At 37.2% G+C, this 72,089-nt stretch overlaps 1 protein-coding gene and 1 non-coding gene across 3 annotated transcripts; both read left to right on the forward strand.

Moving 5' to 3' along the window:
- Positions 1 to 6,471: 6,471 nt before the first annotated feature.
- Positions 6,472 to 59,939, forward strand: TNKS2 (tankyrase 2). 2 transcript variants are annotated; one of them, XM_045853833.1, is made up of 27 exons: positions 6,474 to 6,938; positions 13,306 to 13,530; positions 15,890 to 15,985; positions 17,251 to 17,287; positions 17,452 to 17,527; positions 18,187 to 18,281; positions 20,204 to 20,270; positions 21,086 to 21,272; positions 22,345 to 22,466; positions 25,030 to 25,121; positions 25,204 to 25,282; positions 28,344 to 28,515; positions 30,533 to 30,612; positions 34,678 to 34,823; positions 35,386 to 35,551; positions 36,149 to 36,368; positions 38,678 to 38,787; positions 39,499 to 39,687; positions 41,734 to 41,986; positions 43,037 to 43,119; positions 46,007 to 46,127; positions 48,125 to 48,222; positions 49,245 to 49,319; positions 51,418 to 51,523; positions 53,849 to 54,035; positions 56,526 to 56,682; positions 57,513 to 59,939. In XM_045853833.1, exons 1-27 carry the CDS (start codon positions 6,740 to 6,742, stop codon positions 57,573 to 57,575), a joined length of 3,501 nt encoding a protein of 1,166 aa, XP_045709789.1. In that variant the 5' UTR covers positions 6,474 to 6,739; the 3' UTR covers positions 57,576 to 59,939. The 2 variants fall into 2 exon arrangements, with proteins under 2 accessions (XP_045709790.1, XP_045709789.1); XM_045853834.1 differs by lacking the exon at positions 39,499 to 39,687 and having other exon boundaries at positions 6,472 to 6,938.
- On the forward strand, positions 54,548 to 54,655 carry LOC123829181. Its single transcript, XR_006787567.1, has one exon. It is a non-coding gene; the product is annotated as a U6 spliceosomal RNA (small nuclear RNA).
- Positions 59,940 to 72,089: the final 12,150 nt, after the last annotated feature.

Below are 72,089 nucleotides of genomic sequence, written 5' to 3' on the forward strand. Positions count from 1 at the left end.
AGGATGTGCAGACCTATATGAAGAAAACTACAATATTTTATTGAAATTCATTGAAGAAGACCTAAATAAATGGAGATATGCCATGTTCAAGAATGGGAGGACTCAATATCCTTAATATAGGATATACACATATATATGGCAATTAATCTATGAATGCAGTGCAAGACTTATGAAAATCCCAATGAGGTTTTCAAGGAATTTGAAATTCATATGGGATAGCCAAATCTCAGAAAAAAAAACAAATAAGAATATGATGTGATACTAGCAGGTATCAAAATTATCATAGGCTGTGCTAAGATAGTATTGAAGGATGTACTTAGATGTATTGGAGGAAGAATATAAATACATAAATCAATCAACAGAATGACATGGAGTCCAGAAACAGACTCGTCACTATATGGAAACCAGAAGTGGCGCTGCAGCTCTCTTCTGAAAGGAGGGAATTCTTAACACATGGTGATGAGACAATTTGTTATCTATATGGGAAAAAAGCAAAACAAGAGAAATTGAACACCTTTCTCATACAATACTCAAAATCTATTCAGAAGAATTAAGAATTCAAGTATAGAAGGCAAAAGTGTTAACCTTTAAAAGAAAATAAAAATATCTTTACTACTTCAAGGTAAGGAGGCAGTTTCTTAAACACACATAAACACAAATTCTAGTTGAAAGTACTTATAAACTCAAGTATATTAAAACTGAGAAACCTTTTCATTGGGAAAGTAAAAAAGCAAACTACAATCTCAGAGAAGATATTTTCAACACATATAACTAACAAAGGATTAGTATGTAGAATATATAAAGAATGTCCACAACTCAAAGGCAAAGGCAAACAACCCAATACAAAAAATGGGAAGATATAAATAAGCATTTTACTGAAAAGGAAATACAAATAGACCATAAATAATGAAAAGACATTTAACTTTATTTGCATTTTAATACCATCTTGACTATTTTTAAATGTACAGTTCAGTACTATTAAGTATATTCACGTTGTTGTACAGCAGGTATCTTGAATTTTCCATGTTGCAAAAGTGAACCTCTATACCCATTTAACAAAAAACCTTATTTCCTCTTCTCCTCAGCCCCTGATAACCATCACTCAATTTTCTGTTTTTGTTTATCTACATTAGATGCCTCATGTTATGATCTGAATAATACCCTCCCAAAAAATTCACGTTGAAGTCCTAACCCCCAGTACCTCTGAATGTGACTATATTTGGAGACAAGGCCTTTTCAAAGAAAACTAAGGTTAAATAAGACCATATGAGTGGGCCCTAATCCAATCTGACTTGTGTCCTTTTATAAGAGAAAATTTGGACGCACAAATACCAGGGATGCATCCCAACAGAGGAAAGGCTAAGCGAGGATACAGTGAGAAGATGGCTATCTGCAAGTCAATGAGAGAGGCCTCAGGAGAAATAAAACTTGCCAACATCCTGATCTTGGACTTCTAGTCTCAAGAACTGAAAATTAATTTCTGTTGTGTAAGCCACACATTCTGTGGTATTTTATTATGGCAGCCCTAACAAACTTAATACACCTCATGTAAGTAAAATCATACAGCATTTGGGGCGGGGGGGTGCTGGTTTATTTCACTTAACACAATGTCCTCAAGTTTCATCCAGTAACATATGACGGGATTTCCTACTCTTTAAAGCTGAATGATATTCTGTTATACGTATGTACCACATTTTGTTATTACAATCACCTGTTTGTGGGCATTTGGGTTGCTTCCACCTCTTGGCTAGGGTGAGTAACGTTGTTATGAACAAGGGTATGCAAGTATCTCTGCAAAGGGCCTGCTTTCTACTCCTTTATCTATATGCTGAAAAGTGGGATTACTAGATCACATAATAGTTCTATTTTAAATTTTGCAGTGAATGCCATACTGATTTCCATAGCCATTATACACTTTACAGTCCCACCAGCAGTGCACAAGGGTTCCAATTTCTCCACATTCTCACCAGCACTTATTATGGTTTTTTGATAGTAGTCATTCTATATCATTGAGGTTTTGATTTGCATTACTCTAATTGATCATCTGGTACTTTTAAAAATTCAGAGTGTGGTGATTATGGGGAGGGTAGGGTGGAGGTGGAAGAGGGAATAAGGGGGATAAATGGAAATGTAAAAAAATACAATAAAAAGACAACAAAATTCAGACTAAGACCTCTTTGAGATACCACATATACCCACTATTTTTGAAAAATTAATCTCATAATACCAAGGGTTGATGAGGACAAAAAAAATTTTTAAAACCCTCCTACATGCTGCTGGTGGACATGTACATAACCAACAATCTCTTTGAAAAACAACTTGGCATTACCTAGTAAAGTGACATTCACATTCCTTATGACTCAGCTATTCCACTTCTAGGTAGTCCTTTCTCACAATGTTTTTCAAACCTTAGGTCACCACTCATTTGTGAGTTCTGTAACCCATTTATTGAGAGTTGCGATTAGCATTTTTTAAACACTAGAAAGGTATTGTTTTATTTTGTGAATTTTATATATGTGCATGTGTTTACCAGTTGAAGATACCAACTGCATTTCTTATACTATGTGTCAAAAAATCTGAAAGACTCTTGTTGACCCCACAATGAATGTACCTACTGAGAATAGTTCTTGTTGGCTGAGTTGAGATTTATAAACAGGCCTCTCACACAAACCACACTACAGTGAGCAGCCCACCTCCTGCACTGAACTGCCTGCCTGCACTGCATCCCTGCTCTCTTAGCCAACCCTCATGAAGCAGTTCCTAGAATTGCATTTCAACCAATAGGACTAAGACTTTCCCTGTCCAATTGGAACTGCATAGTTATAGCCCCATTAGCATCTTCACCTACCAATCAGAGCAGCTCCATTACAACCAATCAAGACAGTGTTTTTTAGACCAAACTCTGAGGATTTGGAGTTTGTCTGAGATGAACTAAGCAGGGAACATGGGCAGGGATTCCTTTATACATAAGTCAGTTCCCTTCTGACTCAAAGAGTGCACTTCTACTTCACGTAGAAAACTGAAGGCTGGAGCTGAAATACCGAAGACCAGCTTGAAGTAGGGTAGAACCCAAGCAGGTGGAGCAGGCAAAATTCTCATCCCAGGCCACCTCACAGCCATGTTATTCTACAGCCACACTCTTCATAAATGAGCACTAACACGATTGTGCTGTTCTCACAGCCATACTGTAACACAACTAAGCTGTTTGCATTAAATAAATTTTCCTTCCTCACCACACTTCAAATTGGGGATTCCTGTTGGAATTGAACTGGTGCCAACAACCACTGGTCGGCACTCACATTTTAAATTTCTGCACATGTAGACCCCGGGTGCGGGGTGGCAACCAGCAGACCCAGCAAGATGGTGATTGTGAAGCAAGGCACTGCATGCAATCCAGGGTCCCAGTGCCAGGAAATGGAGCCTCAGGGCACTGACTGAAAATGCCTGTGGGGGTTGAGGTGCAGGGAGAGACTCCTAGCCTCACGAGAGTTCATTCAAGAGACCCACAGGGTCCTAGAATGTCTACAAGCCCACCCACATGGGAATTAGCACTAAAAAGGCCTAGATTGCTTGGGGAAAGCGGCAGAAGGGACTGAAGTCCAAAGGAGAGTGGAGCAAATGCCATTGTTCCCTCTCTGACCCTGCCACCACATACAGCATCACAACCCAGCAACTGGGTTGCCCTGCCCTGGTGAACACCTAAGGCTCACCCCTCATACATAACAAGACAAAGAAAAAATGGTTCAAACAGAAGAACAAATCAAAGCTCCACAGAAAATACAACTAAGCGGCCAAGAGATAGACAACCTATCAGATGCACAGTTCAAAGCACTGGTGATCAGGATGCTCACAGAATTGGTTGAATTTGGTCTCAAATTAGATGAAAAATGAAGGCTACACTAAGCGAAATGAAGGAAAATGCACAGGGAACCAATAGTGATGGGAAGAAAACTAGGACTCAAATCAATGGAGTAGACCAGAAGGAAGAAAGAAACATACAACCAGAAAAGAATGAAGAAACAAGAATTCAAAAAAAATGAGGAGAGGCTTGGGAACCTCCAGGACATCTTTAAATGTTCCAACATCCAAATTATAGGGGTACCAGAAGGCCCAGAGGAAGAGGAACAAGTGGAAAAGTTATTTGAACAAATAATAAAGGAGAACTTTCCCAATCTGGCAAAGGAAATAGACTTGCAGGAAGTCCAGGAAGCTCAGAGAGTTCCCAAAGAACTTGGACCCAAGGAGGAACACACCAAGGCACATCATAATTACATTAGCCAAGGTAAAAATGAAGGAAAGAATCCTGGAAGAAGCAAGAGATAAGGAGACAGTTACCTACAAAGGAGTTGCCATCAGACTGTCAGCTGATTTCTCAAAAGAGACCTTGCAGGCAAGAAGGGGCTGGAAAGAAGTATTCCAAGTCATGAAAGGCAAGGACCTACACATCCAAGATTGCTCTATCCAGCAAAGTTTTCATTTAGAATGGAAGGGCAGATAAAGTGCTTCTCAGATAAGGTCAAGTTAAAGGAGTTCATCATCACCAAGCCCTTATTTTATGAAATGTTAAAGGGACTTATCTAAGAAAAAGAAGATAAAAAACATGTATAGTAAAATGACAGCAAACTCACCATTATTAACAACCACACCTAAAACAAAAACAAAAGCAAACTAAGCAAACAACTAGAACAGGGACAGAACCACAGAAATGGAGATCACATGGAGGGTTAGCAACAGGGGAGTGAGAGGAGGAGTAGGGAGGGAAAGGTACAGGGAATAAGTAGCATAGATGGTAGATAGAAAATAGGGGGAGGACAAGAGTAATATGGGAAATTTAGAAGCTAAAGAACTTATGACACATGGACATGAACTAAAGGGGGGTGGAATGTGGGTGGGAAAGGGTGTGCAGGGTGGAGGGGAATGAAGGGGGGTAATGGGGCAACTGTAATAGCATAATCAATAAAATATATTTTTAAAAATTCTGCACGTGAGTGCCAGGAGAATGTATAAAAATGTTCATAGCACTATTGTTCATAACAACAGAAAATTGGAAGCAAACCAAGTGGCCAATAGAATTGTAAATTTGTGGTATATCCACCCAAGGCAACTCTATAAAGTAATAGAAATGAATGCATGAGTATTACATCTTCTTAAGTGATAAAAGATCGCACAGACTGATATGTTTACAAAGCTCAATAACAAGTAAAACTAAGCAATATGTTGTTGAGGAATACACACATGGAAAGAAACTGTAAGAACAAATAATATTGGAATATATTTGGAAAATAGATGAAATGGGGACAAAAAAGATAGATGCAATAGTTGTATTCTAGTTGTATTCTAGTTCTTAGGTGCATCCATGGATATTCATTTTGTTAATGTGCCACATAATTTAAATTTATACTAAATATATTTCATACACATATATCTTCATAATGCATGTATTTCTAAAAAATTCTCCCCAAAGCGTACATCCTCTACCTTTTAACACAGTAATGAGTCAACATTTCCAAACAAAAACTGAATTTCCTGAAAAACAGGTTAAGAAGTTAAGGCAAGGGGGGTGGGGGTGGGAAATGCTTGTCAGCTTTGTCAAAGGTCGGCATGTACCATTTCATGTGAGCACACCTTTCTTTCCGTTTCTTGAAGCCAGATCATGGTGTAGGGAATGATCATAAACAGATACATCACTACCTTTAACATGAGAATTTTGTGTTTTTCTTGCTTTAAAGGACAAAAAAACAAAATTGCAATTCATTTACATTCGTCCCGTGTATCTACACCTCATCTAAATCAGTATGATATTGATTTACGTATGGGCTATTTAGTTAGCCCTCACCTAATAGTTTCACTATGGAAAGCGTAACCAGGGCCAGAACTCTCACTTATTTAGAACTAGCACAAACTGTCATCGCTTTTTTAATTTCCTTTAAATGCTCTTGGGGCAGCTCACCCAAACTTCTCATCAAGTGGAGAGCAATGCATTGATTTCCGAGAAGTAGCTTACAAGCAAGACACAGCAAAATAGCAGTTGTGGGGGAAGGGAAGAATCAGTAAAGAAAACAAAAAAAGAAATCCCCTAGGAGAAAGAGATTGTGGAAACTGAAACAAAATGGAAAATTTCCACACTAAAAATTCCAAAATAATATGCAAGATCGCGGTGGGAGGGGGGAAGGTTCAAAGGCTTTTATCGGCGTAAAAGCAGTAAGCAAATTTAAGAGAGGAAATTCACGCTTTTTTAAAAAGGGCAATAAACAGAGCTTTTCCACTTCAGCAAAACCCACCGCAAAGATGGCGATGATACGAAACCCCTTCTCCTCCCGCTGCCCCAGCCTCTCGCCTCACATTTTCCCACAAACCCCTCCGCGCGGACCCGCTCTCCGAACCTGCCTGGCCAGTCTCCGACCACTGCGCACGCGCAGCCTGTCGTCACTTGCGCTCCCAGGACTCCGCGGAGCTGGCAGGAGGGGCCTTCTCAGCTTCCGCCGCCGCGTCGCTTCGGGTCTCGAACGTCGGGTTCGCGCTGCCTCCGCCGCCGTGGGGCAGTCGGGGGTCCCGAGGCCCACCGAGGGGCGCACGGCGGCGTGGCCATGGGTCTACGCCGAAACCGGTGACAGCAGGGAGCCTAGCGGCCCGGGCCCTGAGCGCGTCTGCTCCGGGGGGCCTCGCCCTCCTGCTCGCGGGGCCGGGGCTCCTACTGCCGTTGCTGGCGCTGCTGCTGGCAGCCGCGGCGGCCAGGATAATGTCGGGCCGCCGCTGCGCCGGTGGCGGCGCGGCCTGCGCGGGCGCAGCAGCCGAGGCGGTGGAGCCGGCCGCCCGCGAGCTGTTCGAAGCGTGCCGCAACGGGGACGTGGAGCGAGTCAAGAGGCTGGTGACGCCCGAGAAAGTGAACAGCCGCGACACGGCGGGCAGGAAATCCACCCCGCTCCACTTCGCTGCAGGTAACACGGACGTCGCTGCTGTGACTCGCGCCAGACCCCACCTGCGCACCCGAGCTCTCAGGCTCAAAACAAAACACAGTGCTCTTCTGCTCCTGGCCTTACCTGCTGCCCCCGCGCCCCTGCCCGGGACCCCGGACATGGTTTTCTCGTTCTAGTCCAGTGGGGAATTGAAGGGATTGGGGTAGGAGCTGGGAGGAGCGTGCTGCGCTCTTTGGAGGGTTTTTTTTTTGTTTGTTTTTCTTTGGCTTTGTTTTGTATCAACAGTACCTGTATCAACTTCCGGTCTTGCTACCCTAAAAGGCCTCTGCACACAAGATAGAGCAAGGGACATAGTAGACCTTGTAATCTTAAAAGCTAGTTATCTCCAAAATCTGTCGTTCTTGCAAATTCCATTGTTATTCTTATCAATCCTTTGGGTTAAGGTGTTGAAGGCCCTTTGTAAAATGCAAACATGTAATTTAGGAAGAGGAGCTCAATTGGCTCATTGCCTTATTTGCCTTAAAGTGTTTATGTAGTCAGTCATTAGAAAGTTTCTGTTGAGACTAGGATCGGAAGTTGTCAAGTTCGGGAGAACTGAGTTCTGGTTTAGGCTAGATCCAGGATGGTGGTCTCTGACATACACAAGTTGGAGTGAAAAATAGGATAAGAGGAAAGATGGTGCAGGTGTTTTAGCTTGGATCTAGAGTTAAATTGGGACTAACCTCGCCTCATTCTGAGACGTAGAGTGTTTGAATGACTTTTAATATTTACTAGGTTTACTTTGTAATATAAGCATATTAAATTTTATTGGCGAATTTGAAAGAACTAGAAATGAGATACTCAGCTTAGCTCTATAAAGCATTTATACTTGTCACTTTGAGGAAAGATCATAACACTCTCCTCCTGATTGAAAATAGAAATAGGTTCTCATACTTCTTATAATCCTGGTTTTTTGTTTTGTGTATTATATGATTGTTTAAAATAACTTTGTATATTGATTTTAGAGAGAGAGAGAAACATCAATTTGTTGTTCCATTTTATACATTAAGTAGTTGATTCTAGTATATGACCTGACCAGGGCTCGAACTGCAAACTTGGCATATTGGCTGATCTCTAACCAACTGAGCTGCGCAACCAGGGCTAAAATAATTTTGAAAAAACAGAAGGATATGCTTTAAAGCACTCTGCTCTTTTGGAGTAGGAATGATGAGCAGAGGAGCATAAGATGTCCTTGTTCACAGACACTGCTTTACACTTTCTGCCACAGGAGATTTGTTTGCTTTAACCTGTACCTGTTTTGAAGTGTAAATATTATTAGGATGTATACTCTCTCAACTAGTTACAACTTTATTGGGTTCCCATTGGGGAGCCTTTTTAAAGAGAGAAAGTTTGAGGGAGTATGGGTGAGAGTACTAGAAACGGCCTGTGGACAGCAGAAAGGGAAGAATAAGAATACTAAAGTCAAATCTCACCTGTTTAGTCATTTTGCCTAAAATTTTGGTGTTTAGGGGCACCTTTCTCACTAATTTGGATTGCCCTGTTTGACCATGTAGTGAACATTAAAACAACTGATTTGGCAAAGTGTCATAACCAACTGATATGTAATCCAAAGGGTAGTATTACTTAGATTCTGTTCATTTGATCTGTGAGATAAAAATAACCAAGGAAGATCTTAGTTGCTGCCTTTTAAGAATTTGGTGTATTAATGAGTTCATATCTGAAAATAGTAATATTTAGAGGTTTAAGATTATGGGATTATCTGATTGATTTTGTTCCTCCACCACCATTCCACTCTCAGTTCTGTCCCAACATTTCAAAGTACATAGGTTTCGTTGTGATTTGTCCAGACTGAAATGGAAAACTTATTTTAGGAACAAACCCACCCCTCACAATTTACCCATTTTATCAGGTACAGGTTATAAAATTAAGAATTTAAAGTATAAAAGGAGAGTAATAAAGATTGTTAACAGTCTACATTACACAAGAGCTTTAAAGCCCTGCATTTAAAACTAGGCATATAACTTTATAAGTTATATAAAACTCTAATCACCCTGTTGTACACCTAAAACTAGTATGTTATGTGTCAACTGTTATTTAAAACAATTTTTAATTTAAAAATTTTTGTCACAGGAAAGTTATGTAGACTTTGCAAATGCCAAATCACAAAAAAGAAACTTTTTAAAAATTAGTTCTGTAAATTCAATCTAAATTATTAGATTAATGAGAGAGAACTTGTTTCTTCATTTATATGTAAATGCATTCAGCTGCATTTTCTCTAACTATATGGAGAATACATTTTATATATTTTGTAGGTAGAGGGTTATCAGTCATGTTAACGTGCATCTAAACATGCTATTGGAAACTCAACATAGGTGGTGAGACTGTGTAGCTGTTTGACCAAGCAGTTTCTTGGGTTTGCACATTATAGAGTAAGCTATGGAAGAGAACTCCCCCCCCCCGCCCCCTCCACTCGCCAATTAAAGTTTGGAGGTTTTCCTGGGGGTGGGAGGGAGCATCCTTTTATCTTTTTGATATCCTAGGAACAGGAATGAGGGATATGTGCAGACCAGAGAAAATGAATCCTGATAGAAGAACAGTTTAGTAGAAATTGTGTCTTTTCACCTAAAATATTTAGTTACAAGAATAATCAGTAGCCATCCCCAAAGGAGGTCTGTTAATGAAAAAATCAACATAAACTGGAATTTTTCTTCTATTAGGTGTTTTTATTATTGAACTAGATTACATTTTTTCTAAATAAGCATGCTTTAAGAAGTCATTTTTATGAGAAAAATTATTTCCTCTTGAATCTAGTTTCCTTTTGTCCCCTACCTGTCACTCCTCCCCACCCCCAACACACACATACAGGATATGAATGAATTTTTTGTGACATGTCACAAAACTTGTAGAGACAAGCTGGTGGTAGGGAGGCTGCAGCTTTAATTTTGCTAAAAGCAATAGCATCTGAAATTCTTGACAGTGTAATCCCCTAGAAAACAGCGGTTCTCAGTAAAAGGGATTGCTTCTCTAAACTTGTTTCTGAAAAATAAAGAAGAGGGACAGAAACTTTGGGAGAAATTCATCTTATTGTCCACCATAGTGAAAGAAAGAAATACATAGCATTCTCTAGAATCATAGAACTGGTGTGGGGGGTGGCAAGTGAAATAGAATTCAGTAGCTTGAAAATTTTAAATATTTTGGGGTAGGTGTGCACAGAGCTATCATTCAGTAGAGAAATGTATAAAATCATTTATCAGGTTTAAGAAATTTAGATAGATGGTAGAAAGAGATAGTTGGTTTACGTATATTGGAGAATGACAAGTTGAAAAGAGCTTGCATTGTAGAGTTCTAGCTAAACAAAGTAACACTTGTTTTGTATATGTAGTTTATTTGTAGTTTGCTACTCAGCCATGCACTTTGGACCAGTCAGGCTGAACCCTGATTACTGTATACAGTAGTGTGAATTGCATATAAGAAGGAATTTTCTTATTCCGGTAAGGGAAGTGGAATTAGAACCTCTGGAATTTATTATATAAGCAACAGATGAAAACTAGAGTTACTTACTCTAGAAATGAAAGAATACTAAGGTCAGACAATGTTACTGTCTTCACATATGTGGAAGATAGTCCCGTAGGAAAATGAGTGGGTATGACTTATGTATGGCTTCAGCAGTCCTAACAAGGGCCAGTAAATGGAAGGTTGTAAGAGTTCCCATTGCCTTTAACAAGCTGTTCAGCTGTGGAATTAGCTGGAAATGTCCAAGCAGTGACTGGATTGGCATCTTTCAGAGGTGTTGTAGAAAGGATTTCTGCATAGGCTAAGCACTTGGACCAGCAGGTCAGAATCTGACTGGTATAAGAAAGAGGATGGGCCCCGACTGGTGTGGCTTCTCTCAAAGTGAAAGGTTGCCGGTTTGATTCCCTGTCAAGACACATGCCTGGGTTGAAGGTTCAGACCCTGGTTGGGATATGTATGAGAGGCAACTGATTGATGTTTCTCTCTCCCTTTGATGCTTCTGTCCTTCTCTTTCTCCCTCCCTTCCCTTCTCAAAATAAATATTTTAACAAAAAAAAAAAGAAAGTGGAATGATTACCCCATTTGAAGGTTTAACAACTCAGCTACCAAAGATACATACAGTACCTTTTTTGCTTGTCATTCATATCCTTCTCCAAAATGGTACTTCTAAAGACATCCAATAACGTTTCAATAGTATTTCCTCCTTTTGTCTCTAGGCCAACGTCATAATTATGGGAGATGCACAAAATGTACCCGCATTCCTAACTTAGGACTGAACTAGAGATTATTATTTCCAAGGTTATTTTTTGCTGTGTGTGTGGTGGGCAGGGGGTAGGGGGGAGTAGTAAGTCATACATCTGTAGAAAACCCCAGTATAAGATAAATGTTGGTATATTTAAGAATTCAGAATCTTTCATGACTTAGCCAATTTCCCAGTATTATCAGGACTTGAGCTACACTTTTTTCCTCAACTCTTGCTGGACTTAGAGGTAAGTGATTGACTTCATTAACAACTAGTTTGGAGTATTTGTTTTAGTACTTCCTCATTTAGATTGTCAGAATTTCATCACCCCAGACCATGTTTCAAAGTTTCTCCTAGTCTGATGGTGTATCTGTCCCAAGTTGAGCTAGGCCAAACCTTCTCCCTTCTATTCCTCTCTAAAATATATGGAACTACCTTTCTTAGATCTTTGCCAGCTGAAGTTATTGGAAGTTTAAAATGACATCCCTCAGAAAAATCTGACTAGAGTCCTGACTATGTAAATCAGAGCTTAAGGCTGCTTGATTATACATCCCATCTCCCAGACTACTGGGGCCTTCTGTTTCATGGTGATTACTGACATTTTCTGCTTCTGAACGTTTTCTTCTGACAAAGCCGTACATGACACCAACCTACGTTTAGATTGTCAAGACATTATTGTCATTTCATATTGGGCCGGTTATATCATCAGTGGCCCACCCCATCTTTAGACTATAAAAAGGGGAGGTAGCAGCTCTCAGTAAAATTTCCTGAGCATTTAAGTTGGTTTCTTCGTGATGACTTTCACTGCTTTATAGCTTTTTGGAAGCCACTCAAATGTAAAGATGTTTCCCATGTGGCAGCAAAATATGATACTGTTAACAATAGTCTTGGTTAGCAAGACAGGTCCTAGAACTGCTAAAACTGGTGGTACCTAGATAGTAAGGAAACTTCACGAGAAAGAAATTGAATAGACTGCTTTTCTTAGTAATCACAAATCATCAGCTCCATAGTGTCTGTGAGGGTCATTTGCTTTCTATTTCAGCAAAGTATTAAACATGTACTAAGCAAAACAAATGTTTATTAAGTCCTGTATACTAGATTCTAGCCTTGGCCGGTGAACAGAAATGAACAGAACACAGTACCTGCCATTAAGTGACACAGTTTATTGATCAGCAAATTTACTTTCAAAATATGCCTGCTTTGTTTCACTGTTAGTGCTTTATAGTAGATTCACACTCACTGTATGATTTTATCAGGATTTTCACACAGCAGTGTGAAACAGAGCAGTGTTTGAAGATAAGTTCTCTTCCATAATTATAAAATAAACCACAATATATCCTGAGCAACCATGACTACTAACTTGAGGCTTCTGATTCCTTTGTAAAGAAATCCTTAGGATATGGAGATTGGCATTGATTCTGAGGATATGCCTATTCATGTTCTACCTGGCCAGTGAGAACATGATCAACATATATACCTGCAAAGCTATTTTTCCTTCAAGAAATGAGTGTTTAACAGAGGCTTTGAACTAGTCTTGAGACCGTAAGAATGGGGATTTCATCAGGGATTAGCCTTCAGAATTTAGGAAGCATCTTGAATCTAAAGGTTTCCCCAAAATCTTAACAGTGGAAAATTTTTGAATTTTAAATAGCTGCATACTGACCCCCTCTAAATTTCCTTTTATGCCAAGAAATGGCTTCAAACATTCAAAATTTTAGACTCTTCTTCTACTCTGTTGGGATAGTAACATGACCTCCCCTCATGTTATGGTCCTTCCAATGTGACTTTGAAAACACGCTGATATCTGCTGTTAATCTCTAGACAGGTTTCAGATATCTTAATGGCTACGAATTGTGTTGATAACAAGTTATAGAAGTTAGCTGTGTCTTGGAATGTTGGTAGCTATACAGATATGATCACTTTACCCCTTCTGCCAAGCTTAAACTTCAACTTCTGGGTTTAGTCATACATGTCAGTAGTGAGTATATGTCTGTCTCGTCAATGAATTCTTGAATTGTTGAATCCCTTATTATTTCCCATCCAGAAGCATCTTAGCATGGCTTTTACTTGTCGGTTCTAATTTGATATATTTTCTTTGGAGGACTTAAATATGGATAATTTGTTTTCTTTTAGGTTTTGGGCGGAAAGACGTAGTTGAATATTTGCTTCAGAATGGTGCAAATGTCCAAGCACGTGATGATGGGGGCCTTATTCCTCTTCATAATGCGTGCTCTTTTGGTCATGCTGAAGTGGTCAATCTCCTTTTGCGACATGGTGCAGACCCAAATGCTCGTGATAATTGGAATTACACTCCTCTCCATGAAGCTGCAATTAAAGGAAAGATTGATGTTTGCATTGGTAAGACTGTTCACTTTCCAGAATTTTTCTGAAATAGCTTGTAATTATTCTGTGTCTGAATTGATTTCATTTGTTAATTTGATCAATTTCTGCCAGGATGAATTTAAATACTTAAGAACAATTCAAGATTTAAGGTAACCACTATTTACTAAGTGTCATTTTGTGTATAGTATTGGGTTTAAGTTCTTCAAAGAATAGAGACAAGATTCTTGTTTTCTAGAAACATGGGTTCTCTTAAGAGATGGCACACGCAAAGAACCAGATAAAGTCATGGTAGAAGTGAACAGGAATGTTAGAGGGTAATGAGCACAGTGAGTAGGCTGGAGTCTGGTTATTCCTTCTGGGAGACTTTCCAGGGAGTAGTGGGAGGAAGATTGAAAAGGTAAGGATGTCTGTATAAAGAAATTTGCATTCCAGGTTAAGGAGCTTGATATTGTTATGTAGGTTGTATGGAATCATTGAAGACTTAAGGAGGAGAACAAGTGTGATGAGAGTATTATATTTTAGAAAGAGTGATCTGGTTGGGGGCTGGTAGAATGGGTAACATCAGGGGGATTAGCTAGGAAACTGTAGAATAATCCAGATGAGATACGATGGCGGCATAAATCAGGGTTATTGTAGGAAAATAGAAATGGCAGGATAAGCAAAGAAGCATTTGAAGAGAAAATCATCTGTCATAGGGTTTGCCCAACAGACTGATCATTGACAGAAAATTATATGTGAGAAGACTGCTTATTTGAGAGTTTTTATTAACCTGGTTTTGACTTTTCTGAGCCTCACAAGTCTGGGATTTTGGACTCTGCTACCTTAGCTCTATTTCCTGATGCAAAACAGGGACAGTTGAAGTTTGTCAGGCAGATAGAAAGCCAGTTCTGCATGCTAGAAAAAGTCCAGAGGCTCTTTGCTAGACTTGCGTTGTTCTCCCCTGCCCTCCACACACCAAATCACTATTCATACTGAAGTTGCCAGTTTAAATTAGGTGATTTATAAAGATACAAAACAGATTACCTAGTAACCTCTGCCCAGTTTTCCTTTCCTATGCATTATATTGCTTCTGCCTTCTGCTCATAATCCTTTCCTAGTTCCTGAGTCTCAGACATACAAATAATTCGTTTTAATAATAACAGCGTTTTCCAAATAAAGTTATAGATCTGCACTATCCGTTGTGGTAGCTGAGAACGTCTAATGTGGCTAGTCGAAACTGAGAAGTATTCTAAGGGAAAAATACACTGGATTTCAAAAGACTTAATATGATAAAAAGCAATGCAAAAATCTCAATTTGTATTGATTACAATATAAATGTAAATATTGAGATATTTTGGATATGTTGGGTTAAATAAAATGTATTAGGATGAATTTAACCTGTTTTTATTTTTTAAATGTGGCTACTAGAAAATTTTAAAATACATGTGTGTCTGCCATTAATGCCTCACATTTTTCTTCTGTTACAGGTAGGAATAGAGTAGAATAGAATGGACATTAACCTTGTCAAAGAACGGAAGCTAGGCTTCCCTTTCTGCATGTACTTGCCTTTCTTTCCCCAGGTCCTTATTTATAGAGTATGCTATAATGTCTTTATATAACAGGTAACAATACAGAGTATAGCACAGGTCTTTTCTTTTTATGTGCTTTTGGTTATAATAAGCAGTTTTGATTTGAGGTTTGTTAACCCTACAGAGAGTGTTTTTCTTTTCTTTTTTAAGAATTTGCGTCTTTTTCAGTACCCCAGATCCCTATTCCTGGACTATCCATGAGTTTAGAAATTTCATTTTTGTTAGGATAGAACAATCTTTCTAACAGGCGGTTTTTATTTGAAATGAGAAAACAAACTTTTAAGCAGATTTGCCATTTATATTCTTACATAGTCTTATCTGTCTTTAGTCTCTTGTCTAGCAAAGGAAAATCTGACTTGGAGCTTAGCAGATATTTATTTAATGAGTATAATACATTAAATAATAAAGCATTTTATATATTCTTATCTTTATAACATTTACCATACTGTCAGGATATGAAAGATTTTTAAATACATTGAGACCACTGGACCAGAATTTTTGAGAAAATTATTTACTAAAATCCAATTGTCATTATTACCATCTTTAAAAAGTAGTATTGTACCATGGCTGGTGCAGCTCAGTGGGTTGAGTACCAGCCTGTGAATCAAAAGGTAACTGGTTCCATTCCTAGTCAGGGTACATGCTTGGGTTATGGGCCAGGTCCCAGTTGAGGGGGCGTGGGAGAAGCAACCACACATTGATGTTTCTCTCCCTCTCTTTCTCTCTCCCTTCCCCTCTCTCTAGAAATGAATAAATAGAATCTTTTTTAAAAAATAAAATAAAAAAGTAGTATTGCTATTTTGCAGTGCTCTTACAGCATGGAGCTGAGCCGACCATCCGAAATACAGATGGAAGGACAGCATTAGATTTAGCAGACCCGTCTGCCAAAGCAGTGCTGACTGGTAAGTTTGTGTACTCTCTGGGTATTATAGGAAGAATATAAAGAATGAGCTTGCTAGGTAAACAGCTTCCTGTGGTTAATGACCTCGACTAGATTTTAAAATAGTGTCAGTTCAGTTATTATATTTTTACATCTAGACAGTTGGCATTTGATTCTTGTCTAAGAAAAGTGAAGTTTTAGGGTTTTTTTTTTTTTTTTAATTCATGTTCCTCCTTCACTATACTGTGCCGCTCTCTGCTTTTATCTTTTTAAAAAAGTCTTGGGACTCAAATGAAGCCTTGCACTAGTAGCTAATATGCAATTAATATTGTGGGCAGCAGTTTGGATGTCATTTCAGCAGATACTATCTATTTTGTTAACTTACGTTTAAATTGTATTTTAAAGGGTTTTTTGTATTCATTATAAATAAAATAGGCATAAAGAGATTATATTTAATTCTGTTTTTACTTGTATACAGTTGTCCTTCGGTGTCCACAGGGGACTGGTTCCAGGACACCCCTCCCCCACCACAGATACAAAAATCTATGGATACTCAGGTTCTTTGAGATGGTATAAACCAATGCGTACAGTTGACTTTCTGAATTCTTAGATACCCACCCACGGATTGAAAATACTATTTTCATTCTGAGGTTGGTTGAATCTGTGGATGTGAAACATGCAGAAATGGAAGGCCTTCTACTTAAAATAGCATTATCATAAAAACAATTTTAGTATTGAAAAATCTTGGATTCACAAGAATGTTAATGATTATGTTCAATTGGTGATGCTATAGATTATCTTTTCTCATTTCTAAATGGTTGAATATTGGATTTTGGGGGGCGTTGGGCTTTTGAATGAAGTTGTACATACATTTTGTGTGTTAAGTGAATAGTAAATAGCATATTGGTTTTAGATAATAATTTAAGGAGTGGAAAGGAAAGGAAAGGTTCTCCTATAACTCTCCACCTAAGGCATACTTTATTCAAATTTTGGTATATTTCCTTTTTTGGCTTTCCTTTTTCTGTGCAAATTGTTTTCATATGATTGCAGTCACACTTGATTATATAGCATTGATTCCTTTTTTTTTTTCCCACTTTTATACATAAGTGTTCCATGTTCTTCAGAAAAAATATTTTTAAACTGTACAATATTCTATTGATTGATCGTTTTCTATTTATTGGAAATTTATTTCCAGATTTATATACTTTAAATATAGTTGATTGAGCATGTTATGCATAAAAATGTCATTACTCTTGTAATTGAGTTTTTCCCCCCCCTCATTCACAGGTGAATATAAGAAAGATGAACTCTTGGAAAGTGCCAGGTGTGTTATAAATATATATCATGAGATCTTTACAATTTACATTTTTTGTTTTTGCAATAAGCAAACTATAATAGAGAGTGAATTTTTTTAAATGTTTGCATAAATGTCTTCAATAGGAACTGAGAAAGACTAGAAATTGCTAATGAATTTTTTGTGTGTATTAGGAGTGGCAACGAGGAAAAAATGATGGCTCTACTCACACCATTAAATGTCAACTGCCATGCAAGTGATGGTAGAAAGGTACTTCCTTTTCCAACTAATTGTGTTAATCCCCTGGTAACATAAGAATGTATTTATCTTATTATAAATTAAAACATCTGATGAGAGTGCTGATGCATTCTTTTAAGCAGTAATTTGGATTTTTTAACTTTAAACCTTATTGAAAATAAACATCTAATCGTTTGCTTCCTGTTTGCAATAATGAACTTACAAACTTTTATTCTATGCTTTTAATAATGTGAGGGATATTTTAAAACCAAATTAATGACTATTTATTTAGACAATAAAGTTATAAAGCTTTTCCTCTGAATTTTTGGTTTGGATTTTTAGCTTTTCAAACGTTTTTTTTTAAGATTTTATTTCTTTTTTTTTTTTAAGATTTTATTTATTTATTTTTAGGGAGGGAAGGGAGGGAGATAAGAGAGAGAGAGAGAGAGAGACAGGGAGAGACAGGGAGAGGGAGGGAGGGAGAGAGGGAGGGAGAGAGAGAAACATCATTGTGTGGTTGCTGGGGGTTATGGCCTGCAACCCAGGAATGTACCCTGGCTGGGAATCGAACCTGGGACACTTTGGTTCCCAGCCCACACTCAATCCACTGAGCTACGCTAGCCAGGGCTGCTTTTCAGACTTTTTTAATTTCAGTATTTGAATTTCATTAATTTTTCTCATTAACATTTCAGTCAACTCCACTGCATTTGGCAGCCGGATACAACAGAGTAAAGATTGTACAGCTGTTACTGCAGCATGGAGCTGATGTCCATGCTAAAGATAAAGGGTAAGTATTTGAACAAAAGTTAGGATTTTGTTCAACAGTAACATTTGAACAAGTGTTACTATCCTTATAATTCTGTAACTTTATAAAAATCATTTTTTTATACTAAACATAAACATTTGAGCTTTTATAATTGCAGATTGCTCTGAGGATACAGGGACTTAATAAAACATTAAGGCAACCACTTTTAGCACTTACACTATACTTTAGGGGGCGTGAAAAAATACCTAACAATACAGGTTGTGTACTACATTTGAGATGATACAGAGGAACACTACTATAGGAGTTCCCAGGAGGGGACTCTTGGTGATAGCTGTAGTGATTGGGAAATCCATTGGGAGGAGATGGTACTTGACCTGGACTCAGTTCAAGAAAGCTAGAGAGTTTAGGAACCATCACTCTGCTCAAGAGAATTAGTGTGAGAAGATGTTGCTAAAGCAGATGTGACAGCATATTTAGGAAACAGTGAGTAGACCAGCTTAGCTGAAGCAGGTGATTCATATAGGAGAGAAATGAAGGTTAAGGTTGGAGAAATAGGTAAGAACCAGGTTTTAGAGGACTTGTTATCTTAGCCTAAACAATTCAAACTTCATTCTGCCAACCATGTTAGCCATTGAAGGATCTCAAGCAAGGAGAATGATTATTCTAGAAGAGGAGTTATAGGAAGTACATTCTGGTGACGATGGAAAAGGTAGACTGGAGAGGGAGAATAGAAGCAATAAAGGAGTAGTTAGGGGAGTGAGTATGGCAGGGATTCGGGCATAATGAAGATATATAGTAGTGGTGGTAGATGAAATGGAAATGAAAAGATAATACAAGATGTAGTTCAGTTTAACGATGGATAAGATTTGTTGACTGTCTGGATGTGATGAGAGTGAAAGGAATAAAAAGATAATTACATTTTGAATTTTAAAGCTGAGTGAGTGAGACACAATGATACACGTACTAAAATCCAAAGGGGAAAATTATTGTAAGGGGGAAAAATTGAGTTCACTTTTAGAACTCTTGGTTTTATGAGATGATGGTAGGAACTCATGTGGAGGTAACTAGCAGATAGTTGGAAATGGAATTAGGGATCAGGCAAGTAAAACATTTTGTAGACAAAAAATGGGAAGGAAAGTCATGAGTCTTTAAAGAAGGGCATATAACTAGAGACTGAGGCCATCACGTACATGTCTGGGGTAATCAGTTGTGAGTAATTCCCGTGGAGGAGCAGCTCACAGATACGTAAAGATTTTAAGGTTCCACTGTGCCTTCTTATGTAGAAAATTCTTCTTCCATTGCAATCACAATGAAATTAAGTTTTAGTTTTATTAAGGAATATACCTTACAGAATTTATCTCAAAGAGGAGTCATTGTTTGAGCTCTGAGTTTGGAAAACATGTTTAGCAGTAAGCCAGGAGGGAGGGAAATCTATCCTACGCCCAGGGGATAGTCCTATGTACAGGCATTTAGGGAACTGCAAGTGGTTTAGTATACTGTTATTGCAGGGTGAGGCTAGAGAGGGTCAGATCATTATATGCCAGGCTAAGCAGTTGGAACCATCTTTTGAAAGCAAGGAAGAACCAGTGAAGGGTGTATAAAAAGGAGTAACCCCATTAGATAACCTTTTGAAAAAATCAGGCCATAGCTTGAGGATCAAATTTAAGTGAGGGTTAATTTCAGTAATACAGGGAGCAATAGTAAAAGCCTGAACCAAAATAGTGGCAGTGTGTGTTGGCCAGGGTGGGGGTTGTGAGGGGCAGAGATAGATTTCACAGAGACTTGGGAGCTATGATTGCTAGGATTTAGGTTCAAGTGGACACGTTTTTATTGAAAGGTCACATAAACCATTTGCTATTTAAATCTAACTAAATTTAAATTAGTCAAAATTAAATAAGTTTAGGGAATCTGTAATAACAGGTGTCCCCCCTCTCATATTGTAGTGATCTGGTGCCTTTACACAATGCCTGTTCTTATGGTCATTATGAAGTAACTGAACTTCTGGTCAAGGTTAGTTTTCTTCTACTTTTTTTAATAATTATATAAGGTGCTTTAAATACATAGTGTATCTATTTTCTATGTGTTTTTAGTGCTCGGTGGATATAGGAGTATTTATAATTATTATAAAATGTAGATGATTGATATGTTAGCATTTGCTTGAGATTTTTGAAATACCATAAGATTTTAAATGTAAAGTGGCACCACCATCTTACAAATAGCAAATTAAGTAATTCTATAATTTGTGGCTACAGAGAAGTTTCAAAACTCTTGAAAAATATCAGAAAGCAGTTTTTAGTGAATCGTATATTGTTACAACCACCAGTTACCTTCGCAACATTTGTACCTTGGGTTGGAACAGGCTCACTGGGTAAGCTTTAATTCTTTCAGTATATTGGGTGGCTATTGTTGAACAGGCAGGTTCTCAGAACTGGCAAGAAATTCCTTATTTTGCTCCCCGTTGGATGAGAATAGAAGATAATATATCCTCCTTTGAGTACATCCAAGGATGTTACCCACACCCCAATTTTTTTTGTTCCCCAGTCTCTGTATATGTATTTGACCATACACTTCTCTCATTCTGCCCCTTGAATATTTTTCCTTATTCTGTCAGCAGCTGTCATAAGAAGGTCATGACAGCTACTGTTTCTTCCATTGGTGGGGAAGGGGGATGTATTCTTTTTCTGAAATAATTGGTTTAAAAAGTGAACTTTGGGAATATAACCTGTTTAAGCTTGTGTGATGTTAAATTACAGACTATTAATAATTCTAAATTCTCTTAAAAATTGAACACTAAGTATGTGCTCCCTTCCCCCCCCCACCCTCAGCATGGTGCCTGTGTAAATGCAATGGACTTGTGGCAGTTCACTCCTCTTCACGAGGCAGCTTCTAAGAACAGGGTCGAAGTGTGCTCTCTTCTCCTGAGTTACGGTGCAGATCCAACACTGCTGAATTGTCATAATAAAAGTGCTATCGACTTGGCTCCCACACCACAGTTAAAAGAAAGATTAGCATGTGAGTATAAAATGATGAATGTTTTGCTAAGATATTATGATATCGAACTAAAAATTATTTCTTGTTTGTTTCTAGAAATGTTTAAATAGTAGAATATTTTCCTTAACCATGGGTTATATGTTTTAGATTAGCATATTTAATCATTTGGAAGTTTCTACTCATTCTGCTCTTAAGAGGCTATGAAATGAAAACGTATTTGTATTGGTTTTTTTGAAGTCAAGTTAAATGCTTTTTACATGTGTTAGTCTTATAGATGGTATGCTTTTGAAAAGAATTTGGATTTGTTCCTAACTTTGATGTGACTTTCTAGTGAAAGTGCCATGAGGTTAAAAGGTTATTTGTTATTTTTCTGAAATAATTTGTTTAAAAAGTGAACTTTGGGAACATAATGTGTTTCCAGGTTGCGGTCTTATAAACATAGTCCCCGGATTTTACCATCTAATATTCTTTGGTATCCGGGCAGTTCTATGGTTTTCTATGTATAGCTGAAGTGTAGATATAGTGAGAAGTAGCCACCTACTTTAGTTTGCTATACATAAATAGGAAACTTACATTATTTTGGAGTATTAAAGGGTAAGGATGGTTTCACAGATCTGAGGAATAGAAGAGAAGAACCTTAAGAAAATATGTAGATGCCTCTTGGAGATACCCATCTTGTCCCGAGTTCTCTGATGTGTGAACAAAGCCATCTGCTACTGCTGTAATGTTAGTGTAGGAACTGTGATCGCCCTCTATTTTTACTGAGAAAATTTCTGTGTTTTAGAAAATTCTCAGAACTCTCTGTCTGGGAATATATCGCAGTTCTCTAGATACCTTCAGACCAAAACAGATCTTGAGTTGGCCATGGGCTACATCTGTGATAGAGTTGGGGATAAACTGGGTCATAACTGAGGTGAACTGGAACACCACTGTTTCCCTTTCTGGGGGTTCTATTTGTCTTTAGACTCTCAGTTTGGCTATTTTGGTAGATAATTTTGAAAATAATTTCAAGAAAAATACTGTGTCTTTTACTAGGTGAATCCTGTCAATTTGACTATTCTCATACAGATTTAAATACTTTTTCTTCATCTAGATGAATTTAAAGGCCACTCTTTGCTGCAGGCTGCACGGGAAGCTGACGTTACACGAATCAAAAAACATCTCTCTCTGGAAATGGTCAATTTTAAGCATCCTCAAACACATGAAACAGCATTGGTAATGTTTCAGATTTAAGTTTTTACAATACAGTAACCAGAAATACGCAAAACTAGTCATTATTCTACCTCTTCTGATGATACAGGGTGACTATCATAATGTCCTCCTACTTTTAGTAATAGCATTGTTTTAAAATCTGTGCTTTTTAAAAATTAATACCTGCTCATATATAAAAAAGTATCAGACAATACAGAAAAATGGACAACCTGAGCCCCGAAATGCAGTGCTATTGCTCATTTGAGTATCCTTCCAGAAAAATGCTTTATGTATGTACTGGATATACTGTGTATAGTTTTTTATTATCATGAATGGTACATATAATTCGCTTTTTTATTATAAAATTATAACTATTCTGTGATTGGAAATTTGAAACCCGCCCTAACCAATGTGGCTCAGTTGGTTGAGCATCCTCCCACAAAGTAAAAGGTCGCCAATTTTTCTCCCAGTTGGAGCATTGTATAGGAGGCAGCCAGTCAATGTTTCTCACATCAGTGTTTTTCTCCCTCCCTTCTCCTCTCTCTGAAAATAAATAAATAAAATCTCTAAAAAAGAAAAGTCGGAACCACTGAAAATAATAAGAAAGAAAGTAATTCTGCCACCAACATAAAAATCACTTGGTTTTCCTTCTACTATTGTGATTTCTTTCAAAATTAGATCTAAAAGTCAGTATATTTTCTCTCTCTATTGTGTGAATAAAGTGTGTGAGTAAAAGCTATTTCCCTGATGGAAATAATGACCCCGGTGGAACTGCAACAAAGTAAATGAGAACCAAGCAGTCTATGAAAAAGCATTCAGAAAAGATGGGAGCTAGTAATCATAAGTGATGGAAGATAGGAAAGGGAATGGTGTAATCAGAGACTACCTTAGAAGCAGAAATTTAAAAGGAAGCAAATCCTGCTGTATGAATTGCAGAATGTGCTTTGAGTGAGGGAAGATGGCCCTAAATAAATTGCCATGTTTAGGGGAAAATTTAACTCATGTAGCCTTACATATCAAATTCCTTTTATGGTTTATTTTCTTCCTTACAATGTGACATAAACTATGTGAAGGTTATGTAGAAACCTATATATAAAACATTGTAGATGGTTTTTTCTACTTGTAAAAATTATCCAGGTAAAACAATAGTAAAGCCACAGACTAATAAGAAACGCTAGTGCAAAATTAAAATCATAACAGCATAAAGATGATACAGAGAGACTTGTAAAGACTGAGATGGAAAATTTTCTGGGTCTGAACAGCTTACACTACATCTTGATTTTTCCCTAAATATTCTGCTATTTAACACCTTAATTTTGTTATTAACCTTAAAACATACTAGGAGTTAAGTACTAGATAGTTGTCCAGGGGCAGTGTCTTCCAGGTTTCCAGAAATTACAGGCCCTGTCCCAGGAAAGGGCAGAGGAATAGAGGAGCAATTTGAAATGAATGCGGTCAAAATTCTTGGAAATAAACTATTTCCAGTCTGTGTACTATCCTATTAGATGCCCTGGAGTGGTTACTCATAACATGCAAAGGAGCTAGGCTTGCCAATTAGGAAGGGTTTTATTGAGAGCAAAGGAATGATTTTTGTGACAGCAACAGCATCAAAAAAATGGATCTGAAACAAAGTCATGAAGATTGGATAAACTTTGTAATTAACATCAGGTCAGAATCAGAAAACAAATTTCCTATGTACTGTGTAGTTAGCTGTATAAAACAACTTAGCTTCTAACAGTTATCTAGAACTTTTATTCCATGAATTTCAGGTTTAAATTTTATCTTTATACACACACACACACACACACACACACACACATTGATTTAGTCATTCACACATTGATTTAGACATTTTTTAAACACCTGTTGTGTATTCATGTCATCCTGGATGTTGAGGATGAAAAGATCTGGGACATGACCACAAGATACTTAACTAAGTTTATAATGAGTGCATCCCTGTCTCCTATCTCTCTTACTCCTTGATATATCATACACATTCATGCTGCCACATCCAGCTTGAAGTGTATCATTTTCTACCACTGATATTTGCCAAGCAGGTAATCCAAGCTCCTTGTTCTGCTGGAACAGCTGATTAAAAGAGAAATAAATACTACTCGTCAACAAATACTGTTCCATCAGCGCTATTAACCAGGCAGCAGCATCCAGAGCTGATGAGAGCTATGTTATTTCTTCATGTAAAGAAACCCCAGCTTTGGGGGCATTTTATTAATGAACCTTTTAAAAATAACATAAGCACCATTCTCAATGGGAATAGTTTTGAGTATTGGTCACATTAATTTAAAATTTTTATCACAGTAGTAGCTTTTTCAAAGATGTAAGAAAAACTATAAAGTTTGATCAGAGTATTTAGTAATAGATGTTATCTAGTAAATAAGATTTTCAGACCCTGCCAGAATTTAGTAATCGTTGCACATTCTATCCAATAGAAAGTCTTTGAGTAACAAAGTTTTTAAAAAGTTGGTCAAAAATAAAAAATTAAAATAACTTCTTGATTGGACACAAATATTCTTAAATAAAAATCAATCACATATAGTCCTTGATTAATGCTGCAATTTAAATTATCTAGCATTGTGCTGCTGCATCTCCGTACCCTAAAAGAAAGCAAATATGCGAACTATTGCTAAGAAAAGGAGCAAACATCAATGAAAAAACTAAAGAGTAAGTATAATTTTAATAATTAAAAATTATTGACTTTTTTTTTTGAAAAATACATTTATTTGGCTGGCTTTTTCTCTTTAAGATTCTTGACTCCTCTACATGTGGCATCTGAGAAAGCTCACAATGATGTTGTCGAAGTTGTGGTGAAACATGAAGCAAAGGTATTACCTCTTTGGTAATCTTTGGTAATCCAGTGAGTTATTTTGTTTAGCAAATGAAATGCCTGACTTTTTAAATGGTTCACTCTCTTATAAGTATTACTGTTTTCCTCTTAATCTGTACTTAAAAATAGTCCTGCAGATACTTTTTCTTTATCAAATTTTTTGCTAGAAATCCTATAGATTTATTCAAAATGACATTTTTCTTATATATCCTTTATTCCTTTTAACCACCACCACCAGTTCACCTCTCCTGCCCCCGCCAACCCCCCCACTCCCTGGTCCAGTTATCCTTAAGGTCTTTTTGTAACATTCTATATAGTCTTCAGGAAAATATCCCTAGCTACAGAATACTGATTCTGACCTATCATATTTTCCAGTATTCTTTTCTCATGTCTTTTGTACCTAGGTTACCATGATAACTCCAGTTATTTACCCCAGCCACAGTCTTTCTCACCCTCTGTTATTTCTGTGACTAAGCCAAAGAACTTGGAACAGAAAATGAATTATTTAAATAACTTGACTAAAAACATAGCTCCCTATATTGGGAAATGCTACTCATATTGGGAAATTAATATTTTTTAGTTGGCATTTATGCACACTGCATTTTATTTGTTGAATAATTAATTATGTTGTCATCCAAGCTACAAATCATTTCTTACCCAGGAACTTTAAAAAAAAAATAACCATCTGTAAAAGATAAACATAGCATTCCAGATAGGGGTGACAGTCACCTAATTCAGGAGTTTTACAAGTTTTTGGGTTTTTTTTTAAAGATACATTTCTTTTTTTAAAATCCTCATCTGAGGACATGCTTATTGATTTTAGAGAGGGGAAATGAGAGAGGGAGAGAAACATTGATGCAAGAGAGAGACATTAATCAATTGCTCATACGAGCCTGGACTGGGGACTGAACCTACAACCCAGGCATGTTTTCTGACTGGGAATGGAACCCACAGCCCTTTGGTTTACCCGATGATGTTCCAACCAACTGAGCCACATGGGCCAAGACAGTTTTTAGCTGCAGACCCTTGCCTTTGAACAACATCGTTAGTAGAAATTTATTATATAACAGAAATAATGAAGCTACTCTGAATAAAGGGAGAAAAATGAAATAGAGATCCCTTCCTCCTTAGATCGCCCCGAGGCTCTTCTCTAAATGTGCTTTGCAGAATAGTTTTCTGATCTGTCCTTCCTTGGGCTTCGCACTCAAGTAACCACTTAGAATTCTACAGTTTCTTTTTCTGTTGCCTCTCAGTGTCTTAATTTCTCTTTGATTTGGGGGAATTCTTGATGATGTATAATTTTCATCTTTCCTATTGTAAATTACTGAATAAAGTTATTTCTGCTTGACTGCTTGTCATATCTCATTTGTCTGTACGTTCTGTAACTTTTCACTACTTGCTTTTTTGTGCCTGAGATGCATTACTAGAAGAATATCCGGATGCATATTAAGTTTGAGTTGTGAAACTCAGTGAAACAAGTCTTGAATAGGGTGGCCAGCCATCCAGGTGTGTCCAGGACTGAGGGAGTCCCAAAATTTTACACAGTATTTTCAGTGCTAAAACTGGGGAAGTCCCAGACAAACCAGGTCACGTTGGTCACACTAATCTTAAAACGGAGTGGTACCCAATTTAAGTTTTCAAGTGAATGTACTTCATATTTTAGTGAGTCTTACCCTGCACATTTTAAATTACTTTTTAAATAAATTACCCTGCACATTTTAAATTACTTTTTCAGATTCCATAGGCTGGAAATGAGCCATTTATATGTAGTCTAGTTTTGGGTTCATTAAGAAAGTTTTACTAAATTCCCGTTTAAATTCTTCCCAATTTCATGAATATAAATTGGACAGTGTCTCAAAACACACTAATGGCCACAGGATTAATTACCAAGGAACTTAATTTCTCAGTTATGTTTTGAAGATTTATTTCCCTGGTTGGGAAGGGTAGAGTAAGGATGAGATGGGGGAGTGTTACAGGTGGGGTTTTTTTTTATGATGAACAGTTTTAAAAATACAGCCAAGTTGAAAGAATTTTATAGAGAATATGTGCCCACAAGCTAGATTTTGTTAACATGTTGCTACATTGCTTTATTACATATCATTTTCTCCCTCTCTCAATATATCTTTATTTTTTTGACATGTCAGAGTAATTTGTACATTATTGCACACTTCTTAAGTACTTTCACATAGGTGGCATCTAGAGGTCAGTATTCATTTACAGGCTTTTTTAAGTGTAAAATTTACATGCAGTGAAATGCACAAATCTTAAGTGTACATTTACTGAATTTTGACTAATGCATACACCCGTGTAATCAAAACTCACCAAGATACAGAGCATTATCTTATGGCAGAAGACAGGACCCCCATTCAAGGCAATCTCCATCCCTAGAGGCAATAATCATTTTTACTTTTTCCTACATAGGTTAGATTTGCCTGTTTAAGGCCTTTGTGTCTAATGAATCATATGATGATTATACTTTTGTGTAAGGCTTTTTCCTCAATATACTGTTTTGGAGATTCATCCACTTATGAATAGTTTGTTCCTTTTTATTGCTCAGAAGTATTCTATTGTGTGAATATTTTATAGTGTATTTTGTAAATACAGGTTATATTTTATTTACATGATAAAAAAAATGTGGATGATTAAGCCAATAGAAATAAGTGTTTTAATGCTAACCTAATCTCTGGATTTGTTACTATTGTCTCTCTCTGGGTTGTTCTCCACATTTCTGGACCTCAGAGAACCATAAAAATACATGGATTAGACTTTCTTAGGCAATGTCTAGCTCTGAATGCAGTAAACTTATTAATACTTTGATGTTAAACACAGCTGTTACTCAACATCTTACCCTTTTAACCCAAAATTGAGTCTTCCTTCTGCTGTCAGCCTTCATGAATTAGTGGATTTATGTTCTAAATTTGGGCACAAATATTTGTTTTGAATAGGCTTCTTAAGAAAATAGTTGAGGATTTTAAATTAGTAGCAAATGTTAAATACATGATTGGATGATTTAAAAATTTGCGTTGAAAGCTAATTTCAGCTTTTTCTGCATTATTCAGGTGAATGCTCTGGATAATCTTGGTCAGACTTCTCTGCACAGAGCCGCACACTGTGGTCACCTACAGACCTGCCGCCTGCTCCTGAGCTATGGGTGTGACCCTAACATCATATCCCTGCAGGGCTTCACTGCCTTACAGATGGGGAATGAAAACGTGCAGCAGCTTCTTCAAGGTATTAACTGCTTCCATGAAATTATTGTTTAACCTTTAAATTTTTTCACACACTATATAAGAGTTGGTAGTAAAAGGAATTTATTTTAGAATTTTTGGCTGTTATTTCTTCCTAACTTATTATAATTAATGTCCAAATGTTGTTTAATCTTTATTAGGATTTTGTTTCAGTAGCATTTTCTGCCCAATTTCTCTGAATAAATAGCTGACTCAAGTTTTTATCTAGAAAGCTTTTATGAGTATGGTACAATAGTAGATATTTCTTTTTAAAGAAGGGAAAACTTTGAAAGGTAGATGTCTCTTGGTAGAGTAACCATAGTGATAAATAATACTTGAAAGACTAGCCCTACTTCTATGCTTTTTTTTTTTTTTTTAGATTTTTCATATGTAGGGCATGTAGATTTTATGCAAGGTAACCAACCATTTGACTTAATACAATTTATTTAACTATTCACCCTTTCATTACATCTAAAAATATTTAGACTAAATATTTATATACAAGTTATAAATATCTACACATATCTTAAAAATTTTAGCCTAGAAATCTGGTCCCATGATTTTAAAGTGTCTTTGCCTACATGTCTACATTTTACTAGAATTTAAGAGTATCTGACATCCCAAAGCTGTAATGAGAAGAAATGTAACAGATCAAGCCTTTTATATCTTCAGTAGTCACACTTGATGAGATCCTTATACCTGTGGTCTAGAAACCACACTTTGAGAAAAACACTCCTTGACTAGGTAGAGGCTGGTTGATAAAACCTCCTGGAAGCTGCCAGAACTGTGAGCTAACCACAGGACTACGTTACTTCCCCGCATACCATGTATTTGTTTCAGTGTCATTTTGGCTAGCCCTATTCAGTTGCCTAGTGAGGGAGATTGACAGTCTTGGTGGTTTTATGCAAAATGCTGTTACCTACTTTTCCAGCTAATTTCTTAGAATAAAGTATCACAGTACAATTCCCAGATCAGAGAATAAATGTAATTGTTAAATCATCTTCTATAAATGTTATGTACCATTTTATGCTCTACTACTAACAGTATATGACAGGATCTGTTTTTTTTGTCAGCCCCTAGGTATTATAATTCTTAATCTTCTCCTCGTGTGAATTTGTGTGTGAATTACAGAAGTAATAGATGCTTTGTTAATACAAATCACAGAAATACTGTCATGTAGCTCCTCCATTTCCTCTTTGCCCACTAATGGATGAAAAATAAAGTGCATTACTTTGCAGTTTTAAGATACGTGTTGTGATATTTTTTCCATTTTTTTCTTTGTCTTACCAATTTGTTTAATGCTTTATTTAATGCCTGGGTAAATATTTTTCCAAATCAATTTTGATTCTGCTTTTGATGTACTACTCCACCACATTTTTCTACTACAAGATAAAAACGCTTACTTATAGTCTCTTCTATTATATTTAAGGTTTAATTTTTATATTTAAGTCTTTAATCCATCTGGAGTTTATTTTGTTCTAAGACGCAAGGTATGTGTTTTTTCCTTTCCTATGGGATTTATTTAAGCTATAAAACAGACTTCCAGACCTGAAAGTGAGTTTAGATATCTTCTAATCCAACTTCTCTCATTTTGAAACTAAGAAAAGTCTGAAGCCCAGAAAGTTCAAGTGACTTACCCCAGTCAGATAGCTAGTTAATGTCAGAACCATGGTTAGATCTCTGGTGGTTGCACTACTCTATTTTTCCACCATTCTACAGGCTTGGTTATAGAGCAGGCCATCTTTCATCATCTATTTTATGTTCCTTTACATTGTCTAAGTCACACTTTATGGTTATTGTTCACATTTACATGTATGTCACTTACATATGTTTCCAAAAAAAGTTTCAAGAAAGTCTTAACTCTTTTTCCTCTAGTACCATAGGTATTTTGTAGATTTTGTAGTAAAATCTACCCAAGTAAAAAAGAACTCTACTTTCAGATAAGATGCCTCCCTTAAAGCTTGGTGGTTCTTCCTTCTAATAGGAGGAGTTAATTGCTCTTTCCTTCTTTTTCTCTTTAGAGGGCATCCCATTAGGTAATTCAGAAGCAGACAGACAACTGCTGGAAGCTGCAAAGGCTGGAGATGTAGAAACTGTAAAAGTAAGAGATGATCGTATGTTTTTTACTTTGAATTTTTAATTTGACAGTGTTTGATGTATCTATACTGTTAAAATGAAGAGCCTAGTTATTTATGTGTACCTTGTTTTAAAAGATAAATAATGCTAATTTAGTTCTGAACATTAGAATCATTAAGTAATGAAAGAAACTTTTTAGTTTTACATATATTTCTGTAAATGCATCACAGTCACAAATTTAAATAAACTGCATGTTTATGGAAATGCATTTTGTTTAAAGGACCTGTACATTTGTCCCTTTAAAAGAATAAGGTATATCCCCCTGACCAGTGTGACTCACTTAGTTGGAGCATCATCCTACAGACCAGGAGGTTGTTGGTTTGAATTCTGGCCAGGGCACATGCCTGGGTTGTGGGTTCGGCCCCTGGTTAGAGAGTGTATAAAAGGCAACCAGTTTATGCTTCTCTCTCTCTCATTGGTGTTTCTCTCCCTCTCTCTCCTTTCCCCATCTCTAAAATCAGTAAGCATATTCTTGGGTGAGGATTAAAAAAATAAGTTATATCAAATTATCGTCTATTGTTGTTTACATTTGACATACAAAACAAAAAGGCAGAAAAAATTAAACAGTGTCTTATTCCATCTATACATTTCTTCTCTGAGGACCCAGTGTTTAAACATAATAATGATGCAGTGTTGCCACTTTTCAGAGCCACAGTCTCCTTATAATCTTAAACTTATCCAAACTGAATTTTTTATTCCTCAGAGGAGCCAACTTCAGCTCTTATTCGGCACCCAATTCCTGTAGTTGTCTTACTTAGAGAAACTGGTTACTTCCTTAGATTTTGCTTTACTTTTCACAACAGGATCATATCTAATGTCTTTAATGCCCATACCAGATATTTCTGTTACCTATCGTAATTGTGTATCCAGCTAAATATGTAACTCAAAAGCCAAACATTTTTGCAAGAGCAAAATTACTTTTTTTTTTTTAATTTTATTTATTTTTTAGACAGAGGGTAAGGAAGGGAGAAAGAGAAAAACATTAGTGTGTGCTTGCATCCCGTGTTCCCCCTACTGGGGACCTGACCCACTACCCAACCATGTGGCCTGACTGGGAATCGAACCGGCAACCCTTTGGTTCACAGGCTGGTACTCAGTCCATTGAGCCACACCAGCCAGGGCTAACTCAGCATGTTTTACGCGTTTTAGTAGTCCCATAATTTTTTTTCATTTTGGAAAACTTTTTTTTTCTTTTTTGGCAATTATGCTGTTTTCATTTCCAAAGCTACTAAGAGAAAAAAACTTCGTTGTACCCCCCTATTCACCCCACATGTTTTCAAAGCAGTGCGAGTCCTATTTTAGGGACCATTAGTAGGTAATAAGAAGTTCTATAAAAACCTGAATATATTGATTTGATTCACAGGAGATGTATCTATTTGAAGCAGTATCACCATATTTTCATATGGTGTTCTCCATCCTGAACAAACCCACCCTGCAAAGACAGTTTTAGATTTTTCTGAGAACAGAATATGAATGTTAGTCTCATCTGAACTTGAACATTGAGAAAATTTATTCACTATCCTTTCAAATAAAGAGATCTCTGGAAGTTGATTTAAAAGTTCATGGATCCTATCCTACTGCTTTATCTGTGTAGGTAGTACAGCTATTCCCAAATAACTTCAGGTTTTATTTTTAAAATAATTTCATTTTTTAAAGAAAGATAGTATTATAATTGCAATCTTAAATGTTTGACGAGTTTTATATTTCCATTCTTAGTCAGTTAAGTAGGCGGCTAAGAGGATATTGACAGGAGGATTTTGTTTCTATTACTGGCTACTGGTTTGTGGAAAAGCAAATCACTTGAGTTAAAGGTAATGAACCAAAATATTTCCTGCAGAAGTGATCAAAAATTAAGTTAAAGGAAACTTTAAGTTCAGGTAACTTAAGTTAAACTTAAAGGTAACTACTTAGTTAAAAGGCAACTAGCTGATTTTTTATTGGGGGTGGGTGATAAGAAAAATGCTTGTCTACTTATATATGTTAAAGAATATAAACCTATATTCAGTATAATAATAGTAAAGACAAGACTATTTTTGTAAAGTTAGAAAGAGTCTAGAGGAAGAAACAGATAAAGAGGTGAAATAGGGGACAGGAATTGGATTTAGAGAATAAAATAATGCAGTTGGATTGAGAAAGACCTTCTTCTCTCCCTTCTTCTCTCAGACTAGTCATCAGGCTGTCTTCTTTCACCTCTCCTTTTAACATCAGTTGATAGAACTTTGTCTTCATCCACTCTTCTATTCCTTATCTAGCTGTAGACAGGTAAATCACTGGGACAATAACATCTGCATATTACCCAGTGCATACTTATGTGCTCACTTATGTTTTGTGGTGATCCATAGACTAGATGCTTCCTATTAGAAAACCTTCTCAGTCTGGATAAAACTAAACTGACAAGTAGGGAGTAGTGTGGCTAGTGATAACTACCAAACCTAGCACCTGGCATATGTATGACAAAATACTCAGTCTTAGAGCCTGACACCAGACCATGAGATGCCATCTCTCATATGGGACCCTGAATCTATATATCTGACAACGTCTTGTTTGGATAGCATAAAAGAGCTTTATCAGTCCTGTGATTACACACCACTTTCAGAGGTTAAACCCCTGAAAGTTGATCCTTTGGTTTATTGGCACTAGGTTATTCTACTTTTAGGGTAGGATAGTAAAGAGAGAAGGGTTTTTACTTACATTGATAATTCATTTGACTTTTTTTGAGCTTCATGATTTTTATTACTGGTGTTGCTTTGATTCCCCAAATGCTCATGCAAAATACTCTTAAGTATTTTGAGTGTTGCCATACTCTTACAGCCTTTCTCAGCTAGGCATTATCCTCTAAACCAAAGAACACAAATAATTATTTGATTGACTATTTTCTTCTCCCAAGGATGGTACATAAACAATAGCATTCTATTAGTTAATTCATTCCATATTGTGCAATATAATTCTGTAAATGTTGTTCCATGACTACCAGCATCAGCACCACCTAGGAATTGGTTAGAAATGCAAATTCTCAAGCCCCAGGCAAGACACGCTGAGTTAGAAAAGCTGGAGGTAGGACCGAATGCACATGAAAATTCGAGAATCACTGGTCAAGAGCATTACTTTCTCAATCTTTAACATGCTTACAGATCACCTAGGATCTCATTAAAATGCTAGTTCTGACTCAGTAGATGGGGGTCTGAGATTCTGAGTTTTCAACAAGCCCCAGGTGATTCTGATGCTTTTATGATGCAGTGTACTTCCACATATATTTGCCAAAAGTGCAAGTTATAATTGCTAATAATTCATACTTAGAATACCTTTATGTAAATAGTAGTAGTGGTAATGATAATATTCACCTACTAGTTTTAGCAAAAGAAGATGATATAGGTATAGAGGACCAGAAGGATTCCCAATAAGTGACAAGATGAAATAAGAATAAATAGCACCCTGGCCAGTGTGCCTCAGTTGGTTGGACTGTCATCCCATAACCAAAATGCTGCAGGTTTGATTCCTGGTCTGGGTGCATAGAATCCCTAGTCTGGGCGCATATAGGAGACAACCAGCCGGTGCTTCTCTCTTGCATCGAGGTTCTCTCTCTCCCTTCCTCTCTCTAAAAGCAATGGGGTAATGTCCTTAGGTGAGGACAAAATGAATTTTTTTTTTAGGTTTTATATATTTCTCTTTAGAGAGAGGGGAGGGAAGGAGAAAGGGAGATAAATAAACATCAATGTGTGGTTGCCTCTTAAGGGCCCCCTACTGGGGACCTGGACCACACCCCAGGCATGTGCCCAGACTGGGAATTGAACCAGCAATCCTTTGGTTCACAGGCCAGTGTTCAGTCCACTGAGCTACACCAGCCAGGGCAGGACAAAACAAAACAAAATTTTTTTTTAATTTTTTAAAATAAATAAATAGCAAATAGTTTCTGAGGATGCTGAATTGATGAGACAAAAAATAACTCAGATATTCAAAAATTCTACTAAATGAATGAAAACAAGAAACCAGAATGTGTAGCATCATGTGTTTTCTGGGTTCCATCCTATAGAAATTGTGTACTGTTCAGAGTGTGAACTGCAGAGACATCGAAGGGCGTCAGTCTACACCACTCCATTTTGCAGCTGGCTATAACAGGGTGTCTGTGGTGGAGTATCTGCTGCAACACGGAGCTGATGTGCATGCTAAAGACAAAGGGCAAGTACCAACAATTGCCATGACCTCTCTTTCCATTACCAGACCTTTTTAGAAAAATCCGAAAATATTTTTATGATAGTTGTCAGCTCTTTATTTGCAGGGACATCTGTTCTTTAACATTAAATTAAATTTAGCTTCTTCATTTTAGTTAAGATTTTATGATGGTTAGCATTTATAATCAGACTTACTTGCATAATTCCCTGTATTTTACAATAGCCAAGGAGATTGCAATGTTAGTGTAATATTGATTTAAAATTCTTTTCAATTTGCTTTCAGGATATTTAAATTCTTCCAGTTTATCTTAAAATTATTTTTCTCTAAAAATATACATTTCCTAATTGTAGATATTGAGTATGTATGTTTGTTATATTCTCTGTAATTTTAAATATTTCATCTTTGCCAGCACCCCAAAAATAATTCCACTTAGTCTTTCAATAAATATTTATGTTCTATAAAGTATAATCAGTATAATCCCTTGTAGAGTTCAAGAAATTTATCAGCTGTATGTAATTATTTAAATTAAAACATATTTTTGTGTTGTATTATTTACTTTTTTTTCCAGAGGCCTTGTACCTTTGCACAATGCATGTTCTTATGGACATTATGAAGTTGCAGAACTTCTTGTTAAGCATGGAGCAGTAGTTAATGTAGCCGATTTATGGAAATTTACACCTTTACATGAAGCTGCAGCAAAAGGAAAATATGAAATTTGCAAACTGCTGCTCCAGGTATATTTAAGTACTTCTATTCACAGAGTATATTACATAGAATATGTTTGAGACTTCTGATTCTAATGGAAACTTAAACTAGTAATTATCTAGATTTCAGAATAGTATTCAGGAATAGTACTTTAATCTATGAGTATATTTATCACACATAGATTTATTATCGTATAAAGTCGATTATCATTGCCAAATTGTTCTGGTAATGTTAAGTTTCTTATTTAGTACTTTAACTTCAAAATAGTTCATGGATTGTGTAATGTCTAAGCCAGATTTATTGAACACTAATGAAGTTGATAGTACTGGTTCAATACAGGTATCGGTGTAGATATTTTACAGTAAAAACAAGAATAAAGTTTGAATTTATGCTTCATTTCAGTGTTTTAAAAAACTAAAAATGACATACATAAAAGTTCATTTTTAATGAAATATTTTAAGTGTGGTTTTTTGTATATTAAATATTAATAACAGTCATGTTAACCTTTAAGGTTAGAGTCTCAGCAGAAAATAGGTTTTTTAAAAATAGAATTACATTGCCTGTTTTCTCATTGACCAAGTACAAACTTGAGTCAATTCCTCTTTTCTACTTTTTCACATGTCCAGCATGGTGCAGATCCTACAAAGAAAAACAGAGATGGCAATACTCCTTTAGATCTTGTTAAAGATGGAGATACTGATATCCAAGATCTACTTAGGGGAGATTCAGCTTTGTTAGATGCTGCCAAGAAGGGTTGTTTAGCCAGAGTAAAGAAGTTGTCTTCTCCTGATAATGTAAATTGCCGTGATACCCAAGGCCGACACTCAACACCTTTACATTTGGCAGGTAAGGGAATGATGTTTTGCACATTTAGGCTGGTGACTCCTAAGATTCATTTTACCTGAGTGAAATGTTTTCTACAAGTAAACATAAAGAATTCAAATCAGATATCTTCTAATACCACTGTTACACTCTATAGTGTATTTGTACAGAGCAACACTTGTCCATAAAGTGAACTTCATGTTCTTCACTCTGCTGGTCACCATGTGCTTTGGAACTTTTATTTCAGGTTACCATGTTATTTGAATCATCTTTGATACATAAGTTTAGGGTACAGACACTTGAAAAATATGCTTGCTTGAGCTAGCCCTCCTCATGGGAAGCTAAAGCTTTCTTCTAATGATAGCTGTTAAGCACAAACAGAAAAAAAAGTCTTAAAAGACTTTCAGAAGTTACATAAATCTCTTGCCAAAGTTATTTCTTGTATTAGTTATAAAATACCATAGACGGGTGGCTTAAACAACAGAAATTTATTTTCTCACAATTCTGGAGATCAAGATGTTAAGGACTGGCTTCTCCTGAGACCCTTCTCGTTGGATAGCAGATGACCGCCTTCTCACTGTGTCCTCACATTGCCTTTTCTTTGTTGGGCAGACATCCCTGTATGTCTCTTTCTATAGGTCCTAGATCTTCTCTTATAAGAAACCAGTCAGATTGGATTAGGACCTAGTCTGACTGGCCTTGTTTTAATTGAATTACCTCTTTAGAGGCCCTGCCTACAAATACAGTCACATTTAAGGTACTGGTGGTTAGAGCTTCAACATAGGAATTTTGGAGCACACTTGAGTACATAATATATGTTCTAAGTCTTCAATAAAAATATGCACTCTGCACCTTCATTTTTAGCACACGTATACAACATTGTGGCTTCAGTACAGCTTTTTCACCTGCATTGAAGATGCTAGAGTTTGGGCCATTAAAATCACTGAGCCCACAGCATAGGCAGTAGACTTGTGTCATAGACATGCTTGACTTATACGGCTTTATCTATATACACATGGTTTAAAAAGAGAAAGTAGATAGTGCAGGTGTTTCTGCCTCTCTGTAACATGGGAGATGGAAATCTATTCTTCTCCCAATTCATTTCGGTCTCTGTAGGAGTAACTGTTCCTGGTGTTCAAGGGATGGTTTTGGTTATATGTAATTTTCACCTTTACATTCTCACCCCATGTAAGTTGGGACCCCACTATCCAAGGAAAAGTACTCCTCCATCTATGTATCTGCTAGAGAATTTTAGAAGTGATAAGCCACAAATGGTAATATGGTGAGAAAAAGCTTTTCTACTTCCACTGCCCATCAGGGGTTTCTAGTTCATGCAAGACTAGATGTGTGTGACCTGACCTCTGATTTGAATTGTGGTGTGTATTTTTATTTATATTAGCTTCTTATATTTTTATGGAAGCTTATCTACAACACTTAACATTAATATTTAAGTTATTTGTCTTTGTAAATGATAAATGTGTTGTATATACAAAATATTTCCACCCTCTTCAGCAGTATTATACCTTGAGACCTAGAAGCTACGTATCAATGTAATACTTAGCTTATGGCAGTTTCATAGTTTCGTTTTTTTCTTTACTTGATCTTAATAAATTTTTTTGCTTTAGATCCTTTAGCAAAAGGATGAAAACTACAATAAAAAAAGTAAATATGAATAAAATATTTTGAACTATTTTAAAGGTTCAAGTCATATCTGGTTTTATTTTGGCAAAGCTAAGTTCCAGATTTGCTTTCAATCTATGAATATATGTCAAAATATACTTCACCATAAGAGTATGTACTAAGATAGGTGACAGTTCCCAAGATGACAGCTAAGAGGTTATGACATTTGCAAAATAGTAAGTTGCAGTTGACAGCAATACATAGGTCCTGCTGTTAGACTTGTAGGTATGTGTACTCCTCTAGTGTACGTTCTCTAGCAAAAAGCATGACTTTGTGGCCTTCTGGAGAATTAAGGTCCTGAGACCCACACTGGGTAGCTGTCTTCTGCTCTGTCAGCCACTTGTGTTCCTAACTTAGCTTTTATATGTTTGAAAGTCTTTTACTTGTAGCCCTTTTCTGGAAGTTGTATATAACAACCATGAAGGCAGGGACTTTGATAAGAAGGTTTTTAAAGATACGGGCAAATCAGTCAGGTTCTCTAAAACAAATGGGTGTCATAACTGAGAGCTTCCAGCTTGGGGCCAGTAGGCAGATTTTTTCCCATAAGATAAACTTGTAATAGGCTTCAATGGGGAATTTCAGATTTCTATAAATATATGTAACTAATTTTTATATTAACAATTAAAAGTAATTTTACTTCTTTTCTAAATCAGCCGGTTATAATAATTTAGAAGTTGCAGAGTATTTGTTACAACATGGAGCTGATGTGAACGCCCAAGACAAAGGAGGACTTATTCCTTTGCATAATGCAGCGTCTTATGGGGTGAGTTCTTCATGTTAACTTGAAAAATCTCTGAGATTTTCAAAGTGAAAATCAGTATTGCAGTTCAACAGGAATTTAGTTTGACTTTCTCATTTTATAGAGAAGTAAATATGAGAGCTAAAGAAAGATGTTAAATAACTTCCAAGTTTTAGTTCTGAATCTGTTGTAAGCCTCCTGTGCGATGTGCAGCACATTTGTCATTTATTGCCTTACCATCTATCTCTTATTTTCACTGAGCTTTTAATGTTTTTTGGTTTGTTTGTTTGTTTTTTGGTGCCCAGGAGACTTGTTGGGATTCATAGGAATCTGTAGGTTCAGATGCATTATCCCTGACTTTTTACTTCCCTAAATGTCACAACCAGTATTGACTATCTTCGGTAGTATAATTTGAGTAATTGAGGAAATCTGCTGATTTATAAATTGATATTTGTCAGTTATAACATGTGAATAAATGAGAAATTGCTAAAGTCCTATTGGTTTAGTTCCTTTTTTTAGAGAATTCTTCATATTTTCTAGATAATTTCTTAAGTAATTTGAATGTCTACTGCAATTTTAAATTAACTACCCATAAATTATGATGTTGGGGAGAAACAGTTTTTCCTTTCCAGACTAAGTATGAAAAGAAGGAAAAATAAGTATATGGCTAGTTTCTTTTTAGAAACTAAAGTGTGATAAAATTTCAGACTATAACAGGATTGTTTTCTTTTACAGCATGTAGATGTAGCAGCTTTACTAATAAAGTATAATGCATGTGTCAATGCCACGGATAAATGGGCTTTTACACCTTTGCATGAAGCAGCCCAAAAGGGACGGACACAGCTTTGTGCTTTATTGTTGGCCCATGGAGCTGATCCTACTCTTAAAAATCAGGAAGGACAAACACCTTTAGATTTAGTTTCAGTAAGTGATGGGCTTTTTGAAAAATCTTAGCACTTTTCTCACTTTTAGAAATACCCTTGGTATATATAAAATGTCTTCATGATGAATGTGTAAAATCTGGTTTTTAGCCCAATTTAAATGTAGGACTTTTTTGGTGTTAAAATATACTAATTAAACAGGATTGTCAGTTATTGTGTTTTAAATAGTTTGGGGAAAAGATGTATATGGTGTAGCTGCTTACATTAGTTGGGAAACAAAACAGCACAGGACTCCACCAAATGCTGTTACAGTGCATGTGGTGCAAGATAGTACCCGAAACGGGCCTTGATGAATTTCCCCAGCTGGGGACATTATCCTCAAGGTGCAGCCATAAAGCCTGCTTCTGCTAGATTCCCTTCCACACCACCTCATGCCAAAGTTCCTTTGTCTTTCCCCACTAGAACTGTTCATGAACAGACTTGCTCCTCTAGTTTTCTGCAGAAGCCATTTTTCCTCTCCTGAGGGAAACTCCTCAAGAATCTGTTCTAGCCTCTGCCTCTGCTTTGGCCACTGTAACACAGGTGCTGTCTTGTCTCCACCACTAGGAAATTGATCAGAGCAATGCAGGGAAAGGGAAAAGAAAGTCTTGAGGGAAGAAGGGATATGTCCTCTGCGGACTGCTTTCTCCTGAGAGAGAGAGAGAGAGAATCCATTGTTACAAGTTACATTGAGAAAGCTAATTTAGTTCAGCTGCATTGTGGGTTAAATAGGTTTTTCTCAGGGTTACAGCCCAACCATATTTGCAACATTTTTATAGGGAAATGTATTTCCCATTCCAGCTACCTTCAAAGTGAACTTTCCTTATTCAATCCACGTATTCATTAGTCCACCAGGTATAATTGGCAATGAAACAGAGTGCTCTAGAGAACATGTATGGGCTTTAGAGTCAGAGTGCCTTAGATTTCCAGCTCTGCCACTTACAGTTACACAGTCTTGTAAGTTGCCTAACCTCTAAACCTCAGTTACCTCATCTATAAATGGAGATAAAATATATCTGGTTAATATGAGAATTAAACACAGTAATAGTGTACTTAAAGTCCTTGGCATGTACCGGGTACATAAAAAGCACCCAATAAATGGTGCTAATGTTATTTTAAAATGTTGTATACAAACTGTGAGTCCCATGAGAGTTCTTAGACTAGAGGGAACAAGAAGATAAAAATCAGAATATGCAGTATAATTAGTAACTAACCGTGGAAACAAGTACTGGTTTACTTCTTGCGGAATGTTAACTAATTGAGCATTGGGAGAGAATGGTGTATGTCTCTAATTAAACAAATTAATGTACCAGTAAATTTGGGGATTTTTTTCAATTCTAGCATATTTCATTAAATTCTTACCTTTGTTACCTCCTCTCAAAATGTTCAGTTTTGAAGAATAAGTATATTATTAAATATTTTCCAAGAAACAGTCATTATGTTTGTTAAAGTTCTGTGTAGGTTGAATTACTTCTTTCAGAGTAATTGTGAATGTTAAAAGCTTTAACATTGATATTTAAGTTGATATTTTCAAAACAAACTGAACTAACTAGCAAAATCAATACAGACTATAGATAGGCTGACAGCTGGGGGGTGGGGGAGCAGTTGGGGAGAGGGGTCAAGCAAAAAAGAGAAAGAGCTCCCAGACATGAACAACAGTGTGGTGATTGCCAGGTGGACAGACTGGGTGGAGGTGGCAAAAGGTACAGGGGGAATAAATGGTAATGGAAAAAATACAATAAATTAAAGTGAAACCATTGATATTTTTAATTGTAGTATCAAATTTGTGGGTGTTTTCATGCTTTGCCACATTAATAGTTTTGATTCTGTGTCTTGGAATAGATGTTCTCAGTTATGTTTTGTATTTAATAACAATATAGCTGAATATAATTTATTTGCTTCACTTTTTAAAATAATCATTTTTATATTAAAAGCAATTCTAGTGCAAATCTGCTGGGGTTTGTCATATTTTAAAGTGCATTCTATTGAGGATAGTAGAATTTAAAAACTTGCTTATTACAGATTTTGTCTCTTTTGACATGTACGTTAGGCAGATGATGTCAGTGCTCTCCTGACAGCAGCCATGCCCCCTTCTGCTCTGCCTTCTTGTTATAAACCTCAAGTGCTCAATGGCCTGAGAAGCCCAGCAGCCACTGCAGATGCTCTGTCTTCCGGTCCGTCTAGCCCATCAAGTCTTTCTGCAGCCAGCAGTCTTGATAACTTGTCTGGGAGTTTTTCTGAACTGTCTTCAGTGGTTAGTTCAAGTGGAACAGAGGGTGCTTCCAGTTTGGAGAAAAAAGAGGGTGAGATTCTATAAAAGCAACTTTCTTACTCATATTATAGCATATATTTGACATTTAGAATGCTAAGAAGTCATTTTTTAACTTTAACTTCGTATCAGATTAACATACTGTCATCTGAAAGTTTTAGCCTTTTATTCTTTTTCTTACATTATTGTATTTCCTAATGACACTTTCTCCTTCCAGGTTGAGCCTTGATTCTGCTAACCCTCTCTCTTTAGATATAAATATGCTTTTTTAAAGGTTTAGAAGCCCTTTTGGTTGAATAATTATGCCTTTATTTACCTCTTCCAGTGTATTATTACAGGGTTACAGAATACTTTTTATCCTGTGTCAAAATACCAAAACTTTGAAGATCATTTTTGAAGATCAAAGATAAAAATACACACACATAACCTGCATTCTCGAAAAGCTGTTCTCTTTACCTTTTACCTGTCAAAATTTGTCTCACATTATGTGACATTATAAAACTTTTTTTCATAAATTTTTTTCTGAAGTAGCTTACATCCTCAAATACAGGGAAAATTTTTTTTAGTGGAGATAAAATTGACATGTAATAGTAGTTTTCAGCTCTATAAAAACTTATTTTAAAGATAGTTAAAAATAAATTTTTTTAATGAAAAGCTCTTTTTTTAAAGATTTTATTTATTTTTAGAGAGGGAAAGGAGGGGGAGAGAGAGAGAGAGAGAGACATCAGTGTGCGATTGCTGGGGGTCATGGCCTGCAACCCAGGCATGTACCTTGACTGGGAATTGAACCTGCAACACTTTGGTTCGCAGCCTGCACTCAATCCTCTGAGCTACGCCAGCCTGGGCGGAAAGATTTTTTTAACCTGAGATGTCCTGTTGGTAAACTGTTTCTTCTCATTATGAATCTTATAGCATTCTCTTTGCAGCTTTTGACATTTTGTTTAGTATTCTATCCAAAGTAGCTATTAATATTTTGCTTCATTTTTACTTTCTTCATGTGTATAGTAATATTACAAAGCTTTTTAATAACAGTACCTACTATTCTAATGGTGACTTTTTTTGTTCTGGATTTCTTATTTTCCAGTTCCAGGGGTAGATTTTAGCATAACTCAATTCGTAAGGAATCTTGGGCTTGAGCACCTAATGGATATATTTGAGAGGGAACAGGTGAGTTGATGAATTGTTTTGCTTGGTTTGGTGTTTTAAGGACCCTCACGGGACATGTTTGAAATGTTCAACTTGTTTGGGGGTGAGGGAGGGTATTTTTTTAAGAGACTAGAAATCAGTTACTCTTCTAACTTGGCTTGATCATGGAATTTCTGTTCAGTGTATTAGCACATAAAATTGGCTCTCGTGTAGTGATAGTGAAATAACTTTCTTGAATGAAAAGTTTATCTTATTCAACCCTGAAAATAAATTAACCTTGAGCCCCATTTGTTTAGTTCTATTGTGTTGGTCACTTCCCACTGGAAGCCTGGCGCTTCACTAGCTGCTGTGTAGATGTGCCAACTATATATCTGTGCTCCTCCAGAATAGTCCCAAATTACAGTACTCTTTGTCGAAATACAGTTACAGGTTTTTTGGTTCAGAACATATAGTTACTATAGACTTGTACCCTGAGGAACTTCTGATTTAGTTAATGGAGCTGTAATAGGAACATATGAAAAGTTAAGATTTTTTGGCATCAGTTTTAGAAAGTCAAAGAAAAGATTACTGTGAGCTAGACTATTCAGAGAGAGCTTCATGGAACACATGTGATTTTAAAAGAAGAGGACTTTTAAAAATGCGTTTAGTTTCACAAAGTGGGAATAATATGTTTGAGATAAAAGGATTAATTTGATAAGTGATGCATAAGTACCAGTTAGCATAGTCTGGAACTTGGGAGAACCATTATATGAAAGGGTTGGGGGTAGAGGGATGATGGAAAAGATAGAAAACTGTACCTGAGTTGATTAATTGGACAGCGCTTTTTTTTAAATATATTTTATTGATTATGCTATTACAGTTGTCCCATTTCCCCCTTCTCTCCCCTCCACCCTGTACCCCCTCTCCCACCCACGTTACCGCCTTTAGTTCATGTCCATGTGTCATACTTATGAGTTCTTTAGCTTCTACATTTCCTGTACTATTCTTGCCCTACCCCTATCTATTTTCAACCTACATTCTATGCTACTCATTCTCTATACCTTTTCCCCCTCTTTCCTCCTCCCACCCCTCTGCTGCTAGCCCTCCATGTGCCCTCCATTTCTGAGGTTCTGTTCCTGTTCTAGTTGTTTACTTAGTTTCTTTTGGTTTTGCTTTAGGTGGGGTTGTTAATAATTGTGAGTTTGCTGTCCTTTGACTATACATGTCTTTTCTTTATCTTCTTTTCTTAGATAAGTCCCTTTAGCATTTCATAAAATAAGGGCTTGGTGATGATGAACTCTTTTAATTTGACCTTATCTGAAAAGCACTTTATCTTCCCTTCCATTCTAAATGAGAGCTTTGCTGGATAGAGCAATCTGGGATGTAGGTCCTTGTCTTTCATGACTTGGAATATTTCTTTCCAGCCCCTTCTTGCCTGTAAGGTCTCTTTGGAGAAATCAGCTGACAGTCTGATGGGAACTCCTTTGTAGGTGACTGTCCCCTTATCTCTTGCTGCTTCTAGGATTCTCTCCTTCGTTTTTACCTTGGCTAATGTAATTATGATGTGCCTTGGTGTGTTTCTTCTTGGGTCCAACTTCTTTGGGGCTCTCTGAGCTTCTTGGATTTCTTGAAAGACTGTTCCCTTTGCCAGATTGGGGAAGTTCTCCTTTATTATTTGTTCAAATAACTTTTCCACTTGTTGCTCCTCCCCTTCTGGTACCCCTATAATTCAAATGTTGGAACGTTTAAAGGTGTTCTGGATGCTCTTAAGCTTTTCCTCGATTTTTTGAATTCTTATTTCATCATGCTTTCCTGCTTGGTTGATTCTATCTTCCTTCTGGTCCACTGTATTGTTTTGAGACTCAGATTCCTTCCTTTCACTATTGGCTCTCCTCCGCATATCTTCCTGAATCTCTTTTATGGTAACCTGCATCCTTTTATCTAAATTGCGCCCAAAGTCAACCAATTCCATGAGCTTTCTGATCACCAGTGTTTTGAACTGTGCATCTGATAGATTGGCTATTTCTTGGTCGCTCAAAAGGATGAGTCCTGGGGGACTGATCTGTTCTGTTGGAAACATGTCTTATGTCTTTCCCTGTCCTTTTTTTTTTTCCGGTCTGGTTGCTCTTGTTACGGTGGGGGGGCGGAGCCTTAGGTGTTCACCGGGGCTGGGCGCCCCAGTCGCTAGATTGTGACGTTATTTGTGGGGGCGGGGACGGGAGGGAACAATGGCGGTAGTTCCGTTCTCCTGGTCTCAGACCCTTCTCTGGGCTCCTGGGCTGCGAGCTCTGCCCTGGTCCACAATCACTGACCCACTGGGTCCGCCCGCCGCAGCTTGCGCACTCAGGGATCACCACTGCATTCTTGCTCGCCCCGGATGGCTGTCGCACTGATTTCACGCCAAATTTTCCCCGACCTCCGCGTACCACGGACCCGCGCCAGCCCCGTCCCGCCCAGCTCGTCGTTTCCTACCAGTCTGGACATACGAGTCTACTTCAACTTCTTGGCTGTCCAACTTCCATTCAGATAAATCCTCTGTCCGCTCTGAGTGTCGTTCTATCTGTAAATTATTGTTGTTCTATTCTTGGTTGTGCGAGGACTTCTGGTGCATCCACCTATTCCTCCATCTTGCCGGAAGAGGGGACAGGGCTTTTTTTGTTCCCCAGTTTCATTCTTCTCAGGTGCTTATGCTAAATGATAACAATATTTTTGGTAGTTCCTGCCTCAACTTTAATTAAGTTAGCTAGTTAGCTAATTAGCTGCAGCTTTTTATTTTCAGTTTCAGTTTAACAACTGATTTACTTTTCATTCCTAAACTGTTCAAAAGGTAATTTGAAGTAAATGTGCGAATCTAATACATTGTGAGATCACCAATATATGAATGTCCACCAAATAAGTAAGTCTTCTAAACTGTTTTATCTTTTGTAAGATCACTTTGGATGTATTGGTTGAGATGGGGCACAAGGAACTGAAGGAGATTGGAATCAATGCTTACGGACATAGACACAAATTAATTAAAGGAGTTGAGAGACTTATCTCTGGACAACAAGGTATTTCACTTTAAATCATTACTGTTGTCAGTTTAACAGTTTCCATAAAAGCAGTCTTCAGTTTACTAACTGCTAATGTAAAAATCTGTAGAAGTCCATTTGATACAAAGATCTTTGGGAAACCTGGAATCAAGTCTTAACTCTGCTACTATTAAGCTTCCTGAGCTGCTGCTGTTTACTATATGACCCTAAATAAAATTTCTGGGCCATTTTATTTCTCCTGAATGTTAATACTTAAGAAAATACAAATTGCATTTTTTCAGTAGATGTTAACACTTCCTATGAACCAGGTCCTGAGTAAAAATGATGGATTAATTTAGGTCAAAAATAACTATTTACTTACTTACTGAGAGAGGGGATGGGAGGGAGAGAAATATCAATGTGTGGTTGCCTCTCACATGCCCCCTACTGGGGACTTGGCCTGCAACCCAGCTATGTGCCCTGACTGGGAATCAAACTAGCAACCCTTTGATTCGCAGGCGGGCACTCAGTCCATTGAGGCACACCAGCCAGGGCCAAAAATAACATTTTAACTTCATTGTTAAATTAAAGAAGTGATTTACTCTGGGGTTAGAAGTAAATACACTCTACTTGTCTGGTAGGGTCTAAGGTAAAATGTTTAAAATGTGAGATAGTCTTGGATATTTATACTAGAGATGACAAAATTTTTATAAGATAAAGAAGAAGGAAAACCCATGGCTCCCTGGAATGTTTATTATACAATATAAATTGCATCAAAAATGAAGAGGAACTAGAACCCTCAGTCATGGACTGCCACTGCGACTCTCCTACAGTATACCATCTGGTAGCGTAGCAAGTGTGGTGGAGTACTTGGAACAAGGGCCATTGAGGAAAGAGTTGGGTTGAAAGGGAAGCAGGCAGGGTTCGTACAGGAAACACATTATAGTACCTGGCACACAGTAAGTCTGCGCTGAAAGGCTCAGGAAGCAGTGATGGAAACAAGACACTGCCTCCAGTTGGTGGGTGTACGTACCTCCATACCACCTCTTGCCTGACCTAAAAGCCTTAGCTATTATTTAGTGCATAAAGGCAATAGATTACTTGTCCTGCTGTTTCAGCACTGATAAGCATCTGTCTTCAGGGTAGTCCAAAGATGGCTTCATCAAGCATTTGTCCAGTCTTTATTCTGTTAAGTCTTTATTCTGTGAAATAGTCACCTCTATGTAGTCTCCCTGCTTTCTATAGACATTGTAATTCAGCCATACCTATTAGTCTTTATCAGAGTTTGGCATGTTGGTTATTATTCAGACCAAAACTCAGAATAGTCTCCAGAGGCAAACCATCATGCACTGACCCAGCAGTAAAAGATTTGATCCCTACCTAGGAAAATGGCAGAGCTTTGGATTTCTTGTAGAGATTAAAGGAGATTTGTTACAAATATACCAAGGAAATGGGGAGATTCTGTTTAAAGTTCCACTTGAAAAGCTGTGTGAGAGTAAAATTAGAAAAATATGGCTGTCTGGACCATTGATATCCAGGAAGCATGACATTCATTGCACTGAATTAAAGACTTATGGGCTAGAATAAAGTATTCAGTAGTTAGTAAACTTTATGGACTTCTCAATCTAGGATGATTTAAAATTAGTTGAGATCATGCAAGTTTCATCGTAATTCTTCCTCCTACTTAGAAAAGATAAAGGAACTAAATGCTGAAGGGGCTGCACATGTAGTAAAGGAGATAATTCAAAGAAAATAAACTCATTAAGAAAGGGGGATAAAGAATAGAAAGATTTTTCTGAACCATTCCCATAAAATCCTTATGACTTACCAGGTTAAAAACTAGTAGTATAAATGCAGTGTGATGTTCTGGTTTGGACCTTGAAACAGAAAAAGGACACTGGTGAGATAAACTGATGAAGTCTAAAGTTTTTAAAAAATTGGTAGTAAGTATCAGATAAATCAGATTATTTTTGGTTGATGTTAATTCTTTCTTTTTGGAGCAAATGAATATTCTACCTTCAAATTTCCTTTGATAGGTCTGAACCCATACTTAACTCTGAACACTTCCGGCAGTGGGACAGTTCTCATAGACCTGTCTCCTGGTGATAAAGAGTTTCAGTCTGTAGAGGAAGAGGTATGTTCACACACCTTAAATAAATGTTGGTTCCCTAGTTAAGTGTCCTGGAGGTTTCTAGATCTACGTGAAAACATAGTAGGGTATTTTAATTGTCCCTAATTCATCTACCTGGAAAACTGTCAAAATCAGCATTTCAGCTCAGTAAACCTTAACTTCAGTAACTTGGTTCAGCACTCCAGTTAATATTAACACAGAGGTTGCTGTCATTTGAAAGAAAATGCAAATGTCACCTCCCTTCGTGAAGGCAGTTACAAAGGCCAATGTCTCAGGCAAGACCCAGACAGAACAGTGGGTGACGCTTAACCCAGAAAATTTTTCTTCTAGCATTCTTTCTATAAAATTCATGGATCCACTGAAATCTTTTTATTATTTTTTTTTTTTTTTTAAGATTTTATCAGAGAGGGGAATGGGGCAGGGAGAGAAACATTGATCCATTGCCTCTTGTATGCACCCTGATCAGGGACCAAACCTGCAATCCCAGAACCGGCTGGCCTTCGCTTTGTGGATGACTCCTAATGAACTGAGTCACATCGGTCAGGGCTCCACTGACACCTTTTAATAATGCCTTACACTTTTAAGAACATGTACCTTATATATGTGTGAGCTGAGCACAAAGACACAAAATTGAGAGAGATTTAGTTCTAAAACCCAAGAAAGTCCCACTCTTGATGAAATACCAAATTGTGCTTTATTAGGGTGAAATGAATGGAAACAAATCTTTTTGGTGTGTCACGTGGTTAGCTTTATATGTTTAGCTCACCTATGAATCCAGTTGTTTCTTTCCTCCAGTTTGCATTACGTAGTTTTCACCTACAAATACTGTTTTCAGAATGATAGTACTAGTGAACAGTTCTCACTAGAATATAGTACTTGTGAACTTACAGAATCATCCCTTAAACAACAAAAATATTAAAAACCCATTTTATATTCTCAAAAATAGAATCATGTGAGTCAAGAACCATGTTCTCCAAATCAGAAAAGACATAAAAACTAAATATTTGAAATGTTTTTTTCATCAGATGCAAAGTACAGTCCGAGAGCACAGAGATGGAGGTCATGCAGGTGGAATTTTCAACAGATACAATATTCTGAAGGTAATAAGTTAGTAAAAATAAAGTTTGCTGGGAACATAGTTTTCAAAGCCCAAAACCATAATTAAGTTTCATAAGAATATAGTGATCTATCCAGCCCAAGAAGTCTTTGATATGGCATCAGGGGATATTTTGGGAAAGAATATACCCTTGGAAGATTAAGGTTCTGAAAATCCTGTTCTGTTTATATCCAGTAAGTCAGTGCTTGTTGAACATATTCAAGTTTAGGGATTGTGCTTTATCTTGGGGTAATGATAAGTACAGAGTTAGGACTGTATATAAACTATTAAAATACTCTGTGGTAACAAAGCTGAATTTTTTTGTGGCTTGTAAAAGGACTTCATCTTTATAGTTACATTAACCTTTTTCAATTTGCCCTGGCTACTCTAGATTTCTATAAGTCCACATACATACCACTTTTCTGTAATTTTAATAATATTCCCTCAATACCTTTATCTTTTCCAAAAACAATCTTCTGAAAATGTTTTAAGTCATTCTAATAAGAGTCCTGTCTCCTTATTGATATTCAGTTACTCTTATCAGGGCCTTTTCCAACTTTGCTGTTTTTCATGACCTGTATATAGCAAGTGAAACTACATCTACTTAAGGTGCATGATTTTGTAACAACTTCATTGATACATTCTTAATCATTATAAAAATAAGATGGCTGGAATTAAAATATGGCAAATATCTAATACCTAACTTTTAATCTCAAAGGTGAATAGTAGCATCCTTCAGCTGTTGGATTACTGTTTCACAATAATGTAGAATTATGATATAATATTAGATGTCATATTTTAGAATTAGTGAATACTAAAACTATACATTGTTATTTCTGTGTTCACACTATTAGAAATTAGATGATTTACAGCAAATACATTATTCAGGTAAAGGATCATACTTATGCATGTTCCGTTTTATTAGTTTATATCAGAGTATGACGGAATGACATCTTGATATTTCCATCCATGGACATATAGATTTTTAATAAGACAATTATGGCTATATAGGCAAAATTTCAGTGACGTCTACTTTGTCTGCAAATAGTAGCAAACCATTTCTTAAGAATGAGGACAATAGAGAGAATATGAATTTGATTTCCAAAATACAGGCACACTTTGCTTTATTGTGCTTCAGTTTACTGAGCTTGACAGATTTTGCATTTATTTCCAAATTGAAGGCAAGACCCCCCCACCAACAAAAATATTACAGCTTTCTTTGTTGCAGTACTTTACTGTGGTCTAGAACCACATCCAAGATATCTCTGAGGTATGCCTGTAGTTGAATTTGAGAAAGATATGCTCTTCTACTATAATGCTACTTTAATGCAATATCTAATAAAAATTTTTCAATGATAAGACTTTTACATTTGTTACTTTTTACCTAAATGAGATTTCTTTGTGCCAGTTGTTTTCCTTGATTTTGTCTGTGGCAGTATATTGAATTCTTTTGCGCTCCCAGCTGTGTTCTATGGCCAGCAGGGGGCTGTAGCACCTTTAAACACAGCTAAGAAACAGCTCTAAAATTGTGAAATTTGACCTTGTAAATTCTCCAAATGAGAGCAACATCCTCCACACAAAAGTTTTAGAAACTGGAGGGGTAGAGAAAGGTAGAGTGAGTGATAGGGGGTATATGTGTGTATGTATTTTAGGAATATTCTTTGGTGTGGCTATTTCAAATATTTTTAATTAAAAACAGGTAAAGATAGTATTTTGAGCCAGAAAAAATTAGGAGGAAAAAATATAATCTCTTTTTAATACTTAAATACAGAACTCAACTGATTTGGAGGTATTTAATAATAATTTTAATTCAATGAGAATGGAATTATTTTAATCAATTAAGGGTATTATTCACTTTTACATATGGCCACATGTAGCTTTTTTCCCTTTGATGTTTTCAGTTTCCAAAATATAGCTATACTTTCATCTTTATGGTCAGGACAAAGTATTTTTAGTTGACTTATTAAAATAACACATAGTTTACATTTTAGAGAAAAGTACTGCCCCTTCTGGCTATGTGGCCCATTTTTGGTTAAGATACACAGGAAGGTAAGTAATTATTATGAGCTGAAGATGTGATTTTTCTGGTTTCTTTTTTATAGATTCAGAAAGTTTGTAACAAGAAACTATGGGAAAGATATACTCACAGGAGAAAAGAAGTTTCTGAAGAAAACCACAACCATGCAAATGAAAGAATGCTATTTCATGGTAAGATTTTTTTTTCCCCCAACCCTACTACCATTCTGCATGTTAGAATAGTTTTTGTCAGGTAAGGCCCCAGCCACTGTGGCTCAGTTGATTGGGCATCGTCCTACAAACCAAAAGATCACTGGTTCAATTCCTGGGTCAGAGCACATGCCTGGGTTGCAGGTTTGGTACCCAATCAGGGTGCATACAGAAGGCAGCCAATCAGTGTTTCTCTCTCACATTGGTGTTTTCTTTCCTTTTCAAAATCAAAATTAAAAATGTTTTTTAAAAATTTATTAGGTATAATATAATAATGAATCTGTATAGTCATAGTGTCATTTTATTTATATTTTAAGATTTTATTTATTTACTCTTAGAGAAGGGATGGGAGAGAGAAGGAGAGGAAAAAAAATATTGATATGAAAGAGAACCACCAATCAGTTGCCTCATGCACCCTGACCAGGGACCAAACCTGCAACCCAGGCATGTGTCCTGACTGGGGATTGAACCTGCCACCTTTAAACTTTGTAGGACAGGGGCAGCCATCTGAGAGCTACATCAGTCAGGGGCCTCGTGTCATTTTTTATATTTGTATTTTCAACCTTTTTTGAATTTGTATATTTTACAATGGGTAGTTTATAAATAGAATTACCATAATGGAAAAAATGTAGGCATGGGAAAAAATGTTAACTATTCATATTTTCCTTTTCCCTTTATTTTAATAGATTTTGCTTATTATAATCACTCTGAGAAATTGTTTTATTTTTAACTAGTTGAGTTAAAGTTAAAATAAGATCTGAAAATCACCTCAGAAGAATGTATGCATTCTGTTCTTGCATTGACTCTGTCAAAACTACATTTAACTTTATTGTCAAGAGCTGTGGCCATTGAACTTTGATGTTTTCTGAGAACTTTCATTGAATTGAGCACCATTACTTACTACCATTGTTGACATTTCTTATGTTTCTGGGGTTTGCAAGTTGGCAGGTGTCAGTTGGTCTTTCAAGTTTATGGTAAGTATGAATATAGATATTAACATAGTATTTGTCAAGTCTTGAAGCACATTACCCATTGTAGCTCAAATCTGTGCCTTCATTTGGCCTTGATTGCGGAAAATTTTTAGAGACCTATAAAGTTCTATAAAACACAGCATTTAAATTTCACCATCCTTGGAAGGGTGGCTTTTGCAGTCTGAAATGGTGTGTAATATCAAAATGGTGTTTCTCATTCCAAAACCCTAAAAATTACTGTACTTTCTTGGCGTGAAGCAAAATATTTATGTATTGACTTAATGGTTATAAAGAATGGTTTTTCTATATTCATGATTTTGGTTTTTCTAATTTCAAATAACTAATTTTATTCTTCCATATTTCTGTAAAGTAGAATTCATTGTATTTTCCTGTCCCTTTATAAACAGGGACACTGATGTTGATGAATCAGTTAGTTACATTATATTGGCTTTTCCCAGCTCCCACCTTGACCTACTCCCTGACCTGGTTCCCATGCTGGGTACCTCCTCCCCTTTGGCTAAGCTCACCTTCTTTGCATACATGCAAGGAAGAAGGAGAAAGAAGTCAGTGTTCTGGGAATGAAGGCATACCACATTTGCAGATGGGATCTGTTAGGAGAAATGAGGTATAAAGAGAATTAACATGAAAAGACAAGTTTGGCCACTTTTGATATCTAAAAAAAGTACATACACATGGGTGTTATTGTAAGACCTTATTAATTCAGCCTTGCTATATGAGGTGAATTATAAGATTCTTCATTCTGATTTGCATAGATTTAAGGTCTGGAATTTGATAGCTGTAACATTAATATTTCATGTGATCTGTTTATTATTTTAATTAAATCTGTATGTGTCTTTGTTTTAGCAGCTGAACCACCACCAGCTTTTTAGAACATTGACTGTCAACTCCTCTAAAATAGTCTTTTGAACTTGTTTTTCAGACTGTTAAGGTGCACTCCCCACCCCCTCCTTTTTTTCTTTTTCTCCCCAAATTTGGGAGGAATAATGGTTGTTAATGCTGCTGTTGAGTTCTGTTTACATTTACATTGGCGAAATATTATGTTATTTATGCTATTAAATATTTTACCACATTTTTTGCTTCAAAGTTTTGTTTTCTATTTTCCTCTTCTAAAACCTAGGTGCATCTTATGGTCCAAAAAATACGGTATTATAAAGTAGTGAGCCGGCTGACAGTTAACTTGTTATCCTTGTTTTCTGATTTTGCTGTATTGTAGTGGTTGTGTAGATATGTTTAAGAATTTAACTTGTAAGAGGCTTTAGTTTTTGTTATTCTTCTAAGATAATTTTAAATTGTTATTCATCTGTATGTATTTTAGGGTCTCCCTTTGTGAATGCAATTATCCATAAAGGCTTCGATGAAAGGCACGCCTACATAGGTGGCATGTTCGGAGCTGGGATCTATTTTGCTGAAAACTCTTCCAAAAGCAATCAGTATGTATATGGAATTGGAGGAGGTACTGGGTGTCCAGTTCACAAAGACAGATCTTGTTACATTTGCCACAGGTAGGAGGTCACTTGTTCTCATTTATTTTGATAAGAATTAGATAAGAGCTGGCTTCATATTTCAAAATTTTGGGCGTCAAGGCATTATCTTGGACAATTTGAGGAATCCAAGAGTTGCTTTTGGCCATTTCACCAGTTATAATAGCTAGTATTTATCTAATGGTCTTTATGGGCCAAGTACAGTTCCAAGCACTTGATATGTTTAACTCATTTAATCATTAGTACATTTGGTGCTTTAAAGACCATGGAGTAGAACATCTCATTGGGCATGAAAGAGATTTCATTTTGGCTCTTGAATATCATAGGACCATGGACTCTTTAAAAGATTCTAGTATTCACATGCTAAATCGGTATTACTTGCAAAGCCTAATTATTTCTTGGCAATGCATAAGGGAGTTCTCTTCCATTTTGATATGATCATAACCTTCAATTTGTGATTTTACTACTTGAAAAGTTATCATAAAACACATCAATCTTTTAGAAAGTACATTGTTATCAAATAACTACTTTGTGTGCTCACTTTAGCAACACATATACTAAAATTGGAATGATACAGATCAAATTAACATGACACCAGCACAAGAATGACACTCTGACTTGGCTCTAATTGGTAAACTTCTCATAGATAAGTAAATTATCTTTTGCTATCTGAAAAAGCAAGTAAGATTAATTATTGAGATTATCTTAGAGCTAGGGCATTGCTTGTAAAGATCTAGAGCAGTAGTTTATCAAACATTAGCAAGCTTCAGGATTCCTCTGGAAGGCTCTTGAAAAGCAGATTCCTAAGCCCCTACCTTCTGAGGCACTGATTTAATAGATCTGAGGTGGGGCCCTAGAAGTTGAATTTTTACCAGGTTCTCAGGTGTTACTGATAACTTCTGATCAATGATCTAAAAAAAGCCCCAGAGTAGTAGTTCTCAGTCTTGGCAGCATATTTGGAATCACTCAGAAAGCTTTAAAAACTGTGTCCCACCCTCAGACATTCTCATTTAATTGGTCTCTGGGGTATGGTTTGGGCATTTGGGTTTTTAAAGGCTACCCAGCTGATTTTGAAAGGTTTTCAAGGTGAGGAACTATAGTCCTGGAGAGAAACATCTTTTTTTTTATTTTGTTGTTGTTGCTTTCCCCCTAAATTTAGATTTGTATAGGTGCCTGAAGTCGGCCCTCCTGGGTATGACTTTCCACCCACTTCTATTTTAGATCATAAATTGGATTGGTTAGGAGGCTTATGATTTCTTGAGAGTCTATAAGTTAAACACTGCTGTTTTTACTTGTCATATTATCTGGAGGTGAAACAGTTCTGGATATCCATAATCAGTGTTCTTGTACCTCTTCTAAACTGTCTCTGGAGTAGAACATTTGGTTGTTTGGAAACTTAAGACTTCTGTATTCTGGATTATCATGGCACTGATTGTGACTGTAAAAGATGATCTTTTAGAAATGCTAAGGTTTCCAACAGGCATATTTAGAATAAAAAGTATAGAAAGTATCTGTTTGGAGAATAAAATCATCAACTGGTTCACCAAAATCTTCTTTTCTCTCCTCTAAAAAGAATAGATAAAACAATGAAATAACTGAAGGGAGGGTGGGAGCGCCAGTTCAGTGGAACTAAGGAAGGCCAATCATATGCCTGAGGGGGATGGGAGAGTAACCTACTTAAACTTTAGGTAAGGGAAGACCTAGCTGAGGAAGTAGCATTTCAGCTGAAACCTGCAAAATGAGTGTTAGCCAGCTGGAGAGTAGTAGAATAGATGCCATTGTACATGGTAGAGGAAACAATATAGTATGTATCATGGCCATGGGGTGAGAAGGTTTGACCTATGTGAAAAAAGAAAATGTGTCTGGGGCATGAAGAATGCAAGATAAGATTAAAGAATTTGTAACCATTGTAAGGAATTCAGATATTCTTCTAAGTACAGTGAGCAGCCTCTAGAAGGGTTTAAGCAGGAAATTTATGTGATCTAATTCTCATTGTTTGGTTTTTGTTGTTTATTAAATCAGTGGTTGCTTGGATGGAAAATAGGTTAGAAATGAATTAGAATAGGAAAAGGAAGACTAACTAGTTCAGAGGTCATTGTTATAATCCAGATGAAAATTTAAGAGAAGAGAATGGATTTCAAATATATTTTGTAGTTGGAATCCACTGGACTTGGTTAGAAAAATGTCCTCTTTGCAAGGCACTTCATGGAATCCCCTTAAATCTCCTTCCCACTTGGGCTATGATTTGTGCTTTTGCTGGGATACAAACAGGATGACTGGGTCTGCATATCTATAAGGTCATTACATTTTCAGGTTTTATAGTTAATTAAAACAACAAACTTCTTCATTAATGAGAATAGTAGGAATTCTTATAAAGTTCTTTTAAGGGTGAAATGATAATTCATAAATATGTATAAATGCTTTAAAAAGCTTATGCAATGCACACAAACAAAACTGTCATGTGCTACTTTGTCTTTAGGGAGATCTTTTTTTTTCTTCCCCACATTATAGGCAGCTGCTTTTTTGCCGCGTAACCTTGGGAAAATCATTCCTGCAGTTCAGTGCAATGAAAATGGCACATTCTCCTCCAGGACATCATTCAGTCACTGGACGCCCCAGTGTAAATGGCCTAGCATTAGCTGAATATGTTATTTACAGAGGAGAACAGGTAATTCAGTTTTTTTTGTTCATCTTCAAAAGTGCTTTAGAGCCATACTTTAACCTCTTAGTAATCTTAAATTACTAAGAATGTATGTTGCCTTAAGAAATGCATTTCTTTTTAATTATTTTAAATAATTTCAGATTTGCAGGAAAGTTGCAGAAATAATAAAGAGAATTCCCTTATGCCCTTTACTCAGATTTTCCAAATGTTACCATTTTAATATTCTCTCTATCAATTTCTCTCTCCTGAATGTGTGTGTATACTTTTTAACTGTTTGAGAGTGCAGTTCCTTTACCCTTAGGAACATAGGCATGTTTCTTTGTCCTTAAATATGCACTTAAACTATATTTCTTAAAAACAAAGGAGATTCTCTTAAAATTATCACAATGAGGAAAATAACCTATATACTATATTTAGATTTTGCCAGTTTTACTGGATCTTTTTTTTTCCCAGCTTTTCTAAAATGCAGTTAACCAGAATCCTATGTTCAGTAGTCAGCCTGTCTATAGCAAAGAAATGTTTCATTCCCTCTTGCTCTTAGTGACACAGATCCAGTCAAAAACGTCTCTAGATTGTGTTCTCATTTGGGGATATGTATCCATATCACTGAAGTTATTAAAAACAGATACACACACACACTTAGTACTCATTCCAGACGTGCTGGTTCAGAATCTCAGAGACTGGAATCAAGGTCAGGATGTTTTGAAAAAACGCTCTTACATTATTCTGACCCATAGCACACTGAGTTAGAACCTCTTTTCTAAGCATTAGCAACTCTTATGGGAAATCTTCCAAAAATTTGTTTACTAATATTTGAATTAATCTTTCTCTTCTAGGCTTATCCTGAATATTTAATTACTTATCAGATTGTGAGGCCTGAAGGTATGGTTGATGGATAATTATTTTAGGAAACTAACTCCACTGAACCTAAAGTCATCTGAGCAGCTGGTGGCCTCTTAAGTTTTACTCCTTTGCTGAGAAAAATCATCTTGTTCACAAGCCTGTGGCAAAAGGATAAAAAATGTGAAAGAAGTTTAACATTCTGACTTGATAAAGCTTTAATAATGTACAGTGTTTTTTAAATACTTCCTGTTTTTCAGCACTTTAACAGATGCCATTCCAGGTTGAAACTGGGTTTGTCTGTACTGAATTATAAACAGAGTTAACTTGAATCTTTTATACGTTATGCATTGATTCTAACAAACTGTAACTCCCTCAACAGAACTCATTTTACTAATACAGTACTGTGTTCTTTAAAACACAGCATTTACACTGAATACGATTTCATTTGTAAAACTGTAAATAAGAGCTTTTGTACTAGTCCAATATTTATTTACATTGCTTTGTAATATAAATCTGTTTTAGAACTGCAGCGGTTTACAGGTTTTTTTCGTAAGCACCGCTCATCTGCTCTTCATCCTGCATCATCATGACTGAGTGATCTTTGCGTTTGAATTCAGAGGCTGGGTTGAGTTGTCAGCAGAGACTGGCAGCTGGGAATGATTTATTTATCACATTTAATTTGCTGATGGAGGCATTTACCATTCACTAGAAATCTTTCCCATTTAAGAGCTTATTTCGTGAATTCTCTTCGGATTTAATTTGTGCTGCTTTTGTGTGTATAAGATACATTCCAAAGAGCTCTAACTGTAATAGTCCTGATTATTATAGATGCATCTTTACCGACATCAAACTCTGGGTTTCACATTGGAAAAATTGCTCATGTCATTTTGTGAAAAATGGAGCAAGTGCTTTTATTTTTTAGACAGGTTCAAGTCCTGCCACTGAACTATTATGATGTTCTTTTCATGAAATATAAATAGAAAGTTAAATTTCAGAGGTAGGAATGGTAATCTTGAATAATTTTCCAATATGTTCTGATCACCTTAGATGTAAATGGAAAAGAATAGCAAGTGGGAGTGCATGGGTTTTTGGTCCTAAGCATTTTTTTTCCTGTTCTTTTTCCTTGGCCTTACTGTCATACTTAAAGCCAGTCTGTGTACCATAGGTTAGCCCCACCAGAACATGAAATGTAGGTGCCCCAGTTCTCTCCTAGGCTCCTGATGGGCAGGGGCAGTGAGAAAGGTGCGTTCTGCTCTGGGTCGCCTCATAATGTTACCCCCAGTTGGAAATATGCTGTGCACACCACATGGTGACCAGACTTGTTTGGCAGTTGTGGAGAGAATGCTGTCCCATAAAATGCCATTCCTGTTTTCTAATGAAAAATGTCTTTTCCATGAAAAATGCTAAAGCATCTTGGTACAGAGGTGTAAGTAACAGCTTGTCAATCTGTTTGTTGACTCTAGCTTCCTCGTAAGTCAAGGCAAGATTTTTACTCACTTCAGTCTTTGTGAATGAGGACGTTCCCATTCACTCTATACCAGTTTACCTTTGTTTTACATTTTATTCAGTCTCTAACTGGCCCTTTAAGGCGATTTGTATATAAAGTGCTAGAAAATCATGTTCCTTGTCTTAAGTAAGAATTAATCAGAGTAAATGCATATCTGGAGTTTCTATGATGTAAATTGTGATTATTATTTAAGAGGTTAATTCCTGGCCTTTAAGTGATTTTATACAGTTCTCTAATAATTGCAAACATGATCCTAAAGTCATTTCTTGGAACTTAAATGGACTATGCCAAATTTTATATCATTTTTCAGGTTCTGGAAGCTTCCAGATTTTATAATTAGAAGATAATGAGATGAGTTAATGGAGTTTATATTTACATACCTTGTCTCTCAACATTTAGTCCATAATCTTCACCCTATGAGTGAATCGAATTGCTTATCATGTAAAATTATCGTGGTCTATGAGTTTACAGTATTGCAGCCTGTATTGTTTCATCTAATCCATTGCTTAATTAGTGTGATGTTTTTCTATGAATGATTATATTGTGGTTAATATGTTAGCATGGCAGTACTTTCAGTTAGCTTTTTGTTTGTTGGGAGGTGGAAGGGGGGTTGGAGGGGTTAGGGGATTTTTTTTTTTTTTTGGAGTTTTTGCATGAAATATCTTACTTTATAATGATGAAATTGCTTTTTCTTTTGTGAATTTTTTTGAAATGAGATTTAACTTTTTGTGTGAGTAGGATTATTATATCCATCTTGAGTGTCTTTCTTGTACTGTATCACATTCCATACCATCATTTAATTCTTAATAAACTGTTCACTTGTTTTTCCAGGTAATTACTGAAGTAGTATAAATGTGTTGAATGGACTGTGAGAAAATGGATAAGATTACAATAAACCACAATTGCAGGAAAACATTGTATTTCTGAGTCTAATGGTGATAAAGAATGCAGTTTCAAGGTTGAAGTATTGAATGTTGTGACCATGTCTGCTCATTTGCTTTAAGATTGAAGGTAGCTTTTAGACATTTAGTCCATCCAACAAACTTTTTTGGCAAACCTTAAAGCACATTCCTGGGAACTCTATCCTCTTAACTTATAAAGGGGAATATATTGTTTTTTCTATATTATATAAAAATTCTTTTTAAGTTTTAAAATCTTAAAGTTAGTGGTATTTGTTACTCTTTAAGTGTACTAAATGTATTTTAAATTTCACTATGCTAAGTGTCCGTGTGTGTGATCAATTCTCTGCTTTCCATAGTAAGAGAATAATAGTGCAAATAACCCATAAATCGTGGCTTTGAAATATTTTTCAGTAGCTTTATCTTCCTACTTCAGGTAGGATAATATTAAAGTGTTTGCCTGCTCCTAAGCATGCATTCCTAGTGTGTGATGTGATCCAATTGTTAGTGGAGAGATGGAGAAAGCAAGCATGCAAATAAATTTCCCTAAGATTTTGTGATTAGTATCCCTGACTTGCTTTTTACCTATTGTCTGTCCTGTTAGAGGACTAGAGTGACAGGAGCAAGTTGTAGTTGCCCATTCTTTAGGAGAACTGTCGTATTTTTAAAGTTGGACTGTAATGTGGCCTTTTCACTGTCTCCTGAATCTTTACCCCCCCATCTCCCTTTTCATGCTTGCCAGCTTAGGCAGGCTGTGACCTAAAATTACTTACACCTTCTTAGAAGGCTCTTGCTCTCCACAAAGAAGCCAGTGTCAACTCCAGTTCATTTTCCACCCGCACTTGTCGTCCTTGTCACACAAGTGTATACAGAGCTCCCGACATGGCCTGCACAAATACAGCTTTGCAGGCGGGGTTGGTGTGCAAACTTCACTGCCAACCCATGGAGAGAAAAAAATGAGAGGAAACTTAGAGCAGTTAGATATTGCTGCAGTGTTGTTAATTTCTTTAACAAAAATATTTGCAGCAAATTTTTTTTTAAAAAATTGGTCCCTTAGATAATTTGAAAGGTGTAAGAAATCTGTTTAACTTTAAACCCATCACTTAACACCTCCAAGCACACAATAATTTCTCAGAAAATTTTTATTGAGCCAGTAAATAAGTAGTGATTAAGTAGGCTATATGGTCAAATGGATCTGGATTTGAATTTTACCCTATCCGTCACCAAATGTGTGGTCTTGAACAAATTACATGATCTTGATAAGCTTTACAGTACTTACAGGGTTGTTGAGAGAACTAAATTATAGTCTATATGTGCCACTAAGTGTAATACTTAGCAATAAGTGGTTATTGTAATTAATATTATTATTATATCCCTGTAGGTTAAAAAAAAAGAAAATAATGGACTTCCTATTTACACATGAAAAGCAGTTGTAACACATCATGAAAAGACCCCATTTATAATATCAAATATATTTAATATATAAGAATAAACAATAAAAATACTTAATGTTACTTAGAAAAATAAGGCTGTCACAAATAGAATACCATATGCTATTCTTGAACAAAAAGATTCAGTATTATAATGATTTCATATAAATTTACTTTAACCTAATAACATACCAACCCTTTTGAGGGTAGGGGTGGGAAACTATATAGGCTGATTCTGAAACTACTATGAAAAATAAGTGTACAAAGATTCTTACTTAAAAATATCAGGGAAAGGAGTACTGAAGGGCTGCTAGCCATATCACAAAAAATTTTTTAAACCATTATTAAAACAGTAATATTACTGTCGGTATTTAGCTAGCAAAGGGAACCAGACATCGAGCTTAACAAAAAGGAGAAGGTAAGCCTGCTTCCTGGGCCAGAAAGCCACAGCTTCCCACTTGATTACACCATTGCTCAGCCAAGGTGATTAACACTCCTCCCTTTGCCCTTCCAGTACTGGATTGCTGCGGGACATGGGGGAGGTGCTGGGCCAAAGAGGCCTGCCAGCCTACCTAGGGGTTGTAAATCCATCCAAAATCCATGAAAGGTTGGGAAGTTCATTGGCCAATTTGAAAAGACACCTGGTCCATCCCAAGCCCAAGCTGGTACAGTCCCAGGGGAACAAAGAAGCTCTCTCTCTTACCCAGGAGCATGTGACCCTGTGGCTCTGGCACCTACCCAGGCTTGCAGCAGATGGCATGGGCTCCAAAATGACTAAGCTCGCTCTGTTGCCCACCTAATGATACACTCAGCCATTCATTTGTGCACTCTCTCACCCAGGAGCATGCAACCATGTGCATCTAGCAGCCACCAGGCCTACAGCAGATGGCATGGACACCAAAAGGACTAAGTTGCTCTCACCCACCCCAAACACACTTGGGCCAAGCTTTCATGCGTTCTCTCATAGCCACGTGGCCTTAGCAGCCATGTGGACTCCACCACCCAGAGCAGTCCGGAACAAGCTAAGAGTTACCTGGATGAACAAGCTGGCTGGATGTAGCAGCCACCTACAGGCTCCAAAGGACTAAGCTTTAATATAAAGCAGAAACAGTGGACACTGGCTTGCTTTGGCCTTGCGGAAGGCACAGATTTTTTCCACAGCAAGACAGAGGGAAATGGGACGTTGGAAACCCAGAGGCAGCTTCTCCACACAGATAAACCATGACACACCACAGTCTCCCATGTGTGGGTCCTTGGGATATTTTCCTTGTGGTCCCACAGAACAGACTAATTTCTAATTTCCACTAACAACAGTTATCCCAGCACATAAGCTAATTGGTGAAGTAGAAGACAGAATCCAGCCCTGACTGGTGTGGTCTGGGGGATTAAGTGCCAGCCTGCAAACCAAAAGGTCACTGGTTCAGTTCCCAGTCAGACAGAGCACATGCCTGGGTTGCAAGCCAGGTCCCCAGTTGTCGGGTGTGCGAGAGGCAACAGATCTATGTTTCTCTCGCATGTCGATGTTTCCCTCTTTCTCCCTTCCTCCCTTTCCCTTGCTCTAAAAAATAAACTTTTTTTTTTTAAGATGTTATTTATTTTTTAGAGAGGGAAGGGAGGGAGATAGAGAAGCATCAATGTGCGGTTGCTGGGGGTCATGGCCTGTAACCCAGGCATGTACCCTGACTGAGAATCGAACCTGCGACACTTTGGTTCGCAGCCCGCGCTCAATCCACTGAGCTATGCCAGCCAGGGCCTAAAAAATAAAATCTTAAAAAAAAAAAAAGACAGAATCCAGAAATGGCCTCAAATCCACAGTGTATGATAAGGATGTTTGTTACGAATTTGTGGGAAAGATAATGGTCTTGGAACAACTGAAGAGCCATTTGGGAAAAATAAAGTTGGACCCAGTTATTCTCTACATCAAAATATTTCAGAGGAGTTGAAAATGAAACTACCAAATTACAAGAAATAGAATGGTGTTACTAACGACCCTTCTAATTATAATGCAAAACCCAGAAGCTGTGAATGAAAAAACTGATACAACCAACTTACAAAACTTCCGTCTGCAAACAAAATAAAAAGCTAAATGGCAAGTTGTGAATACATGTAACAGACCAGGAATTGATACTTTTACATATAAAAACATTCAAAAAATGAGAAGCAAAATAACAAAATGAACAATACATAAAGAGAAGAAAAGGGCGTTTAAAGAAGAGAAATGCAACTTAACTATATACTGTGATACCATTTTCCACTTCTCCATTAGTAAAGATCAAGGAATAATATTTAAAATATTGAACACCCAGATGCCAGTCTTATTAAGACGACTCAGTTGTTTGTGAGAGGTTGTGGGTACAGAAGTGCGCTGATAATTAACCATCAGCATAGTCCCACTGGTGCGTTATAGCTAGCTACCTATCAGCCCTGGTGGAGAATACCTCTCTCGCATCATTGAGAAATTCTAGAAGGAAAACAGCAATATTTGCCCAAATCTTAAATGGATATACACTATGAGTAAAAGGCCCCATGATAAGGAAATACATCACAGTGTTATCTGAAGAGAAAGTTACAAACAGCACATCTATTCATCAGCAAGGGAATGGCTAAATAAATTATAGTGCATTCATACACCAGGAAGTCTGGAGTCATGAAAAGAATAAACCAGGCCTATGTCTACTGATCAAGGTAGATTACTGAATGGGAAAAAAAAAGGCAAAGTTCAGAACAGTGTGTAAGTTACCATTGTACAAAAATTATTACAAATAACATGTTAATTTGTGCATAAGCTGCCTCTGGGGGAAGTGCAAGTAAATGGTAAGTAACTCGAAGAGATGACCTGGGTGGCAGAAGATGGAGGGGGAATGAAAGCTCACTTTCTATTTTGTATTCATCATACTAATAACTTTGTACTATGTGTCCTCACTTAAAAATGTAATATGTTTAAAGATGAGATTTCAGTTAGGATACCTAAGGGTTTTATTGAGCTGTAAGTCTGCAGAAGTGTGAGCAAAACTGAATTAAGTTTCCTCAAACCTGATTTATCTCAGTCTTCCTCCTCCTATCATGGCCTCTTTATTCTTCCAGTTGTTCAAGGCAGAAACCTTGGAGTCACGTACTGTCCCTCACAGCCCACAGCAAATCACTTAGTCCCCTGTTCTCACCTTGTCCCCCTCTCCCTGACCCCACAGTCTGTTTCAACTCAGGAGCCAGAGTGGTCCTGTTGAGGCATAAATCAACTGTCGTGCCTTTTCCTTGCAGCTCTGCAGCGACTCCCCGTGTCACTTGGACTGAAAGCTGAAGTCCGTAGAGTCCCCAGTTTGACCTACCACATGACCTGCCTCTGTGTCCCTGACACATTTCCCACATGCTTCTGGCCACTCCAGCCCTCTGCTGAATATGCAGGCACGCTCCCCCACCTCCCACCTTTGCAGGTGCTAGTTCTGCTGCCTAGGATGCTCTTCCCTGAGCATTCCTCAGGACGTACTCCCCACCTTCCTGTTTAAAAGCCTTGTTGGGGAGGCCTTCCAGAACTACCTTTTGGAAACCTTTATTTCACCCTTCCCTTTCTCCCCCGATTCACTCCCAATTCTTACCCTGCCCTATTTTGTCCCTATAAAAATAAGTTCTACACTCAGCATAAGTTGCTTATTTATTACATTTATTGTTCATCTTGCCCCACTACAAAGGTAAACTTCACAAGGATGAATTCCACTGATATAGCACAGTCTGGAGCAGTGCCCGGCACGTGGATAGTGCTCAGTGAACACGTGTTAAGGGAGTGAATGGGCTTGTTTGATCTTCACCCAGTTCCCTTAAAAAGTCTACTCACCATTACATAGAGACAGCAGTAGTTAATACTGGCATTATCAGTAGTGCTAATAACAACATAGTTATCAGTCCACTACCAGGAATAATATCAATAATCATAGTTATGCATCTAATTCACTCCTAGCAAGAATAATACCAATCATAGTTTTTTTAAATTCCCCACTAGTAGTAGTATCAATAATCACAGTTATACAATTTACTATCAGTTATATCAATAATCTCAACTACTGTGTACTAAATTCCTACACCATTAGCCAGATAATCCCCTGTGGATTCTCTTCAGATAAGGGAACTAGAGCTCAAGAGTTACACTTGGCCAAAGCCAAGGCTGGATAACTAACTCTTCAGATTCCCCCTCCACTGTGTTCCTCAACCCTCCTCATCTGCTATGCTCTTGGGAGCAGTCCATAAGGCCTGAGGAGACCGTTTTTCCTCCGGGATCTGTGGGAATGTCGTTGATGCCTGTCCCACACAGAGATCCACAACGGGTAGGTTACTTTTCTGGTACTTACAGTCTCAGATCGTGGGTGGTAACAACTGTGTGTCTCCCAAAGCCAGCAGTCCTCCCTGACCTCCATCAGCCTGCAGGTTTGGTTGGATGAGCTTTCTGTAATGGTGGGAAGCAGCTCCAACCCCCTCAGAAAAGGCTTGGACTGAGGAGAGAGTAAACTGTGCCTACCTCAGCACCTTTCCTCTTGAAACAGATGCCGGAAAGGATGTTTTTACTTAGAAGCTCTAAACAGCTGAATTTAAAACTGACCAATGGAGGATCAGGTGGGTTCTGTAGGAAGCTGTAATCCAGAGTTTGAAACTGATTTCTGCTGACAGTTTCAACCATAACATATTTGTCAAGAGGAAATACTGGGAACTCTTAAGGAGCAGTGTTCTGTCCCAGGAAAGAGGAAAATACTTCTGTTCTGACCACTGAATGAATAAAGGAAGAATGAATCCAGGCACAAATGACCTGGCTGAAGGTTAAAAGATTTTAATGTAAAAAGGCTAGCAGATTGTGGAAGCAAATATAGTCAATTTGTATTTACAGACAGGGATTAAATAAGCTAATCTTACAGGAGTCTGTGCAGGCAATTGTTTGGGAGCTAGATAGATTCATCTGCATGCAAAGAATTGTGAATGAATGAGGATCCATGGCTCAGTGGGCGGGCCGGGCATAGCAGAGACCACCAGTCCAGATAACCAGACATTCACGTTTCCCACTGTTTTGTTCTATTGTATCCAAATGTGAGAAGCTGCTTCCCAGTCCCCCACACACAAAGCCCTTTATTGGACTTTACTGATGCATGATCCCTGATGCTTTACTCAAACTGCCAGCCCTAAAAGAGTTTGCTTGATGGTGTCTGGCAGCTCAGCTTTGCCCCCAAGTAGATTTATGAGCTGTGAAAGATGGTCGAATTAACACCCCAAGCATTCCTGATAGGACTAGAGGGTCAGAGACAAGCTGGTATTTGTGTTCCTCCCAGATGCAGCACACCATCTTTGTGTCTTCCAGGCCCTTCCCGGTGGGGTTTGGAGAGAGCAAGTAGGAGGAGACACCACACACCCTTCTCCCAGCTGACAGCACAAAGGGTCCCATGAAATTCCAGATGATGTTATTTGGCATGTAACATCTTCTAATGGCAGCATCTCCCAATTCAAAGGACTGAACTGAAGTGGTAACTGTCTGTGTGCCCCCCTGGAGAGAGAAATGATCTTTTCTCTGGGTGGGATTAACTCCTAGGGCTCTGACAAATGCTAGGGGTGGGCCTAGAAACATCCATTTATGGAATACTACTAATTACTAATTGTGGCAGTAGAGCACATTCATTGTAGAAAATTTGGAAAAGGCTAAAAAGTACAACAAAGTAGAAATCACCCATTATAGAAATAGTTTACTGTTAAAATCTTGATGTAATTATTTACGATCTGTTTTCTATGTGTACAGACAGGTAATTTGTTGGTTTTGTTTTAACAAAGCCAGATCATGTTGTATAACCTGAATCCTTTCTTTTAATATTATATCCAAAGCATTTTCCCATCTCCTAAATACCTCTCTTTGGAAAAGCTTATTTTTAATGACCACATTGTGTTCCATGACATGGAATAAAGTACCTCGACTTAGGGCATGGGTTGGAGGGGGGCAGTGTCGGGAGCAGCCGTCCTCAGCATGTTATGTGGATAACGGTGCTTCAAACTGAAATCAAAGTTCAAACCCAAGAGGAGTTTTTTACTTCTTTCTGATAAAGAGATTCAGATAGAAAAACTTGCTTTCTGAAGGGAACCTTGGCATAATCACCCAAAGCATTTTAGGAAGACTCCAAATACTAGATAGCCTGTGTCCCAAAGTTTCTTAGTTTTCACAGCAAGAATCTCCCTACCACGTGTGTCCCCTTTTCCTCAACCACCTGTAAATTGCCCACTCTCACTTCTGAAATCCAACACTCCATCCCCACTTTTTTCCTTTGCCCAAAGTATCATATGTACCTAACACTGCCTCAGTCTTTGGAATTGTCATGTTTATGTGAATTCCCATGCACAGGTAACTAAAATTTGATTTTCTCCTGTTAATTTGTCTCTGTTAATTTGATTATTAGACCAGCTAGAAGAATTCAATATATATATATACACACACACACATTCGTTCTCCACAGTTGCCAAAAGCACCATGAGTTTTGCTTCAGGGGACAATGAGTATGTACAAGCCTGTGCCACACCAACAAGATGCAGGATCAAGACTCTCTGAATTTCCACTGCCTGATACTAAAATATATAAAGCTTTAATAATTCATTTAAAAATATGAAGTTATTACAAGAAGAAACAGTAAAAATTATTGGAACAATAAAAAATGGAATGGCATTTCAAATCAATGAAAACGAATTAATTATACAGTAAGTGGTCCTGACCCTGCCATTGGAAGTGGGGTCTTGTGTTGTCACAAGGAAAGCATTCTAGGAGATCCACATATGGGGGATTGTGGTGCCAGATGCAAAACCAAAAGAGTGCCTCTTTTGGGTTCCCAATGTTGTATCCCTGTCTATCCTGCCACGGATAATCAAGACAAGAAAAAGAGCCAAAGTCCAGAGATTCTGTGCCATGTTAAAACTTAGTCCTTTGGAGCCTACACAGTTTGCCATGGGCCCCAGGAGGCTGCTAAACCCACATGACTACTACAGAGAGAGAGCACATAAACAAATGAGGTAAGCCCTGGCTGGTGTGGTTCAGTGGACTGAGTGCCGGCCTGCGAACCAAAAGGTTGCCAGTTCAATTACCAGTCAGGGTGCATGCCTGGGTTGTGGGGCCAGTCCCCTGTTGGGGTGTGCAAGAGGCAACTGATTGATGTTTCTCTCCCTCCCTCCCGTTGCCCAAAACATCATACATACTTAACACTGCCCAGTCTTAAGTATAAGTCTTAGGTAAAAAGTAAATAAAATATTTTTTTAAAATGGGGTGAGTTTTAACCAACAAGAGAGAGAAGGGCCTTGTTAGCTGGGATTATGTTATTGTGTCTTGGGCTTGATATTTCAAAATAACCAATCAGCTTCCCAAGCTTTCCCAGGCTTCTGATGGGTCCACCTCCTAACAAATCTATTTCCTTCCCAGGCTTGACTGACAGGCCTCTATGGTTGCCATTTTGCCTCCTCTGTGCATGTACTTACTTCCTTCTTTTCTGTTCCTTCCCCCAGAGATCTGAGGGGAACAGACCGGTGGTTCCCTGGTGAGTGTATGAAGCTGTACCTTCCTAGGGAAGCACACAGGCTTCTAAATATCTGATCCCCTTTGCTTCCTTCCTTTATTAATAATTAGCTAACTACCCACACCAATGCTAATATGAGTGATTAACTATTCAGAGAAAAATGAAATCTTTACCTCATATCATATTTGAATATAAATTCCAAATGGATTATAAAGCCCAATATTTTTAAAGATAGAACTAGAAGATGATAAAAATGAATATTTATGTGATCTCAAGATGAGGAAACATGAAAGCAAAAGAAGTTGTAAATTGAAAGGCAGACATTACATTAAAATTTTAAAATTTGATGATGTATAAAATACATAACTACAAAAAGAAATATAAAACAGACCAGAGATATAACAAGAAAAAAAGTTCAATCTTAGAATTAATAAAATAAACAAAAGCCAAAACAAGTTTACACCAATTTTATCAAATTGGGGGAAAAATTTTTTTTTAAGATTTTATTTATTTATTTTTAGGGAGGGAGGGAAGGAAGGGGGGGAGAGAGAGAGAGAGAGAGAGAGAGAAACATCAATGTGCGGTTGCTGGGGGGTTATGGCCTGCAACCCAGGAATGTACCCTGGCTGGGAATCGAACCTGGGACACTTTGGTTCCCAGCCCGCGCTCAATCCACTGAGCTACGCCAGCCAGGGCTGAAAAATTTTTTTAAGAATAATACTCTTGTAGAGATGCTAATGATGGGTACTCTTGTATACTGCTGGTAGGAGTGTAAGTTGGTACCCTGGAGGACAATTTGTAAATCTGTAATTCATAAAATGATGAAACATCATTTCCCAGCCTTCCTTTTCAGATATTAAGAGAAATAATAGCAAATATCATCTACTGTGTGGTGTTATATATCAGACTGTACCAAAATGATCACCATTAATTTTCCTAACAAACCTATGTGGTTTCATCTGTAGTGATGCTCATTTTACAGATGCAGAAATGGGGGTTAACTATTTGTAAGCTGTATACATTTCATTGTTCTGACACTATTTCCCATGTATTGTTTTGTTTTGTTTCATTTGGTCTGATTAAGCTCAATACACATAATAAATTAGAAACATTAATCCTATTCCCCAAATAAAGTCTAGAGGAAAAGCCTTATTCATAGGTCTTTAGCTGCCTTCTGCAATATGCAGAGCTGCCCACCAGCTAGGGTGCAGAAGGATGATACTCTGCACTGTAAGGCCCACTGACTGAAAAGTCACGTCATCTTATCACCACGTACTTGGGCCTTTAGTATAGAGGCAATAGATGACTGGGGCAGTAGAACATTATTTATGCAGTTAAATTCCATTAGAACCTCTAAGGAATGGAGTAGAGCCAAGAAGTCCAAACCCTATCAATCAAGGACATTGGAAAATGCATTCATGATTCTCCACGACTCTTACCAACAAGTTAGTCCATCCTGTCTCTCGGATATTTTGTAAAGCATGTATTTGGACTTCTTGTCTTTTATTTTCAAGATTAAATTGTTTGTGGTATGAAATGCATTTTCAGAACAATACCCTAGTTCCTAACCTTGTATCTATAGAAAATAAATTTTTATGATTCAATTAAGAACTATCACACAGGAATCTTTTTGACTGTATTATTAAGAGGTTGCCTGTAAATCCATTTGTGTTAGAGAGGTGTTCTCAATGCTGGTTGTCATTAGCATCACCTAGAGAATTTTGAAAACACTGCCACTTGGGCCTAACCGCAGAAATTATGATTCAGTTGGTCAAGAGTAGACTTAGAGTACATATCAGTATTTTTAAAAGATCCCAGAAAATCCTCATGTGCAGCCAGAATCGAGAGTCTTATTAAAGTTCTCAGCATTTGATCCCTTGAATTGCCTTCTCAACCGGGCAGCTGGCTCCATGCAGACAGGGACCATGTTGGTCTTGTTCATGATTGTCCTCCCAGCATCCAGCCCAATGCCTGGGACATTCGTATTAAGTGACTGCAATGATACCCTTGGAGTTCATTGATTCAGACCTGAGTGGTAGCCGATTTAGATCCATCACTGGCCTTTGGGGAGAGTGGGGGATGGCGGGAACTAGAGGCTCTTAGAACTGGTTTGACCCAAGTTTGGAAGTAACTGAAGATAAGCACATAATGGGTGCCCAGGGTATGTGGGGATTTTAGCAAGGGTTGGAGGCAGGCTCAGATAGCCTTGAGTGTGAAAAGAATGATTCAGTGTGAAAAACAATGATTTCTTTCTTTTTTAAAAATGTTTATTGAGAGAGAGAAACGTCATCGATTTATTGTTCCATCCATTCATGCATTCATTTGTTGATTCTTGTGCCCTGATTGCAGCTCAAACCTGCAACTGTGGCATATCGGGACAACACTCTCACTAACTGAGCTACCCAGCCAGGGCAACAATGATTTATATCTTAAAAGACCCTGAGATATCAATTGTGTGAGGAAAGTGAGATAGGAGACCAGTTAAGGGTTTGCAGTAGAGACCAGAGTTGGCCAAGCCTGGGGAGCTGTGTAGTCACTCACGTTCAGGGACATGCTTCTGCATTCCTATAATTCCAAGCACGAACTTGTGCTATAAATCAGAGCTCTGGTGGCTACAGCAGTGTTCAGAGGGGATTGATTCTCATCAAAGAAGATTAATAAGAATGGGGTTGGAGTGGTGGGGATGGGGGAAAGCGGTCATAAAAAGCTGGCATAGAAGAGTTCCAAAGACTAGGTAACCAGAGGGAAAAGATGCTGCTTTGGATTTTCTGCAAGTTGCTGTTTGAAAGAATGAAGGGAGGCCCAAGGGCTGGCCTCCCTTCTTTAAAAGAGTGTGATATTTTGTATTGTTCTGGCCCTGAAGCAAAATCATAAGGGCAGTGTTTGGTGTAGAGGATGGAGGAAGCCAAAGTACAATTTTTATATATTGTTTTAAAATATTAATTATTTAATTTTGACTAGATATTATATTGGCATGGCTCAACAATATTAACACACAAAACATTATTCAATAAAGTCTTTCTTCTGTCCACATTCCCTAGTCGCCCAATTCTCCCACATTAAATAAATGCTATTATTTGTTTCTAGTGTACCCTACCAAAGATTTTAATGCACATACAAGCAAATATGAATGTATATATGTATATATTTAACCCCCCCTTTTAAATTCATATTGTACACACTGCTCTGCATTTTCCTATTTTCTTTTCTTTTTTTA

Source organism: Phyllostomus hastatus, unplaced genomic scaffold (assembly GCF_019186645.2).
Source record: "Phyllostomus hastatus isolate PE091 unplaced genomic scaffold, TTU_PhHast_1.1 phas_scaffold_1066, whole genome shotgun sequence".
Lineage (NCBI taxonomy): Eukaryota > Metazoa > Chordata > Mammalia > Chiroptera > Phyllostomidae > Phyllostomus > Phyllostomus hastatus.

Bases quoted from the DNA above. Each gene is read 5' to 3' on its own strand.
- TNKS2 (XM_045853833.1), top strand. From the start codon at position 6,740: ATGTCGGGCCGCCGCTGCGCCGGTGGCGGCGCGGCCTGCGCGGGCGCA. The intron at 6,939-13,305 runs GTAACACGGACG...GTTTTCTTTTAG, and splicing joins CCCGCTCCACTTCGCTGCAG to GTTTTGGGCGGAAAGACGTA. The intron at 17,528-18,186 runs GTACTTCCTTTT...TTAACATTTCAG, and splicing joins ATGCAAGTGATGGTAGAAAG to TCAACTCCACTGCATTTGGC.